This window comes from Palaemon carinicauda, unplaced genomic scaffold (genome assembly GCF_036898095.1).
Source record: "Palaemon carinicauda isolate YSFRI2023 unplaced genomic scaffold, ASM3689809v2 scaffold127, whole genome shotgun sequence".
Lineage (NCBI taxonomy): Eukaryota > Metazoa > Arthropoda > Malacostraca > Decapoda > Palaemonidae > Palaemon > Palaemon carinicauda.
In genome coordinates, this window is record NW_027168782.1 from 125928 (window position 1) to 198016 (window position 72089).

At 41.3% G+C, this 72089-nt stretch overlaps 1 protein-coding gene and 1 long non-coding RNA gene across 2 annotated transcripts; both read right to left on the reverse strand.

The window, feature by feature from the left end:
• Nucleotides 1–4966: 4966 nt before the first annotated feature.
• LOC137635455 (uncharacterized) lies at nt 4967–21270 on the reverse strand. The gene is made up of 3 exons (XR_011042681.1): nt 19492–21270; nt 8175–8287; nt 4967–5131 (listed from the first exon to the last, which is right to left on the reverse strand). It is a non-coding gene; the product is annotated as an uncharacterized lncRNA (long non-coding RNA).
• A 325-nt stretch (nt 21271–21595) lies between these two features.
• On the reverse strand, nt 21596–45622 carry LOC137635458 (streptococcal hemagglutinin-like). The gene is made up of 4 exons (XM_068367922.1): nt 45496–45622; nt 43955–44826; nt 25174–25277; nt 21596–21722 (listed from the first exon to the last, which is right to left on the reverse strand). Exons 1-4 carry the CDS (start codon nt 45620–45622, stop codon nt 21695–21697), a joined length of 1131 nt encoding a protein of 376 aa, XP_068224023.1. The 3' UTR covers nt 21596–21694.
• Between the last annotated feature and the right edge of the window lie 26467 nt (nt 45623–72089).

Sequence of the window (72089 nt, forward strand, 5' to 3'; positions counted from 1 at the left end):
TTTGCAAGAACAATAAAATCACAAATTTTTATCATTCACTCGTACGAAGGACTGATCTATTATCCTTAAAGTTTTAGCAATATTAACCATAGAGTCTACTATCTATCAACAATGAAGACTTTTCCATATTACTTCAACCTTTAGAAAAGTAACATGAAATCAGGTTAGCTTCAAGACATCCAATTAAGCCTTTGTATTCGGAGAAGGATAACAACTTACAAAGCCATCAAAACCACGACTAAGACTTATTACAAGGTATTTTGTAAAGGAATGACTTTCTAAAGTCTATAAAATGCTAATAGACAATTCTTTGCAAGACTTGGATGATTTGTTTCTATCAACTACAAACCTGTGTTTGTCTAATTTCTGACAAAGTTATGAATTTCGTAGGTTTCTCACACAGACCTCTAAAAGTGCCCATCAGGATATTTATCCCATTTTATGTCAATTACAATTGAATGATGCACAGTCTCAGACGAAAAGCTATTTAAGCCTCAAGCTGGTACCACCTTTTGAAACAGCAGCATGTGTTCAACATGTATTCAGAAGTATTGCTTTATCTTAGACCAAAGGAATAACTTTTCTTTTTATCTAACGTTACTTATTTCTACATTTTTAAGACATCTGGAAGGACATGAAAATATATAAACACTTGAACACAATAATTTTGTAAAATACAGTCATGTAAACTGCAGTAAAAATCAGCATGTGATACAGTCAATCAAATTCATAAAAAAAATTTAAAGCTCTGATCAAGAAAAAATCGTTTTTAACATTAAATAACACTAAGACGAAAAATATTCAACGAAATGACAACTTTTCTCAAAAATAAATAGAAAAATCCGAATATTCTATGAGGTTTTTGTAAACAACAATAATTTCCTTAACAAGACAACCTGTATAAAATCCTAAGAAAAAGTGAAAGTAGAATGTCGACAGAAGTTTGAACCCAGCAGAGTTCCTCCTGATTTACTCACAGAGGAATTTTACTTGGAAATTTAAATGACAATTACTCTTCAACGTTGCTACAAATATCAATCGAAATAAACTCTATAAATTTTTACGGAATGTTTCAAAAAACAATTACATGTAGACAAATATTGGCCAACATACAAAATATCAAGACATTATTGAGAGAGAAAGTAAGCAGATGGCTCGTCTCAGAAATAACCTTACCATCCCCCTTGAACTTCTGTTCATAGCAGTTTTCTCTTATATTTGAAAGGGACTAAACAGTCCTCAACAGTCACAGAAAAAATGGGTATACACCTGGAAGAGCACAAGGGAAGAGAGGAACTTTTCCCATCTCAGGAATCAGCTGTCAGCTTAGAAAACGGGTCTTTGAATCTGCTTCGAAGCTGATAACTGGCTGGTTACTCCCTGCCGAGAACACTCCCTTGGGTCATTGCAATGCTGACTCCAAGGAGCTCTCTTTATTTTGGAAATCTTTCGGAGTTTTTCTAACTACTACAATCTTTCGGAGTTTTTCTAACTACACATTTTATATATGTGAACTTCTGTGCTTCAACTATGATCCGGAAGTAAAGGTCAATAATAAATAGTGCTTTCAATGACATAGTCATAGTTTTTAAGGAAATTAATTGCTCAAGTTCTCAGTTTGTCCCAACTCTCCAAGCAAGCTCCTTGAAAATAACAAAAGATAAAAGGACTCTTAAACGAAATCCCAACATAAAACTTAAAACTAATCAAAATATAAAAATAAAAATAAAATTTCCTTATTCTTTTGAAAAAACAGTGTAATAACACCCTTGTTCTTCAAAGTTAAGATCAGAATGTTGAGAGTATGAAATCTCTAAAAGCCTCAAATCTAAGGATCAAATGTGCGATGTTACTTAGGAGCATGTATAGTGTAAAGAGAATCTTTCTATGAAATATTATGCCTATGAATAGCATGTAGACTTGCACAGGAGGAAAAGAAAATCTATCTAATACTGAATATCTAGAATAGTCTCTCATTTGTTCTATAGCTAGCAAGACAGAAAAAGATCATTAGTATCTACTTCAAATATCTCATTCCTTGATTGCAGGGTCCCACTTTATGACATACCTATGGAAACACTAAATATAATTCCTCTATGGAAACACTATATATAATCCCCTTATGGAAACACTAGACATAATCCCATTATAGAAACACTAGATTTAATCCCATTATGGAAACAATAGATATAATCCCATTATGGAAACACTAGATATAATCCCACTATGGAAACACTAAATATAATCCCACTATGGAAACACTAAATATAATCCCACTATAGAAACACTAGACATAACTAATCCCAGTATGAAAACATTAGATATACATTATTCCCACTATAGAAACACTAGACATACATTATGCCCACTATGAAAACGCTAGACATATTCCCACTATGGAAATGCTAGATATAATCCCCCTAGATCTGGAGATTTGATGAGAACTGAGCAAAACAAACTCAAAAGCTTATAAAATTATCTGATGAGAACTTGAGTTGAAATTCAGAAGTCCTTGTACAAAAAAATCAATATATGGTATTACAAAATATTCCCATTAATTGAATTAAAAAGTTTTTAACTCAATAAGAAGAAGCTTGATTAGGTTTGATGGGAATTATGTGAAGCACATTAATATTCACAGAAAAAATATGTATATATATATACCTTAACCTAAAAAAAAAAACCTCCATATATCAAGACACTGTGGCGTTGGAAACTAGAATTTACGCTCCCTATAAATGAGAAATAACAAAAGGTAATTTCCCAAGCCGTTAAAACCTAACTCCAAAACACTGCAAGAGATGATTTTATCCCTAAAATGAAATGCATCATATTTGGTATTACTTCGGATAGATACTTGAAATATCACTACTGGTAGCCTATCAAAAATGTCCCTGCCTGACGATCTATTGGACTGGGGTTCTAGACCAGCTTAAGCTTGATAGTCTCTTGTAGTGTTTGCAAGCTCACCATCCTTGTGAGCTAAGGAAGGGTATTTGAGGGAGCATATAGATCTACCTGCCGAGTCATCAGCAGCCATAGCCTGGCCTCCCTATTCCTAGCTTGGGTAGAGACTGGTATTGGGCGCTGATCACACACACACACAGTCCCCTGCCTCTGCCATTCAAATGGCTACTTAGATTACCTACTTCATGAGATATTGAAGATCATTAAAAACCAATTACTTAATTAGTTTGGCAAGTGTAAAAGTAATGAGTTTTATTTTTAAAACAAAAGCCTGTAAAATATATAATACTTTTGCAAAAAAAAAAAAAAAAAAATAATAATAAGCTTCTAAGATTCTTAAAAAGCAAAATGTATCAATGTAATATTAACTAGAACATACTTATCTATTTTTGTAGATATCCAAGACATAGTCTTCTACTTTTAAAATTCCTCAAACTTTCTCTGATTTTGAATTAGTTGCTAAACTGAGTAGTTAAAACTATCGTCAAAAATGAATTACACTAAAATAAGCATTTTAAATCTAGTTGCTTATTAATTCCTGTGTGATATCCTCTACAATTTAAGGCATCTATCTAATAGCAACTTCAATTAAACAGTGGTAAAATACTGCTATTATGCAGCAGCACACTCAATTTGTGCCTAGGTAATCCACACACAGTACTGAAACTCAATTGTAAGGGTAAAATCTTTGAGTTTTCACTATGATTATCAACATACCAAACACCCTTTAAATATGCACTATTAAGAGGATTTCCTAATTTATACCCTGCTTACCAAATGTGCCTTTGTCAGTTGACCATTTCAGTCAAGGTAGCTCAAGGGTTCGTACCTTTTATACCCAAATTTACCAAACTTACTTAAAGAAACATTTTTAGTCTGGAACATACATCCACGCGCCCACAGTGTCTTGAAATATGACGAGAAGCCATGATAATAATGCTTTTTATACTATTCTCAACAGTACACAAAGTTTAAGCAAGATGCAAAATTTTCATGGCAAACTTAAAACTAACCTACATAAACTATCTTATGCTTGAAAATTATGGCAAATTTATCCACTTGTCCCTAAAATCTCTTGAATGTTTCCCAACAGGGATTGTAACTAAGATTTACAGTCTGATGTGTCGCTTGTATCAAACTGAATTTTGACAAGGCCCATTACAAATGAAGCAGCTCAAAATTATTCAAAGCGTTGCCATAACTGATTATTTGCCGTGAATGCCCTAACTAAAAATACCTATCATTTCAAATCCAGTTCAACTATATGAAAACGTAAAACTATTTGCAATTATCATTCATTTTGCCAATACTTAGCTAGGCAACTTAACTTTGGCCTGACTGGTTCTGTCACACTATTATCCCTAACCTTCGCAAAGAAATTTTTGCAAAAAATTAAAACTATTCTCCGTAACTATTACAAAACGTATTATTATGTACGTGAACTGCACAAAAGTTACCGTCAATTATGTAAGTTACCTTACTGGTCTAAATAATTTGCTAGTGATAATTGCATATACATTGAATCTACATCAGATAGCTTTTGATTTTTGACAGCTTAAAACTAACACTGAATGAAATATATTACCTAATTCCACATATCACTTTCAAATGGTTATGTATCTTCAAATGGCCAATATACCTGATATCTAGCAGACTAGTTTGGATAAAATTATCTTGATACAGTTCTTAAGACTGGCTGATACTAGATGTTATGTTTATCAAGTCTATTGAAGCTTAATGAACTATTTTATCCCATAATTTATGGCTCTAATAAACTAATACTAGAAAGCTGCTTAAATCTTAATTCTATAGTAATCCTGCTAGCAATAACACAGGAGGATTCCGTATTATAGCCTAAAATGCACATTTGGACAGACATTTTAGAAAAAAAAAAATTTGCTAGAGACAATGTTCGATTTTTATCTTGATGCAATCTTCATTTATGCGGAATCTTCCGAATTTTCTTGGGATCTTGAGATATAAATTGTAATTTTCTTGGGATCTTGAGGTATAAATTGTAATTTTCTTGGGATCTTGAGATATAAATTGTAATTTTCTTGGGATCTTGAGATATAAATTGTAATTTTCTTGGGATCTTGAGATATAAATTGTAATTTTCTTATCACCACTTTTTCCACTGCAGTTTTTTTCCTCAAACGATTCTCTGTGGAGTAAAGAAACAAGTTAATTGTGTCATGTATTACCAGGTATTATGACAAAGATAAGTAGCCATAACCACTAACCAGACCTCAAGCATATGATTAGGATCCTCGTATAAAGAGGTAAAAGGTTTTGATTTTTTATGTCTGCAGTGATTAATAAAGAATGATTTTCTTAAGTTATTTATATATAGTTTTTAATGTTATAAAAAATGTTGAACTGGAGAATGATGCAAAATTTGCAATTCGAAGGTTAGTTTTTTTAGTATTACATTATCATAAAAACATGATATACTAGTCTCTGTGATCAAGTTATTATTATCATTATTATTATTATTATTATTATTATTATTGCATGAACCTGGTTATGAATTTTATCGGAATATTTAAAAAATTCTCACATTTAGTAATATATTATCCCAGACCTAAATTAGAGTTCTCTTGCTTGAGTGTACACTCAGGCATGCTACACACTATTCCATCTTGTTTCTTTTGTTTTTATGAAGTTTTTATAGTTTACAAATGATGGATCTAATTTAATATTGTTAATGATCTTGAAATATTTTAATTTGATTGTTATTTCTTCTCATGTAGTTTATTTCCTTAGTTTCCTTTCCTCACTGAGCTATTTTTTCCAGTTGGAGCCATTGGGCTTATAGCATCATGCTTTTCCAACTAGGGTTGTAGCGTGGCTAGTAATAATGATGATAATACTCCCCAAATTAGATGTCATTTTCAGATAACAAGCTGCTTACTACCCTCACTTACTTTATCTCTGTACTTGTTGAATATCAGACTTTATATAATACATTAATGAACCCAGACTTATTAGTAAAATATCATAAGGATGGTCTTACAAAGACTAAGGATTTCCCATTTCCTGGTTATTGTATTTATCTCTACTTCAATGTTATCATACATACATATACCACGGCCCTTCCCCCAATTTTGGGGGGTAGCCGACATCAAACAAATGAAACAAAAAAGGGGACCTCTCCTCTCTACGTCCCTCCGAGCCAGACAAGGGACTCAACCAAGTTCGGCTGGTACTGTTAGGGGTGCCACAGCCCACTCTCCCCCATTATCCACGACAGATGAAGCTTCATAAAGCTGAATCCCCTACTGCTGCTACCTCCGCAGTCTTCCAAGGCACTGGAGGAAGCAGCAGAGCCTACCGGAACTGCGTCACAATCGCTCGCCATTCATTCCTATTTCTAGCACGCTCTCTTGCCTCTCTCACATCTATCCTCCTATCACCCAGAGCTTCCTTCACTCCATCCATCCACCCAAAACCTTGGCCTTCCTCTTGTACTTCTCCCATCAACTCTTGCATTCATCACCTCCTTTAGCAGACAGCAATTTTCCATCCTCTCAACATGGCCAAACCACCTCAACACATTCATATCCACTCTAGCTGCTAACTCATTTCTTACACAGCAATTTTCCATCCTCTCAACATGGGCAAACCACCTCAACACATTCATATCCACTCTAGCTGCTAACTCATTTCTTACACCCATTCTCACCCTCACTACTTCGTTCCTAACCCTATCTACTCGAGATACACCAGCCATACTCCTTAGACATTTCATCTCAAACACATTCAATTTCTGTCTCTCCGTCGCTTTCATTCCCCGAGCCATGCATCACAGTTGGTACAATCACCTTCTCATACAGAACTCTCTTTACATTCATAACCAACCCTCTACTTTTTACTACTCCCTCAACTGACCCCAACACTTTGCATCCTTCATTCACTCTCTGACATACATCTGCTTCCACTCCACCATTTGCTGCAACAGACCCCAAGTACTTAAACTGATCCACCTCCTCAAGTAACTCTCCATCCAACATGACATTCAACCTCCCACCCCCCTTCCTTCTCGTACATCTCATAACCTTACTCTTACTCACATTAACTCTCAGCTTCCTTCTCTCACACACCCTTCCAAACTCTGTCACTAATCGGCCAAGCTTCTCTTCAGCATCTGCAACCAGTACAGTATCATCCGCTAACAACAACTGATTTACCTCCCATTCATGGTCACTCTATTCTACCAGTTTCAATCCTCGTCCAAGTACTCGAGCATTCACTTCTTTCACCACTCCATCAACATACAAGTTAAACAACCACGGCGACATCACACATCCCTGTCTCAGCCCCACTCTTACCGGAAACCAATCGCTCACTTCATTTCCTATCCTAACACATGCTTTACCAGATCCATAAACGCAACATACACCTCCTTACCTTTTGCTAAATATTTCTCGCATATCTGCCTAACTGTAAAAATCTGATTCATAAAACCCCTACCTCTTCTAAAACCACCCTGTACTTCTAAGATTACATTCTCTGTTTTATCATTAATCCTATTAATCAGTACTCTACCATACACTTTTCCCACCACACTCAACAAACTAATACCCCTTGAATTACAACACTCATGCACATGCACATCAATGTTATGAATATTAATAAATTCTACTTCCCTAAGTCATTCTATTCGTGCAATTACAAGTTACTCTACACACATGAATACACAAATTTCTAGAATATTTGACAAACTACTGGCAATAATAACTGACAACCTTACATTTCACATTGGATTTCAAGACCTCATTAATATGCAATATTTCATTTCGATGCCTGTACTTATGACTCCTTTTAATTGAAATGTAATTACCTAACTAAAACACTTTCCTTAACGAATTATCTTTAACAGTTATTAACCCTTTTACCCCCAAAGGACGTACTGGTACGTTTCACAAAAGCCATCCCTTTACCCCCAAGGACGTACCGGTACGTCCTTGCAAAAAAAATGCTATAAAAATTTGTTTTTCATATTTTTTTTATATTTTTTTGAGAAAATTCAGGCATTTTCCAAGAGAATGAGACCAACCTGACCTCTCTATGACCAAAATTAAGACTGTTAGAGCAATTTAAAAAAAATATACTGCAAAATGTGCTGGGAAAAAAATAACCCCTTGGGGGTTAAGGGTTGGAAATTTCCAAATACCCTGGGGGTAAAAGGGTTAATGAAAACCTACCTTATCAGTGCTGAGCATGGATCATCTCCTTAAGAATTAACAAAGCATCTTCCTTAGGAACTTTCATCACATTAGAACTTCAAGATTTGTCTTGGAAAAAAGGCAATAATTTTCTGGAATGAAAAAGAAATTCGAGTCATTATAATCTAAAATCCATCGGCTTAAAAAGATTCTAAAATCAGAACAATGGGGTTGACCAGGCTTCAAACATCAAAAATCTAGCTCCTATTACTGTACTACAAGGTTCACAAGAAAGGACAGACGCTCTTAGTATTATTTTGTGATCAATGGCATTTCAATGTAGGTATAGTTGGATATAGGAAATCTTGGCACACCACACTCTGAGAAAGTGCACCGTGTCATTCCCTCACTGTAGTCAAGTAACCAACGAATAGTGTAGGGATTGGTGGCATGAGTGGTCGGCAGGGCTACACACACACACACACACTCTCCTCTCAGTAATGTTGAGAAAACGGCCACCTCCTCAGAGCGAGGTTTACCAGGAATGCTAACTGTAACTAACTCAAATTGCAACCCTCCTCTTTTGCAGAAACTTAATATAATCATAATAAAATTGGGATTACAAGGTAGATACAGGTCCTCAATTTATAAACATTGGGATATAAGAAGACAAATCTAACTGAAATTCAGATATCGAGTCAAAAACTCATAATGAAGTACTGAAATAAAACAATATATAATTTATTGCAGTAAGAAAGGCGGTATTTGCCATATGAAACAGGACTTTGTTGACTTTTCCGCAAAAAATTATAGGCATGTGAAATAGGCGAAGTCTACCCCAGGCCAAAATTTTACAAAATTCAACTTACATATAATTCAACTTGGAACCTACTAAGTTTTTAGGTTGAGGACTTTCTGTACTATTATAATTACTTTCAAATTTGTCATTTCTTTCTTATCAAAAAGTAAGAAATAATTGACAACTTTGAAAGTAATTTGTATTTTTTCTAACTGTACAAACCTGAGTCCTTTATATTAGAGAGATAACCAAGAAGCTGTAGTACATGGCTGTTAAAATTCATAACAAGATGTAAAGAACTGATCAGTATTTACCAGTTAGCAGCTGGGAAGCACCGCCCGCCCCCCTACCCCAAACCCCGGCTAAGTCTAATGTTGATGAACCTTACATAGTCATCATCTCGTTCGCTACCTGAGGATGCAAAGACCACTTGGATCAAACTATTTGCATCCTTTTGATCAACTTGTCCGCTAGAATGTTCATTTTGCTTGGAATGAAGTGGGCCGACAAGGTGATAGCTATATCCCCTGCCCATTCCAAAATTTCCACTGCTAACTGGCAGAGCTGCAGTGAAACAGTACCTCCTCATTTGTTTCTGTAAGCCACCACTGTGGTGTTATCACTCATCAACACCATTAAGTCACCAGTCATGAAAGGTCAAAAGTGTTGCAAGACCAACAGGGCTGCCTTGAGCTGTAACATGATGTGGCACCAACAATCTTTGTCTCACTACTGTCCTAACAACAAATGTTGCAAGAGGAATGCTCTCCACCTTTCCTTAAATGCATCCATGAACCGTCTAGTTCTGGAGAGGGTGAGAGGAGAGCTGAATTCTTTAGGAGACTGGTCTTGCCTAACCACCACTCCACGTTTCTCTTCTGCTCTTCCCCTATCGGAACCTGTTTCCCGGGAGAGTAACTGCCTTGAGACTAGTAGTTCTTCAGTTGCCACTGAATGGAACACATCCGGAGATGTCCTTTCGTAATGAGGCATTTCAAGGATGCAAGGAGGCTCTGCCACCGATGTGCCAGCAGCTGAGGTTGTTGAAGGGGAGAGAGGGGCACCTTCCTCAGGAAAGTCAGACGATCCTGTGATGAGATAACTCTCCTGAGGATCATGTTTATTTCCCTTCCTAGATATATCAAGTCTTTGTCTGGGCAAGAGAACTGACTTCTCTTGATTTACAGAGTCAATCTTCATTTCCCTTCCTATATATATCAGTCTGTGTCTGGGAAAGAGAACTGACTTCTCTTAATTTACAGTCAATCTTTATTACCCTCCCTATATATATAAGTCTTTGTCTGGGCAAGAGAACCAATCGTTTAGATAACGTAATAGACCGATTCTGTTGGCATGAGCCAAGGCCAATACCAGAGTGAACAGTCGGGTGAAAACTTGTGGTGCCACTGAAAGAACAAAACATGGCACCCTGAACTGATACACCTTGTTCGCTATGACGAACCAGAGGTATTTCCTTGAGGTGGGCTGTTCTAGGATCTGGAAGTACATATCCTTCAGGTCTATTGTCACCATAAAGTTTAATGATCTGATTATCTGTCTGACCATGACTGCTGTCCCCATTTTGAATCGAGTTTACACAACAAACTCATTTAACTCTCAAGAGGTCTTCAGCCTCCAGATGCCTTTTTGACACGAAAGAGTCAACTGAAGAAGCCTGGAGACCCATTGATGACCTCCTGGAAAGAGCCCTTATTTACTATGGTCTGAACTTCCACCGAAGGGAGAGGTCCTTCGTTGACCCCTGACGAAAGGAAAATAACATCGTCAATGGAGGAATCAGAGTAGGGGGAGAGCTGATGAACGGTACATGTTATCTGAAGAGCGATACATCCACCGCCCGTCATTCAGCTTCATGATGTAACCACCTCCAACTTCTGAACTGTAGGCATCACCTCACCTGTGCTACTGTGGGAGGATTGGCCACGCCCAGGTGCCTGCGTCCTCACCTTTTTCCTCTTCGTTGACCGCGCCCTCGGCACTGTCTATTTGAAATGGGCACCTGCTGCTGTGTTCCCTGTCTGGAGGTGGACTGTACAGAGCGAGAATCGTCTTTCGACATCCCCTTATACGCTTGTTTTGCTATAGGTGACAATTTTTGTTGGCCGGAGGTGGGCAAGACCTGTGGCTACCTAAACGACACAGCATGGCGGAGAAGGGAGTCTCCTCCACTTTTTGGCCACTGTCTAAACAAATTCTGTTGAGAACATGGAGTGACCTTTGATGGAAGTGTTTCTTAGTTGTAACACTCCATGCATGCAATCTGTCTCTGGAATTTGGAGGCCACAGCATCAAATCAGTTTAGGAGCCAGTTAGTTACTGGTTGGCACCTTGATGAGCGAGGAACTCCAATGCCATATCTCCGATGAGGACAATGTTCTTTAAAGTATCATGCTTGTTAGGGTGTGTGAGCTCTTCTCTGTTGGCGAGGAAACCAACAGTGCCCGACCAGTGGTCCATCCACCCAGGAAACTGCCTCAAAGGTCGCCATAGCAACGCACTTCACATTCTAAGCATCAGAGACTGCAAAGACAATAGATTGGGAGGACAATTAATTTGCTGGTACACCATGCGCTAGAGCAGACACCACCAGGTCAAGTGGCAAGGGGGTGGGGATGTCTCCTTGGACTTTATAGTATTTCCTTTGACATGTATACGCCGGAGATATGATCTTCACGGACATCCCAGCCCTCAGCGAGTTTCTTCGTGCTGACACCTGGGCAACTAATTCGTCTAGAACTTACTCGCTAATCTAATGGAAAAGTAGGAGGATATAAACCAAGAACTCCAACTGGGAAAACACCTCAGTGAGGAAAGGAAATAAGTAAACAAATAGAAGTGTATGGACAAGTGTACCCTCAAACATGAGAACTCTAAACCAAAACAGTGAAAGACCATGGTACAGAGACTATGGCACTACCAAAGATTAGAGAATAATGGTTTGATTTTGGAGTGTCCTCCTCCTAAATGAGCTACTTACCATAGCTAAAGTGTCTCTTTTATCCTTAACAAGTGGGCAGTAGCCACTGAACAATTATGGTGCAGTAGTTAACCCATTGAGTGAAGAATTTTTCGTTTATCTTAACATTGTCAGGTGTATGACAAAAGAGGAATTTATAAAGAATAGGCCAGACTATTCGGTGTATATGTATAAGGCAAAATGGGGCCGGAACCAAAGAGGGATTCAATGTAATACTATCTGGCTAGTCCCTGTTCGAGCGCCATTAAACCTTCAGGCAACCTTTCAGAATTCTGATTACTCTCTTTATCTTCCATCCTCCCATGCATCCTCGACATCGCGTCTGCTATCACATTTTTATTTCCCAGTACATATTCTAAGCTAAAATCAAATTCACTCAAGGCCTCTATTGTCCTACCAACCCTTGCATTCACACACTCTGCATATGTTCCTCAACAGTCTCGCTCACAATCAGAATATCATCTATAAAAACAGTCACCTTCTGTCGATCGAACCCAGCCAAAACAACATTCATCGCCCTTTGGAAGGCAGCAGGCGCATTAGCAAGGCCAAAACTTAATCTTCTAAACTGATGGTGACAATTACTACTCAAAAATTCTGTAATGGGCCTGCTCCCCTCTGCCAGAGGCATCTGGTAATAGCCTCGCACCAAATCTAATTTAGTAAACTTTCATTCTATGCATCTTATAAACACAATCAGACACCACATTCATTGGAAAACGTTCTTTAACAGTCACTTCATTTACCTTCCTATAATCAATACACATGCGTAAATTTCCATCAGGCTTTCGTACAGGGACAATAGGGCTATTCCAGGCACTCTCACTCCTTTCTATTATACCCAAACACTCTAATTCCTGACACTGCTCCTCTATCTCCTTGGCAATAGGCAGAGAAAAATGCCTGGGACGCTGATATATGGGGGTATCATCACTGAGAACTATTTTGAATTCTGGCAGGTCTGACCCCCCCACAATCATCGTCACCGAGACTCATAACTCTCCGCTTATCCCATAACACCTTAAACAATCGTTCCCTTTCGACCTCACTTATACTCTCATCTAACTTGATTCTTTCTTTCAACGTATCGTAATCCCAATCGTCATCGTTCTTTACCTTACCAGCCATTACCTGTCTCGCCTTAACATATCTTTCATCCTCTACATCGATCAGTGTATACATACATCACATGCAATCGCCCTCACGTATACCACGTACTCTCTTCCTCCTATCACTCGACAACAAACTTACATACCCTGAGGTTCCTGCATATTTATAAAACAATCATATATGTACGCGCTCGTTTTCACCAAATTACCTGCTTCTATACCTTCCACTACAAATTCATATTTGTCACTATTGGAAATTCCCAGACTACTCGGCCAGGCAACTCTTATGCTAATAACCTCACCTTTCTTACCTGATAACTTTACACTTTCCTTTGCTATCAACGGCACTCCCCTCCACACCTTCGTACTCACTCTGACGTCTTCTTTTAAATAAAATTCCTCACAAATATTACCCTTACCCTTTATTTCTATCATATTCACACTTGGATGTAAAATCATACCACATTTTTTCAGAAATTTATACCCAAGCAGTACGTCATATTTCTCATTCGCTCCCTCAACCACGTAAAAATCATTATCCTCCATCATCAGCCCCAATCATAACATTTTCCCGCAACTTGCCTTGCACAGGCATACGCAAATTACCAATGCATTTTACTTCACCCTTACATCCCTTAAATTCACAAACCTCTTTTACCTTATCATATGCATTCCTAAACATTAAATTGACACCACACCCAGTATCAATCAAACCAACCAACTCTACACCATTAAAAATCATTTTCCCACTCATGCAATCATGTGATCATTCCCCCATCACATCTTCATGCAATAAACCCTCACGAACATACATTACATTCACTCCCCATACACACGAGGACTCACCCAGCTGAACCCTCTGATTAATTAGTTTCCCGAACATCATGGCTGACTTAATCCCTTCTTCCTACAAACCATTGCTACATGCCCATTCACCCCACATTCAGTACACTTAGCACGCTGCTCCTGGCAAATCCTCGCATAATGAACATCCTTACCACAATTACCGCAAATCACATTTGTACAATTACTCCTACATCCCCAGTCGTACCATACCGATAACACTTAACCACTTTCTCTTTCTTACAGTCGCTAATACGATGCCTTGTCTCTCCACACCCGAAACATGCTCCTAATGCCCATCTACACTCGTTCTTTTTATGTCCTACCTTCCCACACCTATAACACTTCTCTTCACGGATACCACTACCTAACCTAACTTGCTGCGGACTAGCACTTCTATCTCTCCAAACTTGATTTTCCTGTCTAAACCCTTCATTTCTCGGCATGGGTATTCCTACATTACTCGCCCTAACATTTCTATCTACTACACTCTCAGCTACCCTCATTGGCCCTCTCATAACAGCATCTCTAAAACTACCAAATTCTGGCACACTTTCCTCCAATCCAGTTCTTACACTCACAGATTTACTTTCTTTCATACACCTATCCAACTCGTAATCCTCTATACTATCTCTAAAATATCATCCCAAGTCAATCTCTCTTTAGTCCACCTCATTTTCTCCTTCCGTTTCAAATTAATAAACTCACACACACTCTCTAGTACTGTACCCAAAAACTTCTTCATTAGTTCCTTATTTTCATTTATTCTTTCGTCCCCATACTTCTCTCTGGCTAAAGTTTCAAACCGACATACATACATCGAGATTGATTCACCCATTCATTCATGCTTCATCAAAATAATTTTTACGCTTATACCTAACACTACCCTTCATACGTTTTACCTGTTCAATTATTCTCTTCTTTACACTTTCATACTCAACATATCCTACACTCATTATCACCCCATACATCGTCAACAAATATCCTGACAAAAATTCTCCCAACTCCCTAGCCCAAAATCTCTTACTATCCCCATACTTAGCCTGACAAAACCTTTCATATTCCCTAAATAAGTCATATACATCCCTACTGCTATGTTCATTAAACCTTTCACACCTAGGTACCTCTCTCATAAACAGTCTTACAAACTTCCTCTACTTCATTCTCACTAATATCTTCACTGGCTACTCCCTTCTTGTTGCCTTCTTCCTCATTTGAATACAATGAATCTAATTCTACACTCAAAGTCCTATCTTTAGCAATTCCCTTCTTACCCTTTTTCTTACTTACCACCTTCACCCGTTCATGATCATCCTCTCACTGTATATATCGGTGCGTGAGGGTATCGAGAACTCGCCAATAATCGGAAAACAATTTCCTTTTAATATACCCAACACCGTCAGTCCACACACAGTACCAAAAGCACAATTAAGACTAAAATAAATTACTTAACACTGAAACACCAATCATACTCTGTAACCCAGCAAAAAAGGTAAAACAATGCCAAAATAAGAGAAAACTCTTAATTCACACTGGCAACAGTCCTTGTAGCCTAATGCCACTGGCCAACAGTATCGTACAGTCAATTCGACTGTGCAATCTTATGCGGTGGTCGTCATCATCATCATCATCATCACCAAGGGAAAAATCTATTTACAGCCGGGTCATCAACGCTCAAAATTCTATATACAGGATCCGCAGTCTAATCCTACATTCATTGTACGGTCCAGTTCGTCATCAGCAAGGTATTCATATCTATACGGCTGGCAAGCCACGCCTTCAAGGCCAAAATTAAACTCCAAGGAGTCTAAAGGAGTACAGTGAACCCTCGCTACTTCGCGGTTCGACCATCGCGGATTTACCACTTCGCGGATTTTTTTCATAACCCATATATATATACATATTGGTAATAACAAAATCAACATACTGTACTGAATAATCAATATAATCGATGCAAAAACTAACCTATACACAGATGTGTACAGTAAATGTTTGTTTCTTCATTATGATCAGAGATAAACGTAAACAAAACATTGGTTGCCATTTTTTATCGTGCTTTTTGGCGTGTTTAGGAAACGCATGATATAAAATCGCCTTTAATATTTGTGCCTGTTTTAGTTTAGGGTACTGTAGTACATGCATTAAGTGTTCTGTACATTAAAGGGTAGTTTGTTAACAGTACTACGTACAAGGGAAGGTTTTAAAAGTCTGAATATACATGTTAAATAAATAGGTAAATATGGTGTCACTACTTCGCGGATTTTCACCTATCGCGGCCGGTTCTGGAACCTATCTACCGCGATAAACGAGGGTTCACTGTAGTCTTAATACAATCTAATACAGGCCAGGTCAGCAACTATCAATCCACAAAAAAAAAATCTCTCCAAAGAAGGAATTACGGCCTGCAATAAAAAAAAAAACGCTTACGAACACTCCTAGCTAACTAAACTATCGCACTATAATCAAAGATAAATAATCAACTTTCTCTCATTCATGATCGCGCCTAACAAATATAAATGAAAACATTACTTACGCTAATACAAAAAAATCACTTCCAAGCTGGCTGGTCGATGAACAAAAAACATACAACCAACTCCTGCAACAGTTAAATAGAAAATACTTTCGCCCAAGACATTCATTACAGCCCTAACCTAGCTAAAAATGTAAACAAACAACCTCAATTATACCAACAGTCTTTCCCACTACAAACAATCGCTACAAACTACCACTTGTTCGGCGGGGCACACCGCAGACAAAACACACACAAACACACATACATACCTGCACCCGCTCGGTATATATATCTCTCTCTTTCTCTCTATTTGGCAAAACTAAAGCAAATCAGATAAAATTAATCCTCCACAAAAGGACTCCAGCTTTGGGGATTCCTTTGAAAGTTTTAATCCCCTTGTTGCATTGGGGAGTAATTTATGTACATGAGAGTGATTTACCTTCATTGTACACTCCACTCATCACTTTGAAGATGGGATACAGTGAGGATTAATGTATTTCAAGTCGTTATTTAGGATCGTAATGAATATTTAATACATTTATGTTTGTTTTTAAATAAAGGGCAATTACCGTATATTTCCGCGTATAAGGCGACCTTCATATAAGACGAGGTACAAAATTTGAGCAAATTTTTATGAATTTATCTTATATCGGTAGTATAAGACGACTGCTCAATCATAAAACCATGATCTGTGTATAGCCTAGGCTAGCCTTTGCAACACCAGATATTTTATGAAATAATTTATGAAATATATTACTTACTGTATCCTTATAAATTAAAAATAAATGAAATAACAAAACAAATTCTTTATTGTTTTCCTAGAACACGCGTCACCTAGCCTGCATATTTTTGTTTACACTCATCAGCTGCTCACGTACGAAATGCCCGTTCCTCCTCTTTCTTCTTCTTCTTTTGTGTTCTTTGATGTTCTTTGCGAGTTTGTTATAAAAGCATATAATAATGTCAAGGTGGAAAGTGTCATAAAATAATTTTAAAAATATGGGATCTCAAATGCCATGGATGGCAGTGAAGACGATTTATTGTACGAATGCGACGACGAAGCCAAAGTCGACTCACCAGAACCGGACGGGAATCCTTACGATGGCGTATATGATAAATCTCGTAATATGTTCAAACAGCTTTTCGAAACAGACAGTGATAACTGTAAGGAGTTTTAGTGGTGTTAGATTTATACATGTCGCAGGTTTGATGTTTAATATTGATTGGAAATAAAGTTTTACAAATTTTTAGGTTTTAAATGCAATACTGTAATGCACCGTAATTTTCTTTGAGAAATAAAGATTGTACCGTTTGTAATCCAAAATTGTTATTTACAGCTAAAAATTATAATTTTTAAACAAATAAATAATATGATATCCTATATGTTGTTGTAATTAACACTAGCATTAAAATTACTGAAAGGTTAGCGAGAGAAAAAGTTGCTAACAACGCAACCAATACTCGATGTTTACATTTTCTCAGCTGTGCTCGTATGGTTAAAAGGAATTATTCCTTGAATTTATTATCTATGCCCTTTTTGTAGATATGCCAATAATATATACGGTAAAAATTGTTTCATTACTTTCATTATACATCTATATATTAATGTAAATCATTTCATGTTTGTCGGTGGTTATCGCACCTCAACATAAGCTAGCCTACTGATAAACCAGACATAGAATTCAAGGTGTAATTTTTATAACGGTAGTATAAGACGACCCCCCACTTTTAATGGTTTAATTTTGGAATATAGGGTCGTCTTATAAGCGGAAATATACGGTATTTGTACACTTTGTTGCTGGTGTCCTGACTGTTAAGTTTTCACTACAAATTGAATCAATATGTTAACTTTAATTTCTATCTCTCCTGTAGTGTTTAAAGGTCGTTCATGAATAGCCGAGGCAAGGGACTGGAAAATATCATAGAGAATGACTATATATACATATGATCAGGAACTAAAGCCATGACCACCGTTAGAGCCCTCTCCATCCAAGCTAGGACCACGGATGCCCAGCCATGGTTGATGATGATTTAACTGGTAGACCTATAGGCTCCCTGCAAGCCAACATATCTATCTCACAAGTATAGTGCCGGTAAGGTTGTACACAACCAGAAATTACTGAGTTTGAGCGGATCTTGAACGCCAGTCCAACAGACTGACAAGCAGGGAAGTTTCCAATAAGCTACCGGACAGGCAGGGAAGTTTCCAATAAGCTACCGGACAGGCAGGGAAGTTTCCAATAAGCTACCACAACAATAACGATTGTGTACTTCCGTTCATTAGACTTGTTATTAAATTACAATTCTCTGGATATTTTCTTACATCTCTACAACTTTGTGTATATGTAAGGGAATATTGCTAAATGATTTAATTTGTAGAGAAAACAAATACGACTTCTTGTATGCTGTGGTCTCTGAAGAACATTCTCTAAAACCCTAATTAAAAAAAAATAAAAAATACTGACTGACAAATCAAGAAACTTCAAAAAAGAAGCAAATGGATATCGTGAACTTAAAAAGCTTAGATCAGGTTTCTAGAATACATGAGAAACGGATTTATGAAGTCTATAAGAGGAACAAGAGATATAACAGGGCTTTGTGAGGCATAGGAAAATACAAGAGTGATTTTGATGTTAAAACCATAATGCATCTTCTGCAAGTTAGTCCAATGTTCATGGAAATTTGCAATTTCAAAAGTGAGTGGGTTTAACACTAAAAAGTCCAGAGTTCATTGCATTTTGTACACTTCATGATAATACCAAAACCAAAATGCTAGGAAGAAATCTCTCATTTGTATAATGGCCAGAACACTTTATCAATGCGTATTTACTAAACCCCAAAAATGTACTTTGAACACTACACCTAAATTAATTGTCAATCGTACAATAAGTGACTTTTATGAATAGAAATATTTCCTTTTAGAATTTCAGGACTTGTGCTCTACATTGAATTTGGGTTGCAATTCATTATTTCAATGCTAACATTAAGGATTTACATATTCAATGAATGAACCCCACACATTGTTTGTCCAATCTGAAAATAATCTCCTAAGGAGCTGATATTAGATTAAGAATTTGTAATATTAGGACACTCACCATTGATAGATTTTGATGGCATCCACGATGAATTTTGCGGGTCGTAATATCTGTCCACATGTAGGTGCATTTGCCAAGCTCTCCCTTGTGGCATCATCTCAAATCTCTAATTTCATATCTTCTTAGTTCTTAAGTCTTCTTATCAAAAATTCTCAGGTTGAGTCCCTCGTCAGGATGGGAGGAACTTAGAGAGGAAAGGTCCCCTTTTTATCATTTGTTTGATGTTGGCTACCCCACAAAATTGGGGAAGGTGTCTTCGTATATGTATGATGTAAATTGTGATCAAACTTCCTACTATCAAAAAGTGTTTTTGTAGGTCTAAGTATTTTCTGTTCTTAGCTGTGATGTAACATAACATTTGTTTTTTTTAGATCTTCACTTGCTTGATGTTTTAAATTATCCCTGAGAGAACACAGACTCCAGCATATTTTTTTCCTTCTGGTAGGCCTACAGGCTGTTTCAAGAGTACTACCTGTATCTACGCTTTTCTTAAGACGCTTACGTGTTTTGATGTTAGAGGAAGATTATCAGTCCAGGTTTCTATATCTAGGCCCAAATGATTAAGAGCCCACACAGTACTGTAATGTTTGAGTTTTGTTACACTATTTTTTTTTATGTACAGTAGCTTCCACAAACATTCTTCGGTGTCCCTTTTCCTATGTCGTGGAATCCTTGACACGAGAAGTTAGATGGTTTCAAATTATTGGAACCTAGATATAAGTCTACTGTAGGCTCCATACTTTTAAATATACGGTCTCGAGACTATACAATAAACTCCCAATAGACATTCGAAAGACTGAGGATATTAAGGTTTCAACGGAAGACTTTCTTGTTCTCTAAGTGCTTTGATAGTGTGGATTTGACAATAAACGAGCGATATGCAGTATGAAATGTTGAATGCTTTCGAACAGACATGATAAAATGACTATGAAGAGGTCTTGTAGAGTAGGGTTCCCCTGTTGTATGGGAACAGATGAGAAGCCCTTAAGTAAAGTACGATCTTTACTTTTCCTGGAGTATACCATTTTCTAGGTTCAATCAAATTACATTATCAGTAGACACCATACTGCAGTTTTCACTAGTCTGTGACCTTTCAATTATTGTCTAAATTACTTTTAATGGTTAGCAATAACTGTACCTATTATCTTAACCTGCTTTATCAACAAGTTATAAAAATTTTGCACTGGAGAGATGAAAATTCCTTGTCTAATATCAAATGCACTACTGTATTATTAAGTCACATGGGTCCAGTTTTAACAACTGCTTACAATCACTATTTTAGGTAAACTTCACCGTTCCCATGTTAATCATTTTTTGGAGAACACTAAATTAATTAGCACTTTTCCGAGAAACACCGTAAACTACGACGAACAAAAAATTTTCTCCAATCTTAAGACCTGAATTTTAACAGGAATTTATTGAAAATTCGTCATCTAAGTTCGTTCCATTCTAACATGAGGACACTGCTCTCGGGAGCTATATCTAGAGACCTCTATCAACTCTGTCTCTGATTTACATAATTTTTCTCGATTTAAAATTTAGTCGAACTTCAAGACATCATGATACATATCCACGACTAGGATATTTTACTCTATCTTTACAACCATTATTTTGAAATGCATCGAATTGAATGTACACTCTGCATCTCTTGTCTTCTGTTTACTTAGTAGAGGCCTTCGACGATCATTTCATACATACATCGTTTTTTGTTTTCAGCCATTTCCCTCCTGAAGACATCCTTTCATCTGACAGTGGGACCAAGGACACTCCAAAATCAAACCATTGTTCTCTAGTCTTGGGTAGTGCCATAGCCTCTGTACCATGGTCTTACACTGCCTTGGGTTAGAGTTCTCTTGCTTGAGGGTACACTCAGGCACACTTTTCTATCTAGTTACTCTTCCTCTTGTTTTATTAAAGTTTTTATTGTTTAAATAGGAAATATTTATTTGAATATTGTTACTATTCCTAAAATATTTTATTTTTCCTTATTTCCTTTCCTCACTGGGCTATTTTCCCTGTTGGGGCCCCTGGGCTTATAGCATCCTGCTTTTCCAACTAGGGTTGTAGCTTAGCATTTAATAATAATAATAATAATAATAATGTACCCCCAGCAGGTAACTTTTCATATTACCAATAGATTCCATATTTCAGTGTCGCATGGGGTGGATGGTATCCAAACAGCATGATTGTTCTTTTCCGAATTTCAAACGTTTCCTTCCGTGGTAACGAACCTGCAAATAAAAGTTATATATAGAAAGCCAATCTTAAATACTGGGTTATCAAACTTGAAACTCTTCTAAGCAGTAAAAAGAAAATGTGGAATAACAAGTAAAACTATCAAGTAAAAGCAATGTAGAAAATGCTTGACTAATAGCTGTTGAGTAAATGCTAGCAGAGTAGCATGGAAAGTCATTTGTTAGGGCTCGGTTCAGTTTCAAATTGAGTGTACTGTACACCAAATCGACTAGCAATAGTTTTTTTTTAATGAAAATCTAGTTTTTAAATATAGTGTTAAAACTAATATCAAATTTAACGTTAAAACTTATATCAAATATAGTGTTAAACCTTGTATCAGTTATCTAGTTTTAATCAACTGTTCTTGATAAAATTATAACAGTGTTCCATCATGAATACCACATTAAATTTCTTTAACAAAAGTTGTTAAATAACTTGAAATAGAACCAGAAATCCAGGGAATATAGCAAACATGGATATACCTTTTATTAGCTTAACCCTTTTACCCCCAAAAGAACATACTGGTACGTTTCACAAAACTCATCCCTTTACCCCCATGGACGTACCGGTACGGCCTTGCAAAACACTGCTATTTACATTCTTTTTTTGCATATTTTTGATAACTTTTTGAGAAACTTCAGGCATTTTCCAAGAGAATGAGACCAACCTGACCTCTCTATGACAAAAATTAAGGCTGTTGGAGCAATTTAAAAAAAATATACTGCAAAATGTGCTTGAAAAAAAATAACCCCCGGGGGGTTAAAGGGTTGGGAAGTTCCAAATAGCCTGGGGGTAAAAGGGTTAATGCCGTTTGATTTGATACTTCTAAGAAAACTATGGAATTAAAACTTTTATATAAAAAATACTACAAAATTTGCTTGGTACATTAAACAATGGTCTGAAATTCATCATACATTTAGCACTAAGAAGGAATTTCCATATTCAATTAATCAAATCACATTATCTTACATGAATATAATCCAAGGGGTTGCAATACAATTCAAATTTTCTTAAGAATACAACACTCACCATTGAATATTGGATTGAATTTTTGGAAGAATGGTCATATTGGCCCAACAGAAGTTCCTTTTGTCAAACTCATACGGCCTGATATTGAATGGCCAGGCAGTTTGTGGTCAAAATTCCTTCTACCAGAAGTTTTTATGTTCTAATGATTTGAGATTCTTAATTGTGGTGTAGCAAAGCACTAGTTTCTTGAATTTTCACTTGCTTCATGTTTTCGATTTTCTGAGAACAAATACTCCACCATGAGTTTCTTCCTATCTATAGTGCAGGCTAAAATTCATAAGTATTCGGTATGAGTTTACTAATTTGTTAAATATGCTCTTCAAAACTTTTTCACGTTTGTGTTAGTTAGATTATCAGGTCAAACATCAACAGCAATTCTCACAGTTCTTGAAACCTGCATGAGCCCACTCCGTAGTTTCTCTTTCGACTCGCACACTGTTTTCCTGGTCCTGTCATACATGGAAACCATGTGTCCTGGAGGACCTATAAGATTTGTTTGTCAGATATATTCTAAAGTATTTAGAATACCACACAATACATTCAGTTAATTGTCAAATCCACACTATCAAAGCACTTAGAAAACAAGTTTTCACTTGGTGTAGCTTCTTCAAAGATTCACGGATGGTCTGTCACCTGTCACACGTGGTACTTTATAGAGCTCACTCTATGTCACAGACATCATCTGTACTATTCTATGATTATGCTAGAACTTCTGGTTTGAAATAAATTGCATTTTCAGCAGTGCCGTGACTATCTGACGAATCTCTACCTTTTTCATTTTAAATTGCCAGTAATGATTAGCCGTGACCTATTACGATCTGAATCTAATTTTTCAACAACAATTATTGAGATGTTTATAAGAATCTTCCACAGGAAATGAAAATCTTTCACCGTTCTCATGTTAACAATTTCTTGGCGCAGATTTCTGAACATCAACACCTGTCCAAAGAAGTATTTAGGCTATACAACGAACTTAAGAAATTCTCTGATCTTAGTCCCAGAATTACACCCTAACGCATCAAAAACTCGTCACCCGAGTTCTCTTGGTTATAAGAGAAATGCTGCTATTGGACCAAAAAGCCACATACTTTAGATGTAGGGGTGGAGAGGGATAGTCGTAGTAGGGGGCAGCTGAAGGGTGTAGGACAGCACCTCGTTGTTCCAGGGGATGTTGATGAAGGAGAGGTCTAATTGGTGAGGGACCTATGGTCGTGGTTCAATCACGCCCCAGTTTTCTATACCGACACTCAAAGAGTGAGCGAGCTAGGTTTATTCCTGGCATTCCATGCATCTCTTTTTCACTGGTATATTCAGCAATAACTATGCCTTAGAAATGGTGCTAGAGGAGCATTTCACTGGGCGACACAGGTTCCTCGCCCAGAAAATAGATTTTTCCTTCGTCAAAATCCCTTATTTATGACCAGGGTTTTTACGATCTTTATACCAACAGTTTTGCAATCTCTTGAACCAATTACGACTGGTTTAGTGAATGCCAGCTCACACCTTTTATACATCATTGATTGATAGTCTTTCTTTTCTGAATTTGGGAGTTTCATACTGCAGTTTTGAAATCTGCAAATAAAAAGATATATATATATATAAATCTTAACTAAATATAGGAAGATCTAATCTGACAGAATATTCAAGTAAAACTAACCGAGTAAAAGTTATGTAAAATATGCTAAACATTTATTAAATGCTAGTAAAGCAGCATAGTATGTTATTTGCGAAGTCTCAATGCAAAGTTTTAAATTCTCTTACAACTAACTAGACTAGCAGTTCGGTAATCTATGCAAAAGCCTTCTAGAATATAGTACTGTATTAAACATAAAATTTACTCTAGGATGATCTTGTTACAATTACTGTACAAAAATATTTCATATCAAATGTCAACTAACTGTAATGTGAACTAAAAATCATGGAAATAATGACACCTTAGTCTTTAGGTTTAATCTTGCCTAAATTTGATTCGAGTTGACAGTTCTAACTCACAAAACATTTAGAGAAAACTGACTAAAAAAAATAATGTAAAATAAAATGGCCAAACAAATAAACTGATATCATCAAAGTTTGAAAATCTTTTGCCTCTCATTAGCCTTCATTACTGATCCGGGAAATCTAAAGAGAAAACTGCATTTAAAATAATGAAAAATAAAATGGGCAAACAAATAAAGTGACTTCATTAAGGCTTTGAATGTACTCTGCCACAAATTAGCCAACACTACCTTCAGCATTTGATGAGCTTTACGACGGTCACTTTCTTTAAAATCCATATTTTTGTTTCATATTTCCCAAATAACATGAGTAAGCTAATTTTAACTATATTTCTTTCTCTATTTACATATGAACATGCATATACACCATATGTATCTGTAAATTTCATGATTGTACAAAAATGAGTGGAAAACACCACCTTACCATTCATTCAATATGACAAATTCCAAGGACCAGGAAGAAATTGAAACTTCTGGGTAAGGTGAGATGGATATGGAGTATTTGACCTCTTTGTCACTGCCACAGACCTGAGAAAGAATAGGTTATTTTAATACTTAGTAGATGAACCTAATCCTACTCCTTATAAAATAGATCAGACATAAAATAACAAATTTTGAGATAATATGTTATTTTCATTAGTAAAATAAATTTTTGAATATACTTACCCGATAATCATGTAGCTGTCAACTCCGTTGCCCGACAGAATTCTACGGAAGGGATACGCCAGCGATCGCTATACAAGAGGGGGGTGTACTCACAAGCGCCACCTGTGGCCAGGTACTGCAGTACTTCTTGTTGACACCACTTCAATTTTTCCTCGGTCCACTGGTTCTATGGGGAGGAAGGGTGGGTCAATTAAATCATGATTATCGGGTAAGTATATTCAAAAATTTATTTTACTAATGAAAATAACATTTTTCAATATTAAACTTACCCGATAATCATGTAGCTGATTCACACCCAGGGAGGTGGGTGAAAACCAGTGTACATGTATATCAAGAAGCTAAGTATCCCGTATTTCATATTATCAGTTATTCAAAATAACAATGAAATTACAAGTACCTGGTAAGGAAGTCGACTTGAGCCATTACTCTGCCTTAAATAAGTTCGTCTTCCTTACTGAGCGCAGCGTTCCTCTTAGGAGGCTGAACAACTCTAAGGTGCTGAAGTATCAAGGGCTGCAACCCATACTAAAGGACCTCATCACAACCTTTAACCTCGGCGCTTCTCAAGAAAGAATTGACCACCCGCCAAATCAACAAGGATGTGGAAGGCTTCTTAGCCGACCGTACAACCCATAAAAAGTATTCAAGAGAAAGGTTAAAAGGTTATGGGATTATGGGAATGTAGTGGCTGAGCCCTCGCCTACTACTGCATTCGTTGCTACGAATGGTCCCAGGGTGTAGCAGTACTCGTAAAGAGACTGGACATCTTTGAGATAGAATGATGCGAACACTGACTTGCTTCTCCAATAGGTTGCATCCATAACACTCTGCAGAGAATGGCTCTGTTTGAAGGCCACTGAAGTAGCCACAGCTCTCACTTCATGTGTCCTTACCTTCAGCAAAGCAAGGTCTTCTTCCTTCAGATGAGAATGTGCTTCTCTAATCAGAAGCCTGAATAGTAAGAAACTGAGTTCTTAGAACTTGGAAAAGAAGGTTTCTTGATAGCACACCATAAGGCTTCTGATTGTCCTCGTAAAGGTTAAGACCTTTTTAGATAGTACCTAAGAGCTCTAACTGGGCAAAGTACTCTCTCCAGTTCATTCCCCACCAAGTTGGACAGGCTTGGGATCTCGAACGACTTAGGCCAAGGACGTGAAGGAAGCTCGTTTAGCAAAAACCGAGCTGCAAGGAACATGTAGCCGTTTCAGATGTGAAAACAATGATCCTGCTGAAGGTGTGGATCTCACTTACTCTTTTAGCTGTTGTTAAGCACACGAGGAAAAGAGTTTTTAATGTGAGGTCCTAAAAAGAGGCTGATTGGAGAGGTTCAAATCTTGATGACATAAGGAACCTTAGGACCACGTCTAGATTCCAGCCTGGAGTGGACAACCGACGTTCCTTTGAGGTCTCAAAAGACCTAGGGAGGTCCTGTAGATCTTTGTTGGTGGAAAGATCCAAGCCTCTGTGGCGGAAAACCGCTGCCAACATACTTCTGTAACCCTTGATCGTAGGAGCTGAAAGGGATCTTACTTTCCTTAGATATAACAGGAAGTCAGCAATCTGGGTTACAGTGGTACTGGTTGAGGAAACTGCATTGGTCTTGTACCAGCTACGGAAGACTTCCCCTTGAGACTGATAGATTCTGAGAGTGGATGTTCTCCTTGCTTTGGCAATCGCTCTGGCTGCCTCCTTCGAAAAGCCCCTAGCTCTTGAGAGTCTTTCGAAAGTCTGAAGGCAGTCAGACGAAGAGCGTGGAGGTTTGGGTGTACCTTCTTTACATGAGGTAGACGTAGAAGGTTCACTCCTAGAGGAAGAGTCCTGGGAATGTCGACCAGCCATTGCAGTACCTCTAAGAACCATTCTCTCGCGGGCCAGAGCGGAGCCAACCAACGTCAGCCGTGTCCCTTTGCGAGAGGAGAACTTCTGAAGTACCCTGTTGACAATCTTGAACGGCGGGAATGCATACAGGTCGAGATGGAATCAATCCAGCAGAAAAGCATCCACGTGAACTGCTGCTGGGTCTGGAATCGGAGAACAATACAACAGGAGTCTCTAGGTTATCGAGGTAGCGAACAGATCTATGGTTGGCTGACCCCACAGGGCCCAAAGTCTGCTGCAAACATTCTTGTGAAGGGTCCACTCTGTGGGGATGACCTGACCCTTCCAGCTGAGGTGATCTGCCATGACATTCATACCGCCCTGAATGAACCTCGTTACCAGCGTGAGCTTTCGATCTTTAGACCAGATGAGGAGGTCCCTTGCGATCTAGAACAACTTCACGAAAGAGTCCCTCCCTGCTTGAAGATGTAAGCCAGGGCTGTGGTGTTGTCAGAGTCCACCTCCACCACTTTGTTAAGCTGGAGGGACTTGAAGTTTATCAAGGCCAGAAGAACCGCCAACAACTCCTTGCAATTGATGTGAAGTGTCCTTTGTTCCTGATTCCAAGTTCCCGAGCATTCCTGTCCGTCCAAAGTCGCACCCCAGCCCGTGTCTGATGCGTCCGAGAGGAGAAGGCGGTCGGGTTTCTGAACAGCCAAAGATAGACTTCCTTGAGAAGAAAGCTGTTCTTACACCACGCGAGAGAAGACCTCCTCTCTTCGGAAACAGGAACTGAGACCGTCTCTAGCGTCATGTCCTTTATCCAGTGAGCAGCTAGATGATACTGAAGGGGGGGAGGTGGAGTCTCCCTAACACGATGAACAGGGCCAGCGATGAAAGTGTCCCTGTTAGACTCATCCACTACCTGACTGAGCATCGGTTCCTTCTCAGCATGCTCTGGATGCATTCTAGGGCTTGGAAGATCCTTGGGGCCGACGGAAAAGCCCGAAAAGCTCGACTCTGAAGATCCATACCCAGGGAGACAATGGTCTGGGATGGGACGAGCTGAGACTCCTCAAAATTGACCAGGAGGCCCAGTTCCTTGGTCAGATCCATAGTCCATCTGAGAATCTCCAGACAGCGACGACTTGTGGGAGCTCTTAAAAGCCAGTCGTCTGACGGAGCCGGACACAAGATCATGGTACTGCTGCACAGTCTGTGAACTGTCAACCATGGGGAAGCGAGGAAGTACAGTGACAACCCGAAGCTGTCTAGACTGTCTGGGTCGTACAGACAACTCCTTATCGGGTTGCTGAGGTTGCCGCACTGCGTCACAACAAGTCACTTCTGCTAGTTGTTGAACGTCTTCCCAGTGACACACTGACTCCGTAAACAAAAAAAATCCTCTAACAAGGACTAAGCTAGGACTGCATGTCTTGCAACACAGCTCAAGGTCTATGGGAGCAGGTGTGGTAACAGACGGGGTTAGCGACTGAAGTGGAACCATTACCTTCCCTGGGAGCATGTTATGCTTAAATAAAAGTCCATAGGAGGCTACGCAGCTAAAGGCTCCTCTCCAAATGACAGAGTCCTCAAGGGAATATCAGAAGGAGGGAGAAAAGCACTTTCTCATCTACAGGGACCATATCCGAGAAAAGCTAAGTTCTCTCAGTGAGGGTTTCACTGGTGCAAAAGCAGCAGACTAGAAGGCAACGTTATGAAACTGCTTGACAGTCTAGTGAGTTGGCAACAACCAAAGATGTGTGACTGAGAAGCATGCGGTAAGGTATGCAGAGCATGTTGTATGCAGAGCATGCTGTATGCAGAGCATGCTGTATGTAGAGCATGCTGTAAGGTAAGCAGAGCGTGTTGCATGGCGTGTAACATTTCTCAGAAATTCCATGACCAGTGCTAGAGTGAGTAATATCGCCTTACCGTCCATTGAAAGTGCACGTGCCGAGGGAATTGATTTAGACTGTTTTGTTGATGAATTTGATAGCCGGCATGATAATCGTAGAATTAAGCTACACTAAATGTACTATAATCTACTTCACCTCAGGAAAGGGAAACTCGCCCTGTTGGCAACACTGCATTACTACATGCATGCTTGCATGGGGTTTAATATCAACATAATATTACCTTACATTCATAACTCATGATTCATTTTTGTTTAGAAGATATTTTTGCCATATTTTGCGATTTGTTAAAAATATATTGCAAGGAATACATATATATTTTTATATAAGTAATACAAATAACCTCCATTATCATAATGTTTGTGTAGGCATACATGTATATGATTACAAATGCAAGTTATGAAAGTAATGAGGTGTTATTATTGTCATTTGCTATTCCCAAGTTGAATGGGAAGAAGCTCAAGTTGAGGAAAAAGTGGCAGATGCATGCGTTGAGGTGGCTGACTCATAGCATGAGGTTGCTGCCTCAAGAGTTGCGCTTGCTGTAAGGGTTGCGGATGCGCAGTAGCAGGTTCCTGAGGAACGAGTTAAGGTTCCTGAGGTGTGAGCTGCGAGAGTTGAGGTAACTGCAGCGAGTGCTGAGGTGGCTGCCTCATTGATGGAAGAGGTTGTCGTACCTCAAGAGATTGTTGCCTCGCTGGTGGAACCGCAAGCGGAAGCGGAGGAAGTAAGGCATAAGACTCCTGCTCTCATTGCTGAGGTTGCCTTAAGGAAGGTTAAGGTTGCTGCACAACGCTGGTAACTGGCAACTCAGAACGCGGTAAGGTAGCCTGAGGAACCTCAACTTCGTACGCCTGGCAGACTGGACTGCGGTGAGGCGGAGCTCTCGCAGGAGGAGGCAGAGGTTGCTGCACACCGCTGGTAACTGGCAACTCAGAACGCGGTAAGGTAGCCTGAGGAACCTCAACTTCGTACGCCTGGCAGACTGGACTGCGGAGAGGCGGAGCGTTCGCAGGAGGAGGTGTAACCTTCTCAGCCTGAAACTCACGCATTAAGACCGCAAGCTGCGACTGCATGGACTGTAGCAAAGTCGTCTTGGGATCAACAGACGATAAGGTCTGTTGAGGCAAAGCCTTAATAGAAGATGAGGTCTGTTGAGGCATCGCCTTACCTCTCTTAGGAGGTGTGCAGTCACCTGATGACTGAGGAGAGTCAGAGCTAACCCAATGACTGCATCCGGGTTGTTGAACTCTAACTTCGTACGTCTGGCATAGGTCTGGACTTTACGTTTAAGAGGTCTTGAGACCTGAGACCAGCGTTTCCTCCCCGAAATTTCTTCTGCAGACGAGCAAAATAAGGGCTCAATCGTCTGCGGGTGGGAGTGACGGTCTCTGTAAGACACGCCCGCAACCACCGAGGATACTTCTGTGCGCCGATCAAGGCCTGCCGAACCCTTTTGCCCTTCGACATTGCTTCTCCCCTGGGCTTGGGAGCTTGCAAGAGGTCCCGGACTGGGAGGACGACTGGCACGCACAGAAGTACCCTCACGCACAACACTGACACACTTTGCGCTAATCACTTATCACTTTTGATTTTCTGTTTGCACTTATTTCACTGAACTCGAAACTTTAAGTGGTTTGTACCTGAAACACGCAATTCTATCCTTTCTCAAAAGTTAGTAATTGCGAAAACAGAATTACAATGTAACAGAAAAATCTAATGAAAGATAAATAATTCAGTGGCTGGAAAGAGACTAAACACTAGATCAAATAAACTACGTTTAAAATCTCTCACCGCATAAAGCTTGAGAACAAGAAAAAACTCTAGAAACGTTTACCTTCTTCCCCTAAAGAGACTAGGGAGAAGAGCAAAAACGATAACAACGTTACTCGCTTGAACGAAACGTTTATCCTCCTCTTTCTCCCTCCGTCTCTATCTCTCTCTCTCTCTCTCTCTCTTGACTTAGAACCTGAGAGAAGAGCCCAATCATATATATCGTTAAAACATATTATTGTTAAAGGAAAAAACTGAAATATTTCCCAAAATGAAAAGTTCCTTTATTAGAATTAAAACCATTAAGTTAAGAAAGAATGAACAAAACGCTAGACACGGTTACTCTTACTGCAACGTGACACCGTGAAAATTCTCTCTATCGTAACGATAGAGCGCAAGTTGAACGTTCTGAACGTCAACAACTGCAGAGACAAAACAAAACGTTAGTTCAACTTTGAAAACAGTACGAGACTATCAAAGAAATTCTTTCAAATACATTAAAATAGCATAATATGTTAACAGGTAAAACCGAAATGACGGGCTCAATGTTAATTAACTTCGGTACCAAGAAAAGACCGCCTACTATTAGGAAAGGTCGAATATAAACAAATATAAAAATTAATTTTAATAATTTTATAATAAAAGGAAGTTAATCGAAGAGGCCTATAAAAGGCGGAGAGATATAAAATAAATCTATAACTTTGTTAAGCAAAATAAAGAAAGAGAGTCTATACTCTCTTAGACACCAACACTTCCGTCTAAGGGAAGGGTCGGCCATTTAAAGGTGAAAGAGAGTTCATACTCTCTTCGTCACCATAATTAATCAAATTAATTCCAAAAGCTAGCTAAGCTAATAATAGAACTTCCTGAATAGCGAAAGCTGAAATCTTAGAGCAATACTTCACCAAAAACCGTGAACAAGACTCCAAAATTATAAGCGTATCCATGAACGTCTTGCCGGAAGCACGACAGAGGAAAAATTGAAGTGGTGTCAACAAGAAGTACTGCAGTACCTGGCCACAGGTGGCGCTTGTGAGTACACCCCCCTCTTGTATAGCGATCGCTGGCGTATCCCTTCCGTAGAATTCTGTCGGGCAACGGAGTTGACAGCTACATGATTATCGGGTAAGTTTAATATTGAAAATTGTATTTTTCCTAGCACACAAACCTGGAGCTATTTATAGTAATACCCCTGCTGCTTCCTCCGGTGCCTTGGATGACCGCGGAGGTAGCAGCAGTAGGGGAATCAGCGTTATGAAGCTTCATCTGTGGTGGATAACGGGGGAGGGTGGGGTGGGCTGTGGCACCCTAGCAGTACCAGCCGAACTCGGTTGAGTCCCCTGTCAGGCTGGGAGGAACGTAGAGATGAGAGGTCCCCTTTTTTATTTCATTTGTTTGATGTCGGCTACCCCCCAAAATTGGGGGAAATGCCTTGGTATATGTATGTATGTACCCCTATAAATAGTGAATGGTTTGTATTTGCGCCGGAAAATAATAATATTTGGAGGCAAATAATATCGACAACCCGTACCATGAATTTTCAGTGAAAGGATATAAAGTCAGTGTTGTTAGGAAAACATAGGAACACCATTATGCTTGATACGTCATCTCCTTGAATTGGCCTGTCTTACATCTACAGTCTTAAGCCCTAAGTCAGTATATCTACAGTCTGAAGACCTAAGAGTCTATCGTCGTCGGCGCCCACTCGTGTCCGAGTATTGGGTTCTGTCGTTAGCCATCAGCCTCCTATCTGTGGGGTGGGTGCTTATGCCTGATGTGGCTGTTAAGTCCTAGTCTGTGGTGGAAGAGTCGCGGACAGTGTTCACAAGGGAGGGTAGGTGGTGGGCGGGGCTGTTCTAATCGCTCTCTCCTTCTTCTCCTCCTAGCCTCCTCATTTTGTCTCCTCCTCTCCTCGAAGTCCACGGTGCCATGGTGTACTGAACTCCTCCAGGTTTTCCTGTCCCTGGCTGTTTCTTCCCATGAGGAAGGATCGATGTCAGTTAGAGCCAGGGTGCGCTTTAGTTGATCTTTATAGCGCATTTTCGGGGCTCCTCGTGGTCTGGTGCCCTGGGTCAGTTCTCCGTAGAATATTTTCTTTGGGAGCCTAGATGGATCCATCCTATGCACGTGTCCTATCCAGCGGAGGCGGTGGTGGATGATGGTGGCCTCCACGCTGGACAGCGAGGCACGTTCTAAGACTTCAATGTTGGTGGTGTGGTTCTCCCAGGGGATTTTCAAGATCTGCCTCAGTTTCATTTGTTGGAAGCGTTCTAGGTTTTTAAGATCGTTACTATATAGCGTCCATGTTTCACATGCATACAGGAGCGTGGAGAGGACTACTGCCCTGAACACCATTATTTTGGTGGTCATTGTCAGTGCGTGGTTGTTAAATACGCGGCGGTTGAGTCGGCCAAAGGCGGAGTGGGCTGCCCTGATCCTGTTCTCCACGTCCTTTTTGCTTGTGGGAGCTGATGTTAGGATGCTCCCTAGGTAGGAGAACTGTTCCACCTGTTCTAACGGTTGGTCATTCACTGTGGTATTGAAGTTGGGGAGCATCAGTCCTGGTGGATGTTGGACGAGGGTCTTGGTTTTGTCTGAGTTGACTTGCATCCCAAAACGTTCGTAGGCAGAGTTGTATGCATCAGCTAACGACTGCAGGTCCTCTGCTGTCTGACCTGGGGTGGCATTGTCGTCAGCATACTGCAGTTCTCGCACTGCACACAAGGTGGTCTTGGTTCTGGCGCGGAGTCTAGCGAGGTTGAAAGCGCCTCCATCCATGCGGAAACGTAGGTCGACTGAGGGTGTGTCTGGGGGAATCTCGTTGAGCATTGCTGCGGTGTATAGCGAGAAACACGTCGGGGCCAGAACACAGCCCTGCTTCAGGCCACCGTTGATGGGGAATGGGTCTGAAAGAGAGTTCCGTCATGGAGGGCACGCACCAGCTTGACAAAATCGGGTGGGCAGCCATATCTTTTGAGGACAGCCCACATGGCAGGTCGAGGTACTTTGTCGAAGGCCTTTTTCAAATCCCAGAAGATGAACATTATGGGCTGTTGTTGTTCGAGGCTCTTCTCTTGTAGTTGTCGCGCACAGAAGATCATGTCTATGGTCCCGCGGGAAGGTCGAAAGCCGCACTGGGACTCTGGCAGGACGTCTTCTGCGAGAATAAGGAGGCGGTCAAGGAGAATCCGAGCGAAAATCTTACTCGCGATGCTTAGTAGTGATATTCCCCGGTAGTTGTTACAGTTCTCCCTGTCTCCCTTCTTGAAGATGGTAGTGATGTTTGCATCGCGGAAGTCACTGGGGGGGGTCTTGGTCTCCCATATTTTCAGTATAAGGAGCATCAAACGGTTCCTCAAGCCGGGGCCACCGTGAGTGAGGAGCTCCAACGGGATGTTGTCTGGCCCTGGGGCTTTGCCGGGCTTCATGCGCTGCAGGGCCTTGTTGAAGTCATGGATGGAGGGTGGTAGTGCCATCCAGTGACGGACGGGATGCTGCGGGGTCATTCGCAGGAGATCGTCTGGGGTGTCTGCTTGGTCATTGAGGAGGTTCTCAAAGTGAGACCTCCACCTGGCCAGGATGCCCTCGCTGTCGGTGATGGTCGTGGCCCCATCCGCGTCCTTCAGGCTGCCCACTGATGACCGTGTGGGACCGAATATTTCTTTTGTTGCTGCATAGAAGCTGCGCAGGTCACGTTGGTCAGCGAAACTCTGTATTTCTGCAGCTTTTCTTTGCCACCAGGTGTTCTGGGCTTCACGGATACCTCTTTGGCAACCAGCTTCAGCCACCTTGTGAGCACATTTGTTAGCTGCTGTTGGTTGGTTTTCCAAAGTCAGGCGTGCATGTCGTTTGGTTTCAATGAGAAGAGAGATGGTAGCATCATTCTCATCAAACCAATCCTGCCGTTTCTTGGTGGTGAAGCCTAGTGTTTCCTCCGCAGCACGGGCCATGGCGTTTCTGAGGGTGGTCCAGTGGTGCTCGACAGTGGCCTGACCCACAGGGTCTGCGAGGTATTGTTCGCAGGCCTCCTTGTAGTTCTGTGCCACCTGTGGGTTGCGGAGCTTACTACAATCAAAGCGTTGGTGTGGTACACTGTCAGGTGCCCTTCTGGGTGGTCGTAGGGTCGTCACGGAGAGTCGGGAGATGAGGAGTCTGTGGTCCGTCCAGCAGTCGTCCGCTCCGGGCATGGATCGGGTGATGCGGACGTCTCCTCGGTCTCTGGCTCTGGTCAGGACGTAGTCCAGGGTGTGCCAGTGTTTAGACCGTGGGTGTCTCCATGTGGTCTTTTGTCGCTTTGGTAACTGGAAGATGGTGTTGGTTACCACAAGTTGGTGTTCTGCACACAGACCCAGTAGGAGTTGGCCATTGGCGTTGCAATTTCCAATGCCATGGCGGCCGATGATTCCCTCCCACAGGCGATGGTCTTTGCCTACTCGGGCATTAAAGTCGCCAAGCACAACGAGCTTGTCATTGGCGGGCACTGCCTGGATGGTGCGGTCGAGCTGGGTGTAGAAGGCAGCTTTGTTATCATCGGTTGAGGTCATAGTCGGGGCGTAGACAGAGATCAGGGTGAGATGTCTGTCCCGCGTGATGGGGATGCGGACAGTCATCAGGCGCTCACTGATGGCCTTGGGAGCGAGGTTGTGCTGCTGCACTAACTGGGAACGGATGGCGAAGCCGACACCGTGGATGCGAGGCTCCTCTAGGGCCTTGCCTTTCCAGAAGATGGTGTAGCCTGTTCCAGCTTCCCTGATGTTGCCCTCTTCAGGTAGTCTGGTCTCGCTAAGAGCCGCCACATCAACATTGAAGCGGGCTAGCTCCTTGCAGACGAGGGCTGTACGTCGTTCCGGGCGGTTGGTGTTCGTCACGTCTTGAAGGGTGCGGATGTTCCACGCACCTAAGGTTAATATTTTTTTCTTGTTATTTCGACCGCATTAGTGGGATGTCCGCCAGCCGTGGTGAGCTGACCAGACGGGTTTGCCGTGTCCGATGTTTACCCCACCTTTTCTAGGGGCCTCCCCATGTGGGGTGGGCTGCGGTGTCCTCAATAGGCCAGCCCAGTCACGGGTCCAGCTGCCGAACTCTGGTGTCACGGCACCGTCACCAGAGAGCGACTGAATCTTAGACTCGCCGCCTGAGTGCAGTCGTGGGCTAAGGGCTTCCAGCTATCCAGGCCTGCCCCCTTCACCCACAGTGCTGTCGCCTCAGGACTTGCTGGTGGTGGTGATGATGATGGTGAGAAAGAGATGAAGAAGGGTGGAGGAAACGACAGAATGCCAGTAGCTAGGTATATTGTTTTGGGTGGTCGTGGCTTTGCAATGGCCACGCACACACACTTGGCCCACATCATTTTCACCGCGGCTCAAGACATATGAGACAGGCGGCTTCTCCGATGTTGGTTGCATCGGGCTGCCGGGTTCTTGTTATGTCAAGGCCCGCCTTGTTGCCTGCCCGACAGGCATTGCCCTCTTCCGCCGGTGCTGGGAAGCTCCGCCGTTGGGGTCTTGTTTGGTTTGATTTTGGAGTTTTCCTTCTCCTAGCCTTTGCCTATCTTAAAATAAAGGAGAAGGCCTATAGGGGTCCAGTCTTGGTCTGGTCTCTCAGAACTGGCCTTAGCGGTATGGATGAGCCTGCCCATCATTGGGACACTCAAGCCCCTCTACTGCAGCAAAGTGCTGGACCTTCAGAGTCTATATATCTACAGCATTACGGCCTTAGAGTCAATCGATCTACAGTCTTAAGACTAAGAGTCAATGCTACAAAAAAAACATCAAACACAATTATGCCTAATACTGCATCTCCTAGAATTGATCTGTGTTGTATCTACAGTCTTAAAATGCAAGTCAGTGTATCTGCAGTCTTAAGACCTAAGAGTCAATGCTATTAGTAAAACATATAACACCATTATTAAAATTGCATCTACCTGAATTGACCTGTCTTGTGTCTACAGTCTAAAGACCTGAGATTCAATCTATCTAGTCTAAAGACCTGAGAAACATGTTATTAGTAGAACATAAAACAAAATTATGTTTAATACAGCATCTCCTTGAATTGATCTGTCTTGTATCTGCAGCCTAAGACCTAAGAGTCAATGCTATTAGTAAAACATATAACACCATTATGCTTAATACTGCATCTCCTCAAATTATTCCAGGAATTATACGAATTTAATTACACTCTCATTAGGAAATTTAAGGATAATCTTTTTATATGTATTTTTGGGCATAGACTCCAAAATTTGAGTGCTTACAAGCCAAACCTTGGACATTTTTTAACTATTCGCAATTTTTGGATTTTTGGGTTCTCCCATTTTTTTTGCTAAGCTAAAACCCTAGTTGGAAAAGCAGGATGCTATAGGCCCAGGGGTCACAACAGGGAAAATAGCCCAGTAAGGAAAGGAAAAGAGGAAAAATAAAATATTTCCTACATAAACTATAAAAACTTTAACAAAACAAGGGAAAGAGGAATTAAATAGAATAGTGTGCCTGAGTGTGTATTGTCAGTGGCCATAGAAAGACAGAATTATCTATCAAATATTTTTTATAGTGCAGATACTTGCTACAGCTTATAAGTATTGTTACCACAGCTGATATTTTTATCAATTACACATACTTTGTGAAATCATTAAGGTTAATAAAAATACAAAATTTTTCCACCCTAAAGCATCAAAGGTAAATTAAGTTAGTTCTCTTGGTGGTTCAGGAATGATAGACTTGAAATGAGAACCGAATAAATATTTCCTTTAGTTATTTACCATAACAAGTCAACATTTATTTATTAAATCATCCATTTATTTGATGCACTTGAATGATGGACTTGCGCATTCAATTTTGCGAATGTACGGCATATCGATTTTAGGGATATGATCGATGTATTCTTCAACTTGCTCTTGGAAAGAGAGAGAGAGAGAGAGAGAGAGATGGTAATATACATCATTTTACCAAAGAAAAGTGGTCCCATGTTAAAAATGCTTTTGAAAACAATGAAGTTCATCAAAGTACGTCGTTCTCAGTGATATTAACCTAGTGACGATCATCATGGAAACGGCTATCACTCAGCCTGTTACAGCAACTTTCTAGCAATCACATCAGGAGCTAAGATTGATAATTATAGTACAGCAGTTGCCCTACAAGCTGTTCTTAGAAGATCACCGGTATTGATTTTAGTTGCAATTGTTATTTCACTCTTTCCTTCTAATGTCTATTATTTAAGATTAAGACATAGTGAGCAGTTAAACAATTGTGTCCCCTCTGTTCATACGTTGCAGTTTCTGTTAGGACCAAATCAACCACTGACTATCTTGGAGAGATGTATCTTCTGCAACAAGATGGGAAGAATCAAAGTAGGACGGAAACTTAGTGCTCAATTCGAACACTGGATAACAGTTGTTACTAAATCATTTCAAAGAATGGTGAAGCGATATGTAGAGATATTCAATGACTCGGACTTCAAGAGGGATTAAGTATCAGTAGACTTAATTGCCAGGGATCCAAACTATGCCCATGAAACTCAAGCAGGGTCATTATCACGTGAAAAGAGGCAATGCATTCACTAGGCTTGTGCAGTTCATGAGGATAGAAGTTTTAAAGAAAGGCAAGAGTCAAGACACTTACAAACCTAATAAAAAAGTATCTTATATTGCGCCAAAGAAGGAATCAAATATCCATGTTCAAAGGCACAATTTCTGTGTGAAAAACTGAAAAGGCACTTAGTGTATAATAATGCAGACAAAGCCAAAAAAGGATAGTTATTTCTGCTAACAAAGACTTCTCAAAAATGAACATCATAGCTGCTGTCCTGATTCTAAGAAACAACATAAAAAATCTCAGATTACAGTAACCAGCTGATGCCACTATAACAACTGAGGTGTTGAATGAGGGTGAAATGCATCCACTGGAAGAACTGGTGAAGTGGGCAAAAAAATAACACGAATGAACGCTGTGAAAGGTACGATGCATTGTCACCTGCTGAAGACGATGTATACATGGGAGGTTCGACCATGAATCCATTTCAACAGGTTGAGTAAAGCAATCGCTATCTGATCAACTTATCTTCTGGAAAACCAGCCTCACAATTAGAAAGATTTTGAATGACAAAAGGAGTTCCTTGATGAAGTGATAGAAGATCCAGCACGATTTGAGAAGCCCATCAAGAGAGGGAAATTTAGAAACTTCGCTAGCAATGCAGCAAAGTCTTGTCAACAAATGATAAGAAAGTAGTAGAGCTGAAATGTTCACAAGACATGTTTCGCAGTCTTCTTTACTTATCCTGCCAAAAAAACCTTAACTTAAGAAAAGTTCTCTCATCCAGTCAGTAGTTCCCCTTAGTCACTGCAATGTAGATAGAACAATGATTAAACATCTTGAGTCATTGGCAACAACAGATATTGAACCGATGAATATGGCAAGTGATTTGAATATTCTTGATCAGAATGATTCAAAGCTTTCCTTCTACTTAAAGTGGAATTGCCAAAGCTCTCATAGTTATGACTTGTAAAGCTACAAGCAACGAAGTGCACTTTGTGTGTGATGACTATACTCAAAGCAAAATAAAAAATCCAGCGCATCAAATTTGGGGAGACACTGACACAGTTATCAGCATCACTGATACAGGCCAAAAATGTCTAAATCTTTTACAAAGGGCCTATCCTCATCACAGTTCAAAGATACTTTCCTTCCTTTCTTGTTCAATGAGCGGCAGTCAGATGATTATGCCGACATAATTAGGACCAAGAAAGTAATTGTAGCTTATAAAAGAAAATGCTATGAATTTTCTGTAGACAGTAATAACAGTTTGACACGACAGGACTGTCTTTTATATGACTGAGATCACAGTGAAGCTGACACAAGGATGGCGTTTCACATCTTTCAGCTTTATGGGAGTAGTGACGCCTTTTTGAATGAAAATGCGCTGTGATGATACAGATGTAATGATCACTCTCATTCATTATTACAGCAATGTGGATTTAAAGAAAAAAATTTCTAGAAATGAGACATGCTCACAGCAACATTTGGCGCTTGTTAACATCAGAAGCAGGGTCAAGGAGCTTAGTGAAATAAATGGCACATTCTGCATTGCTTTGCCAGGATACCATTGCCATCAAAGGATGTGATTAAAATTCCTGTTTCTTCAGCAAAGGGAAAACTAGACGACTGTCAATTGCTTTGATATAACTTCAATCCCTTCCGACACTAGCAGAGTTACAAAGTTCCAAAGCTTCACTGGAACAATTTGTATGTGTAATTTATGGAAAAGGCAATTACTGTAAATGTCAAAAAAAGTCTCCCCCCCCCACAAATCCATCCATCCATATACCAAGGCACTTCCCCCAATTTTGGGGGTTAGCCGACACCAATAATGAAACAAAACAAAAAGGGGACCTCTACTCTCTATGTTCCTTCAGATGATGTGCAGCCTCTGGGAAAAGTAAAATGTTTGAGACTAAACCAACGCCTCCTTCCAAAGCAGCTCCTATCTGACACATTGAGCAAGTCAAGTTATTTGCAAAGCTGTGGAAAATTGAAAATGAATATAAGCCTGTCAAGTCATCACACTTAAACCATGGATGGAAAGAGCTCAGTGGTAAGAAAGTGCCAAATTGGTTTGAAGGATTTCAACTGACAGATTCTCTGGACTGATTGATTACGAGTTATCTGGCATCCTGACCCGGATTCTCTGGAAGTAGACCATTACGACAATGACAGTGGCAATGAGGAATCAGACAAGATTCAGATAACAGTGATAATGACTATGATTACTTCAACTTCATACAATCTCTTATCGTTAATTTACTCGTCAACTTTCCAAGAGGAAAATGTAACTATTGCATTTACTCAAAAACCATCAAGGATATCATTTTTTTCTTTGCATGTTCAGAATTATTGTACCCTTTTACTCTTAAAAAGTATTTAGTTTCATGATTAATGAATAAAGGAAAATAATTATTATTAAGAAATACGAAAAAGCTTGAAGGACGAAAATGCCAAAATTTGTAAATATCTCAAAATTGTCCAATTTTTTTACTTGTAAGCACTCAATTTATGGACTACACCCAAAACTACAGCTAAAAAAAACCTGTCCTTAAATTTCCTAATGCGAGTGTAATTAAATTCATATAACCTATCATATATCTAGTCTTCAGACCCAAGAGTCACTTGCCAAAATATCTATCTTTGGTATAACTCTAACTCGTTTTAGGCGTAGGCTAACCAGGACGTCTGATATATAGAAATACTTAGCAAGTATTACATAATTCCTTATTAGAAGTTTCATATTATCAAAATATATGCTTCACAGACTTTGCAATGCTCAGTAACTGATCAATCGTAACTACAAGGTGATCAAAACATTTCGGAGTGGTGAGTGCAGTACTCTTGCATGGACACTAAAGGCAAGGGAAGAATTTACACGTAAACCTGGCTTCTTAGTGGCTGTGATAAATTGTATTTGCGACAAGTATTCCTTCTATTCACCAATACTTTACAGCCTTTTGGTGCTCACAGACAACAGCCAGAAAATAATAAAAGAGAGAGAGAGAGATAGGTCTACCACACATCGATTCCAAAGCATATTACTCTCAATATACCAAGACCAAAACATATAAATCTGTTTCAGTTGTAGCTAATCTTAGCCACCACCACATATTACCAGAAATTACTTAATAGTGTTTTAAACCAAAGACTTCTAAATTCTAACTGTGCCATGTGTCAATAATATTCACCTCCAAATACTAGTCGAGATCTTATAAGCCAAATGTATGATGAGACTTATTGTAAATAAAATATCAATTATCTCATTAGAATATTTTATGTTATTAACCCTTTTACCCCCAGGCTATTTGGAAATTTCCAACCCTTAACCCCCAGGGGTTAATTTTTTTCAAGCACATTTTGCAGTATATATTTTTTAAATTGCTCTAACAGCCTTAATTTTCGACATAGAGAGGTCAGGTTGGTCTCATTCTCTTGGAAAATGCCTGAAGTTTCTCAAAAAAATTATCAAAAATATGCAAAAAAAAAAATTTAAATAGCATTTTTTTGCAAGAACGTACCGGTACGTCCATGGGGGTAAGGGGATGAGTTTTGTGAAACGTACCAGTACGTCCTTTGGGGGTAAAAGGGTTAAAGGAAAATATTTTTTGATAAAATCAGCAGAGCATGATATGGCTATGATTTTCACAACATACATACATACATACATACACATTTTTTTGATCTATTTATACTTAATGTATCTATCTATCTATCTATCTATCTATATATATATATATATATATACTGTATATATATATATATATATATATATATATATATATATATATATGTATGTATGTATGTATATATATATATATATATATATATATATATATATATATATATATATATATATATATATATATATATATATATAAAATGCACATGCAGCTATGGGGTAAGTAGACACTGCTTAGAACTTTTATGAATGCCCCCCTACAACGCAAGGTGCAGTAATAGCAAGAACACTTACGGGACATATTGTGTTATCTGACTTACCACAGAATTTCTGATGGATTCATCATTACAAGGTGTTTTTTTTTCATTTTCTAAAGCCTTTCTGCCCTGGATAACTGCCGAGGTGTTGATTGCAGTAAGATTAACCCTTTTACCCCCGGGGTATTTGGAAATTTCCAACCCTTAACCCCCAGGGGGTTATTTTTTTCCCAGCACATTTTGCAGTATATTTTTTTTAAATTGCTCTAACAGCCTTAATTTTGGTCATAGAGAGGTCAGGTTGGTCTCATTCTCTTGGAAAATGCCTGAATTTTCTCAAAAAATTATCAAAAAATATGAAAAATAAATTTTTATAGCATTTTTTTGCAAGGACGTACAGGTACGTCCATGAGGGTAAAGGGATGAGTTTTGTGAAACGTACCAGTACGTCCTTTGGGGGTAAAATGGTTAAAGGCAAAGATTATCACCAGATACCTGAAAGTTTTCAATACTCGATTATCTGTTACAGATCTGTTTTGTTAACAAATAAGATTCGGCACGAATGGGTATGTAGAATATATTAGTGAGGCGAACTTAAAAAATCATAATAATGGAAGGGGAAATTGATTGATAAGATCTGTATGAAAATTCTTTCAGGGGAATTTTTATCATTTTTATTATATAATTATACAGCACTGTATATATAAATCCTAATACTATCTTGAGTTTATCATTATCATTATTATTATTATTATTATTATTATTATTATTATTATTATTATTATTATTATTATTATTATTATTATTAGCTAAGCTACAACCCTAGTTGGAAAAGCAAGATGCTATTAGCCCTAGGGCTCCAACAGGGAAAAATAGCCGAGGAAAGGAAAAAAGGAAATAAACAAACTACTGCTGTAGGAAAAGTAATAAACAATTAAAATAAAATGTTTTAAGAACAGTAACACCATTAAAACATCTTTTATATGAAAAATATAAAATGAGACTTATGTCAGCCTGTTCAATATAAAAAAATTTGCTGCAAGTTTGAACTTTTGAATTTCTATTGATTCAACTATTCAATTAAGATCATTCCACAACATTGCCAAAGCTGGAATAAAACTTCTACAATACTGTGTAGTATTGAGCCTCGTGGTGGAGAAGGCCTGTATATTAGAATTAACCCTTTTACCCCCAAAGGACGTACTGGTACGTTTCACAAAAGCCATCCCTTTACCCCCATGGACGTACCTGTACGTCCTTGCAAAATAATGCTATAAAAAATTTTGTTTTCATATTTTTGATAATTTTTTGAGAAAATTCAGGCATTTTCCAAGAGAATGAGACCAACCTGACCTCTCTATGACAAAAATTAAGGCTGTTAGAGCAATTTAAAAAAAGTATACTGCAAAATGTGATGGGATAAAAATAACCCCCTGGGGGTTAAGGGTTGGAAATTTCCAAATAGCCCGGGGGTAAAAGGGATAAGTAAACCCTTCAGTTAGTGATACCTTTGAAGTGTCCTCCTAATTACCTAAAAACTGATGCTCAAAATTCACAAACTTACCAAGCCATCAATTTGGTATAGAATGTGGAGTCTTCTTGTAAATCCTGACTCCGATGTATCGAAGCATTCGTAACTGATCCAGCGTCCACAAGACTCGCGGAGTCTTCTTGTAAATCCTGGCTCCGATGTATCGAAGCATTCGTAACTGATCCAGCGTCCACAAGACTCGCGGAGTCTTCTTGTAAATCCTGGCTCCGATGTATCGAAGCATTCGTAACTGATCCAGCGGCCACAAGACTCGCGGAGTCTTCTTGTAAATCCTGGCTCCGATGTATCGAAGCATTCGTAACTGATCCAGCGGCCACAAGACTCGCGGAGTCTTCTTGTAAATCCTGGCTCCGATGTATCGAAGCATTCGTAACTGATCCAGCGGCCACAAGACTCGCGGAGTCTTATCGAAGCATTCGTAACTGATCCAGCGTCCACAAGACTCGCGGAGTCTTCTTGTAAATCCTGGCTCCGATGTATCGAAGCATTCGTAACTGATCCAGCGTCCACAAGACTCGCGGAGTCTTCTTGTAAATCCTGGCTCCGATGTATCGAAGCATTCGTAACTGATCCAGCGTCCACAAGACTCGCGGAGTCTTCTTGTAAATCCTGGCTCCGATGTATCGAAGCATTCGTAACTGATCCAGCGTCCACAAGACTCGCGGAGTCTTCTTGTAAATCCTGGCTCCGATGTATCGAAGCATTCGTAACTGATCCAGCGGCCACAAGACTCGCGGAGTCTTCTTGTAAATCCTGGCTCCGATGTATCGAAGCATTCGTAAATGATCCAGCGGCCACAAGACTCGCGGAGTCTTCTTGTAAATCCTGGCTCCGATGTATCGAAGCATTCGTAACTGATCCAGCGGCCACAAGACTCGCGGAGTCTTATCGAAGCATTCGTAACTGATCCAGCGTCCACAAGACTCGCGGAGTCTTCTTGTAAATCCTGGCTCCGATGTATCGAAGCATTCGTAACTGATCCAGCGTCCACAAGACTCGCGGAGTCTTCTTGTAAATCCTGGCTCCGATGTATCGAAGCATTCGTAACTGATCCAGCGGCCACAAGACTCGCGGAGTCTTATCGAAGCATTCGTAACTGATCCAGCGTCCACAAGACTCGCGGAGTCTTCTTGTAAATCCTGGCTCCGATGTATCGAAGCATTCGTAACTGATCCAGCGTCCACAAGACTCGCGGAGTCTTCTTGTAAATCCTGGCTCCGATGTATCGAAGCATTCGTAACTGATCCAGCGGCCACAAGACTCGCGGAGTCTTATCGAAGCATTCGTAACTGATCCAGCGTCCACAAGACTCGCGGAGTCTTCTTGTAAATCCTGGCTCCGATGTATCGAAGCATTCGTAACTGATCCAGCGGCCACAAGACTCGCGGAGTCTTCTTGTAAATCCTGGCTCCGATGTATCGAAGCATTCGTAACTGATCCAGCGGCCACAAGACTCGCGGAGTCTTCTTGTAAATCCTGACTCCGATGTATCGAAGCATTCGTAACTGATCCAGCGGCCACAAGACTCGCGGAGTCTTCTTGTAAATCCTGACCTTTTTGTAAATCCTTACTCCGATGTATTGAAGCATCGTTAACTGATCCAGCGGCCACAAGGCTTGTGGAGTCTTTTTGTAAATGCAGGCTCCTATGTATTGAAGCATCTTCAACTGATTCAGTCATTTCGATACAAAATTGATTCGATACAACCCAAGTTACTAAGTAACGTTTTGATTATCATAACTGGATTCGTTGATCTTAGAGAGATTTTTCAATATAATGATGAGGCTACATTTGAATACATGAAAAATTTACTTTCTGGAAAAAGAAAATAGCATGTGTACTTTGAGGTATCTTGTACTCAACAACTTGATTTACTCAGTAATCTTACTATTCCATTTCTATGATCAATATACTTAATCATCTCTGGTTTCAGATATGAAGCAAAGTTTTTTTTCTTTAAGGAGAATTGATATTTCAAAAGGTAGTTAGCGTTATTTTGTAACCGCATTTTAATTGAAAAAAAAAAACTAACTTTAGAGGGATTTGATATCTCGAAAGGTAGTTAACTTTACAAAAAGTATTTTAATTGAAAAAACTATAATTTTTTCTTTAATTTTTGACAACTAAAACATATAACTACCATTGGGTTCTTCTGTAACTACTGCTTTGCTTGTAGCTTATCTTTGAAACGGTGTTGGTTTAGTTAACTGTTGCTGTGTAATTTATTTTACAAAAAAGTTGCTTTTTAAATATGACAAATTTGGAGATAATTTGTATTTTTCCAAACAAATAACAGAAGCTTTGATGGTATGCGAACAAACTAAGTTTATTGGCCCGAATACCATATCTGAATTTAGCGGTCTGAAAGAGATTGTAATAGGCAGCATTATCAATTTTAAGGTTCTATCGACCTAACTTTACTTCACTTTTTCTAGAATTAACTTGAGTTGTATTGAATCAACTTCAATGATGTACTGAAATGACTGATAACGTCCGTATTAGGTCTTGAAGTGATGCCTCGTCTGTAGAGAAATAAATTTACATTAATTTCTTATAAGATTAATTATCACACAAATGTTCCTGTAATGAATTTAGCCTCTTATACAAGAAAGTTTAAAGTATTATTATTATCATCATCATCATTACTGTATAGGATCTTTTGAAAACATAGCACATCTTTAGCAAATCTATCAGTAAATGAAAAGTAGAATACTGTACTTAAAAATTAAGAGAATTATGTCACGAGATAACTAACTTTTAACAACACATATCATCCCTTTTCAAAGATAAAAAAAGTCAACAAATAACGTTAATCAATTAAAATTACAAATACTTCTAAAACAAAGCATAAATCGTACAAATTTATGAAACTAACAAATAAAACACTGAACTTCACCTTCAGAAACCGTAAAGTCAAAATCAGGAGACAATACTTTAAGTGATTTCAAGAAAAAAAAACAGCCCAACTCTTTACTAGTAACACTACAACTTCACATTGAAATCAATTTCATTCAGTAAAAGTACCAACTAGAAGGGCACTCCGTAGAGCGCAGACCTCCACCTCAGCAGCTTATATCTTGACCTTGAATTTGACCTTTGACTTAAAATGTCATAATTGGTGTGAATTTTCATGCACTTAAATATGAACCAAGTTTGAAGTCTCTGTGACAACGATGTTCAATCTTATGGCTGATTACGTGAATTGGACATTTTGCTTGACAGTCACCTTGACCTTCCAAAATTTTATAATTTCCAGCTTTTTACATAGCAGTTAATCCCTGCAGGTTTCATTACTCTACCAATAAAATTGTGGCTGGGAAACTGTTCACAAACAAACACAAACAGGGGGTAAAATATAACCAACTTTGTTAGCGGAGGTAAAAACTAACTCCATTAATTTCTTTCACAACAGTCTCCTTTATAAAAATGAGAAATGCAGCTCGAGAAAGAGAGCAACTTAACTTATGCAAACTTCCTTCTCCAAATGTTTTCAATTCCACACCACTGGCTAGTCAACGGCAACGTGCTTGCTTAGCATTCGCAAGGCAGCAGACTGATCCCAGCCACGGACCATGAGTTTAAGCTGTTTACTTGTGAGGCCACTGATGTGTTTGGGCACCACAGTGGGAGGATGGGCTTGCCCGGCTGACGGTTTGGTAAGCATCTATCCTGATGAAACTGATACTAAAACCAGACACCTATAACCTCTTAACACTGACATAGTAGGTCAGCTCTTGCCCTTATTCCACAGGGATGCCGTGGCTGATAAAATCAAACAAGTCACAAAACTAGATAGAAGTCTCTTTTCTTAAGCTTGAACACTAGATATGAATAGAATATACCTTCTTCTCCCAGTTGTATTTTCAATCAAAATCCTGCTGATTTTAAGGTTAAATTCTTTTTATTTTCATCCTGGCACCAGCCTTCCACTCTAGTCATCAGAATAAATAACATGATTATGATTATTATGATCATTATTATTATTACTATTATTATTATTACTATTATTACTATTATTATTATTATTATTATTATTATCATTATTATTATTATCATTATTATTATTATCATTATTATTATCATTATTATTATTATATCATTATTATCATTACAAGCTAAGCTACAACCCTAGTTCAAAAAGCAAGTTGCTATAAGGGCAAGGGTTCCAACAGGCAAAATTAGCCCAGTGAGGAAATGAAACAAGGAAATAAACAACTACAAGAAAATAATAATCAACCAAAATAAAATAGTTCAAAACAGTAACAACTTTAAATTAGGTTGGCCAGGGCACCAGCCGCCCGTTGAGATACTACCGCTAGAGAGTTAAAGGGTCCTTGGACTGGCCAAACAGTACTACATTGAATCCTTCTCTCTGGTTACGGTTCTTTCCCTTTGCCTACACATACACCGAATAGTCCGGCCTATTCTTTACATATTATCGTCTGTCCTCATACAAGGGGTTAACTACTGCACTGTAATGGTTCAGTGGCTACTCTCCTCTTGGTAAGGGTAGAAGAGACTCTCTAGCTATGGTAGGCAGCTCTTCTAGGAGAGAGACACTCCAAAATCAAACCATTGTTCTCTAGTCTTTGGTAGTGACATAGCCTCTGTACCATGGTCTTCCACTGTCTTAGGTTAAGAGTTCCCTTGCTTGAGGGTACACTCGGGCACACTATTCTATCTAATTTCTCTTCCTCTTGTTTTGTTAAAGTACAGTAGTTATAGTTTATTTAAGAAATATTTATTTTAATGTTGTTACTGCTCTTGAAATATTTTATTTTTCCTTGTTTCCTTTCCTCACTGGGCTATTTTCCTTGTTGAGACCCATGGGCTTATAGCATCCTGCTTTTCCAACTAGGGTTGTAGCTTAGCAATTAATAATAATAATAATATAAACTATAAAAACTTAAAACGTGTAACGAGAAGAAACCTCAACGAAATCCTACGATAGCAAAGGAAACCTCCACCACAACAGCTATTTCTCAAGGATAGGGTTAATTCGGTTGACCTTTTGTTTGACCTCGACCTTTGACCTAGGACTTTCAAAATTAAATCACAAACACATTTCGACAACAATTAATTCTTGAAAGTTTCACAACTCGGAATAAAACTGTGGCCGGGAAGTTTTTCACAAATAGACAGACAGACAAACATCGGGCAAAAGTATAACCTCTCCTACTTCATCGGCGGAGGCAATTACGATAAACAAGACAATGTTTGACTATGATAAGCTTAGGGATAAAGCACATGCTATTAGGTTGGTCATGGCACCAGCCACCCAATGAGGTATTACATATAAGTGACTCCTAACATTTCTCTCCCCATTATATGTAACTGCTATCAATTGGTTTTAAAGGACTAATCTTCCACAAACGGTAAAAGAAGGGCGGCGCCCTTTTTTCCTTCCAACCGGCAGTGTGCTCTAAGTTCAATAAATGCATGGATCCAATGTTGACACTAAGAGAGGAATGTGAAGGAATAACTTCAAGTTCTCCTTCTATCGACAGTATGCAATGAAGCTTCATTCCTAAAATACGATGTTATCGTCATCACTACTAAACACAGCGAGGGGATAAACAGCGACAGAAACAAAAAGTGTGCATCGGAAGGTTACACAGAAACTGTCAGTTGACTAAATTTCTCGGGAAATCTGCAAAACCTTTCATCTTCCTTAAATTCCCTTGCACACAATTGCTAACCATAAACTAAATGGAAAAAAATTAAAACAACCAGTTGACGGCACCAGGAGTAAAGCACAGAAGGTCCTTAACTTACAAACTTAATTGGTTCCAAGAAGCTGCAAGTCAAATTGTTTGCAGGTTAAATTTTGTTCCATTTTGGCCTAGGGTTGGCCTAACCTGAATACCAAGCCTATAATTTCCAGCTACAAACGTCAACAAATAGTCGGGTTTCATATGAAATAGATCAGGTTATTAGAAATGTTGTTTTGCTACTGTATCAAATTATATAATATTGTTTTATTAAAGTATTTCTTTATATTAACTTTTGTTATTTTCATTTAGATTTGTGTTTGCATCTCTGGATATTTGTAAGTCGAATGTTTCTAAGTTGAGGACAACACCTTGTTATAAATTTTAGCTACTGAAGTTCCAGCCAAGCTGAAAGTTAACTACTATCCCTTTCACCCCCCAAAGGACGTACCGGTACGTTCTTGCAAAACACAGTTAATTACATGTTTTTACATATTTTTGATAATTTTATGAGAAACTTCAGGCATTTTCCAAAAGAATGAGACCAACCTGACCTCTCTAGGAAAAAAATTAAGCCTGTTAGAGCAATTTAAAAAAAATATATAGCAAAATGTGCTCGAAATTTAACCTTATGGTGGGGGTAAAAGGGCTATTAAAGGACGAGGGTTTGCATTCATGCAGGAGCAAATGAATGCGTGTATTTATGGACATGTGGATATTAGAATTTTAGTTTGCAAGCGAGCTCCCAGAAAGAATGAAACTCACAAACCAAGGTACCATTGTAATTGGAAAACTATGGAAAAATGTCCCTGAACTGCATGAAATTTATGAATTTGTGCCCTATGGCCAAGTGATGAAGGCAGAAGGTCATTTCGCGCCAATGTATTACTGAAGGGAAACAGCCACAGCTACAGTTCTCTTGCTTGAGGGTACACTAGGGTACACTTCTATCTTATTTCTCTTCCTCTTGTTTTGTTAAAATATGTTATTTTTATAATAAAATAAATTTTTGAATATACTTACCCGGTGATTATATAAGCTGCAGCTCTGCTGCTCGACAGAAAACTCTACGTTCAAAATCCGCAAGCGATCGCTAAGCAGGTAGGGGGTGTACATCAACAGCGCCATCTGTCGTGCAGGTACTCAGTACTCAATGTAAACACAGAACTCAATTTTCTCCTCGGTCCACTGGGTCTCTATTGGGAAGGAAGGGAGGGTCCTTTAATATATAATCACCGGGTAAGTATATTCAAAAATTTATTTTATTATAAAAATAACATTTTTCAATATTAAACTTAGCCGGTGATTATATAAGCTGATTCACACCCAGGGGGGTGGGTAGAGACCAGCAATAATTGTTTACATTATTATGAGCTAAGGATTTTTTATTTCATTTTAGCAGTTATTCAAAATAACAAACATAAAATTAATAAGTACCTGGTAAGGAAGTCGACTTGAACAATTACTCTGCCTTTTTAAGTACGTCTTCCTTACGGAGCCTCGCGATCCTCTTAGGATGCTGAGCGACCTCTAGGAGCTGAAGTATCAAGGGTTGCAACCCATACAACAGGACCTCATCAAAACCTCTAATCTAGGCGCTTCTCAAGAAATGACTTTGACCACCCGCCAAATCAAGTAGGATGCAAAAGGCTTCTTAGCCTTCCGGACAACCCAAAAACAATAATAAAACATTTCAAGAGAAAGATTAAAAAGGTTATGGAATTAGGGAATTGTAGTGGTTGAGCCCTCACCCACTACTGCACTCGTTGCTACGAATGGACCCAGAGTGTAGCAGTTCTCGTAAAGAGACTGGACATTCTTAAGATAAAAAGACGCGAACACTGACTTGCTTTTCCAATAGGTTGCGTCGATTATACTTTGCAGAGATCTATTTTGTTTAAAGGCCACGGAAGTTGCGACAGCTCTAACTTCGTGTGTCCTTACCTTCAGCAAAGCTTGGTCTTCCTCATTCAGATGGGAATGAGCTTCTCGTATTAACAGTCTGATAAAAAAGGATAAAGCATTCTTTGACATAGGCAAAGATGGTTTCTTAACTGAACACCATAAAGCTTCAGACGGGCCTCGTAAAGGTTTAGTTCGTTTTAAATAGAACTTAAAAGCTCTTACAGGGCATAAGACTCTTTCTAGTTCATTTCCAACCATACGATAAGTTAGGAATATCGAACGATATTGGCCAAGGCCGAGAAGGCAGCTCGTTTTTGGCTAGAAAACTAAGTTGTAGAACATGTAGCCGTTTCGGATGAGAATCCGATGTTCTTGCTGAAGGCATGAATCTCACTGACTCTTTTAGCTGTGGCTAAGCATACCAGGAAAAGTCTTTAAGGTGAGATCTTTCAGGGAGGCTGATTGTAGCGGTTCGAACCTGTCTGACATAAGGAATCTTAGTACCACGTCTAAATTCCAACCAGGTGTAACCAAACGACGCTCCTTCGTGGTCTCAAAAGACTTAAGGAGGTCCTGTAGATCTTTATTGTTGGAAAGATCTAAGCCTCTGTGACGGAAGACTGATGCCAACATGCTTCTGTAACCCTTGATAGTGGGAGCTGAAAGAGATCGTTCTTTCCTCAGATATAAGAGGAAGTCAGCTATTTGAGTTACAGAGGTACTGGTCGAGGATACGGATACTGACTTGCACCAGTTTCGGAAGATTTCCCACTTCGATTGGTAGACTCTAAGGGTGGATGTTCTCCTTGCTCTAGCAATCGCTCTGGCTGCCTCCTTCGAAAAGCCTCTAGCACTCGAGAGTCTTTCGATAGTCTGAAGACAGTCAGACGAAGAGCGTGGAGGCCTTGGTGTACCTTCTTTACGTGTGGCTGACGTAGAAGGTCCACCCTTAGGGGAAGTGTTCTGGGAACGTCTACTAGTCATCGAAGAACCTCGGTGAACCATTCTCTCGCGGGCCAGAGGGAAGCAACTAGCGTCAACCTTGTCCCTTCGTGAGAGGCGAACTTCTGCAGTACCTTGTTGACAATCTTGAACGGAGGGAATGCATATAGATCTAGATGTGACCAATCTAGGAGAAAGGCATCTATATGAACTGCTGCTGGGTCCAGGATTGGTGAGCAAAATATTGGGAGCCTCTTGGTCATCGAGGTTGCGAAGAGATCTATGGTTGGCTGGCCCCAGGTGGCCCAAAGTCTCTTGCATACATCCTTGTGGAGGGTCCATTCTGTTGGAATTATTTGTCCCTTCCGACTGAGACAATCTGCCATGACATTCAAGTTGCCTTGGATGAACCTCGTTACTAGTGATATGTCTAGACCTTTTGACCAGGTGAGGAGGTCCCTTACGATCTCGTACAACGTCAGAGAATAGGTCCCTCCTTGCTTGGAGATGTACGCCAAAGCCGTGGTGTTGTCCGAGTTCACCTCCACCACTTTGCCTTGAAGGAGAGACCTGAAGCTTTTCCAGGCCAGACGTACTGCCAGTAGCTCCTTGCAGTTGAAATGCATTGTCCTTTGACTCGAGTTCCATATTCCCGAGCATTCCCGACCGTCTAATGTCGCACCCCAGCCTACGTCCGATGCGTCCGAGAAGAGAACGTGGTTGGGAGTCTGAACAGTCAGGGGAAGACCCTCTCTTAGGTTGATATAGTCCTTTCACTAAGTCAGACAAGACTTTATCTTTCCGGAAACCGGGATCGAGACCGCTTCTAGCGTCTTGTCCTTTTTCCAGTGAAAAGCTAGATGGTATAGAAGAGGACGGAGGTGTAGTCTTCCTAGTGACACAAATAGATCCACGGATGACAGCGTCCCTACCAGACTCATCCACAGCCTGACTGAGCAGCGTTCCTTCTTCAGCATCTTCTGGATGGATAGCAGGGCTGGGGGCTGATCGTCTTGTTCAGCAACGTCCTCATCAGATGGTTCCTCATCCGAAACTGATGAGGAAACGGCAACGGAGTGGGCAACGTCTGACTCGCTGAATCCGGTCGCACTGGGGATGCGTGACGGAGCCGGACGCAATATCATGGAACTGCTGCAGAGTCTGTGAACTGTCAACAACCATGGGTGCGCGAGGAAGCACAGCGTCAACCCGAAACTGTCTAGACCGTCTGGGTTGTGCAGTCAACACCCTACCGGGTTGCTGAGGTAGACGCACTGCGTCAAAACAAGTCACCTCTGCTGGTTGTTGAACGTCCTGAACGTCAACAACCACCTCCGAGCGTCGCTTAACGTCAATGTGCGGCTGGCAACCCACACTGGGTCGCATCGGTGGAGGAACCACCTCAACTGGCAGACGCGAGTAGGTTACCTCCGCGTCAACAGGGCGCACAACCGACCGGTTGGAAGGTTGTTGGCCAGAAGGTTCTTCTCCGCATTTAAGTCCTCTATCAAGGACGCAAGCTTGGACTGCATGTCTTGCAGCAAAGTCCATTTAGGGTCTACGGGAGCAGGTGTGGCAACAGACGGGGTTAGCGACTGAGGCGGAACCGTTTACCATCCCTGAAAGCCTTGTTATGCGTGACATAATAGTACAGCAAAACTTCAAAGGCTCGACAACAGCTGAGAAGTTGACCTGTAAACAACTTGGAGCGTCTCCTGGCTAGGCGCCAGGGAGAGTCTACCAGAATTGAGAAGTCTATCTGGGCAGAGGCATGAACTCCCAAGCCGAGAACTTCTCTCGTGTCATATCAGACTCTCGCTCTATAAACCAGTTTAAAAGAAGGGAAAGCAAAGGCTGTATCCCCCAAACTCCTCCTGGTGAAAAACCAGTCGCCTAGCCAACGTAACGCTCTCTAGGAGAGCGAGAGAGCACTAGCTTAAAAACAACGGCTTCGAAGTAGCTAGGCCTAGTGTAAGCTCTGACGTTTAGGCGAACGAGGAGCAGCAGTTACAAGATCCGGACGAAGATCCTTAAAAAAAATCATCATGATTTAATTAAAATCCATAGGAGGCTAAGCAGCTTAAGGCTCCTCTCCATCTGACAGAGTCCTCAAGGGAATATCAGTAGGAGGGAGAACAGCAACTTCCTCATCTACAGGAACCTTGTCCAATAAAAGCTTAGTCTCTCACTGGTGCATTAGTAGCGGACCAGAACGCAACGTCATGTAACTGCTTGACAGTCTGTGAACTGTCAACAACTTAACTGTCAACCACAACAGGTGCGTGAGGACGTACAGCGTCCACTCGAGACTGCTTTGACTGCCTAGACTGAGCAGTCAAAACAACTCTAGAATGCGGAGGTTGACGCACAGCGTCAAAACAAGTCAACTCCGATTGTTAGTGAACGTCTAGAACGTCAACAGGAGCATCAGCCAGTGGCCTAACGTCCAAATGCGGCTGAAAAACCACACGAGACCGCATCGAGTGTGGTTCTAAACAACCTGACTGACGTGACTAAGTTACGCCAACGTCAACAGTAAGCACAAAGGAACGTTAGGTTGGCTGAAAGCCAGGATATCGATGAGATAAACGGCTAGACTCAACGGACTAATCGGTAGAATAGTCTTCCATAAGGGAGGCAAGCATATACTGCATGTTTTGCCATACAACCCCTTAAGGATCAACGGAAATGGTTGTGGTAATAGACGAGGGTAACGTCTGTGACCGCAACACTTTGCCTACAAAAAAAGACTTTCGGAGTCTGTGTTACGCTTTTGTTAGGCGGCGAGCAGTTATCCGATGACTGCATAGGGTCAGAGCTGTCCTAATGGCTGTAACCAGGACGCTGGACCTGTCCTGAAAGGACTGACTTTCGCTTAAGGGCTTCGAAACCTTGTGACAGGTTTCTTATGCGAAAAGCCTACGGATGGCGAGGAGAAACAACGTCTCTCTCGTCTTATGGTAGGGAAGATCTTGGTAAGAAACACCCGATACCATAGAGGGAAAACGTCTGTTCGTTGGTCAAGGCCTCTCGAACCCATAAGTCGTTCGACATTACTTCTCCCCTGGGCTTGGGAGCTTGCAAGAGGTCCCGGACTAGGTGAACGACAGGCACGAACAGACGAACCCTCGGACGCAACACTGTAACACTTTGCGCCTCGGACGCAACACTGTAACACTTTGCGCATATCACTTTATCACTTCGATTTTCTGTTTTGCACTTATTTCTACCTGAAACACGCAATTCTACCCTTCATTAAAAGGTAGTAATTGCGAAATTAGTCGTATAATGCAAGCTCATAATACCAGCAAAAAACAGAAAACACATTTTAAGATAAAAAGAAAAATCAGTGGCTGGGAAAGAGACTAAACACTAGTTCATATAACTACGTTTTCAATCTCTCACCGCACATAGCCTGGGGACGAGAATAAAAACCTAAAAACGTTTTATCCTTCCTCCCCGTACAGAGACTAGGGACGAGAGTAACACGAGAACAACGTTACCCGCTTGAACGGAACGTTTTCTCTCCTCTCTCTCCCTCCGTCTCTATCTCTCTCTCTCTTTCTCTCTTGATTTCGCACCTAAGAGAAGAGCCCAATTATATATCGTCAAAAAAACGTTATTTGACTAAAGGAAAAAACTGAAAGGTTTTTCAAATAAAAAGTTCCTTTAAATTAGAATTTAAAACATTAAAGCTAAGAAAGAATGAACAAAATGTCAGAATCGATTTACTCTTACTACAAAGTGAAACCGCGATACAGTGAACCCTCGTTTATCGCGGTAGATAGGTTCCAGACCCGGCCGCGATAGGTGAAAATCCGCGAAGTAGTGACAGCATATTTACCTATTTATTTAACATGTATATTCGGACTTTTAAAACCTTCCCTTGTACGTAGTACTGTTAACAAACCACCCTTTAATGTACAGAACACTTAATGCATGTACTACAGCACCCTAAACTAAAACAGGCACAAATATTAAAGGCGATTTTATATCATGTGTTTCCTAAACACCTAAAAAGCACGATAAAAAATGGCAACCAATGTTTTGTTTACGTTCATCTCTGATCATAATGAAGAAACAAACTCATTTAGTGTACACATATATGTACGTATAGGTTAGTTTTTGCATCGATTATATTGATTATACAGTACTGTATGTTGATTTTTTTATTACCAATGTTTTAGTTTACGTATTTTTCTTAGGACTTCCAAATGAAATCTTTTTCTTTATGACGCCGCCTGAAACGACGGCGTGTACGCTCAGTAAACAACCACGCTCAGAACAAACAAGGCATTTAACGCGCATGATGATAGTGATAAATAATGATACAGTACATACAGTATTTACAGTAAAAGCATTTACAAAATATGTTACCTTACAAATATAAATTATACAGTACTTGTACGTAGCAAAGCAGGAAAACAATTTGAGAGAGAGAGAGAGAGAGAGAGAGAGAGAGAGAGAGAGAGAGAGAGAGAGAGAGAGAGAGAGAGAGAGAGAGAGAGATTGTTTTACGTACGTAAATGTAAATTTTAAACAAAAAAAAATATGATAGGTTACAACATGTAGACTTTTAAAACCTTCCCTTTAACTTAATGCATACAGTACGTACATTACTAAACTATAAAACAGGTTAAAGTAAAAAATAAAGATTGTTACTGTACTCACCACGAAAGAAGTTCAAGAAAAACTTGAATGACGATGGCGATGAATTTGCTGCACAGTAGAAATGATGATGATGAAGCTGATGATGTGTTCTACTGTGCAGTCAATGATAGTATTTTACGTCTCTTCAGACGGAGGTGTCTTTTCCTGGGACACCTCTTCAACTTCTTCAATTTCTTCCGAAGGCGTACTAGCAGGAGGAACTGGCTCTTTTTTGCGAGGCTGGAAGAACATTGTGATCGGAAGTTGTTGCCGCTGCTTCTTTTTTCGATCCAAGAGCATCCTGTAGGGAGTCATGATGTCATCGACCTTATTTGAGAATTGCATCGAGCGAACCATATCCTCGTCCCACTCTTGTAACATTTCTTTCGCCTCCTTCATATGGTTGCAGAACTTGGCAAGCCGTTCTAATGTTAAGCCCGTTTCTTCGACATTTTCTTGGGTCTCTTCCTGGGTACCCTCACTCTCTTCCTCACTTGCCGATTTCGTCAGGTCTTCGAGGTCTGCGTCAGTTAGGGGCTGGGAATGGCAGTCCAACAACTCGTCGACGTCTTCAGTCGTCATGTCGCCAAACCCGTCACCTCCAATTATGGCAGCCAACTGCACAGATTTCCGTATTGCAGAGTGTTGGATTTCCGACGGAGTAAATCCCTTGTCGTCGTAAACAATATCGGGCCACAGCTTCTTCCAGCTCGCATTTACGGTTGCAGGTTTCATCTCTTGAAGTGCCTTTTGAATATTCTGCAGGCACGTGGCTATGGTGTACTGCCGCCAATACGCCTTCAAGTTGAAATCTTCATCCTCGTCATCTTGGGCAGCATCCACACACGCAACGAGGTCCGCCAAGGTATTCTTCGTGTAGAGGGCCTTGAACGCCCTGATAACCCCCTGGTCCATTGGTTGAATTAATGACGTGGTGTTGGGTGGCAGGAACTCAACCTGAACGCCCTCACGCGACAGGTCAGTTGCGTGTCTACCAGCGTTATCCATAAGGAGAAGGATCTTGAATGGCAAGCCCTTCTCTAAGAGATATTCATGGACTTGCGGGATGAAACACTGGTGGAACCAGTTGGAGGTCAGCATCTTCGTAATCCATGCTTTTTGATTATGCATCCAGTACACGAGAAGGAGATTCTTATTTTTATTTTTCAAAGCGCGAGGATTTTTCGACTTATAAATAAGCCCCGGCTTTAACAAAAATCCAGCAGCATTGCCACACATCACGAGGGTAACGCGATCCTTGAATGCCTTAAAGCCAGAGGCTTTGGCTTCCTCTTTGAACAGGAAAGTTCGCGACGGCATTCTCTTCCAAAACAAGCCGGTTTCATCCATATTAAAGACTTGTTCCGGCTTGTATCCACCTTCAGCGATAATGTTCTTGAAAGTCTGGTTCACGTAAGTTTCAGCAGCGGCAGTGTCAGCGGAAGCAGACTCCCCATGCAGGGAAACGCTTTTCAGGGCGAAGCGTTTCTGAAACTTCGCGAACCATCCTTTGCTTGCGGAAAAACGTTTCTGAGGCTGGAAATCAGTGGATGTCCCTGGTTGAGGATCATCTGCATCATCATCATCTTCAGCATGGTTGCCGTCGTCGTCTTTAGGTTCCTTTGCAGCAAAATTCTCATATAAGCTCAAAGCCTTTGTTTGGATGGTGTTCGTATCCAACGCTATGTTCTTCTTCCGGCAGTCGGCAATCCACACAGCTAAAGCACCTTCCATGCGTACGATCGTTTTATTACGCGTTGTAACGACTCGCTTCGCTGATCTGCTAAAGGTGATTGCAGCAGTCTTTCTAATGTTCGCCTCGTCCTTCTTGATGTAGCGAACGGTGGATTCGTTGATGCCAAAATGGCGGCCGGCGGCCGCGTAACTTCTACCATCTTTTAACATGTCGAGAAGCGTAACCTTCTCAGCTATCGTCATCATCCTTCGGTGGCGTTTAGGCTCACTACCAGCCTTACTAGAAGCAGAACGCTTGGGAGGCATTGTAACAGAAAGTTCAACAAAAAGTTCAACTTAAAACAGTCGCACACAGCACAGATTAAACTTCACAAACTTAAGAACGTCTACTCAGCAATACGCGGAAAGAGAAAGTGAACGATCCAGCCCCGCGAGAACTTTGATGCTGCGGGTAGAAGATGCGGGCAAAACACCAATCACAGGCTAGATAACAAAACTTGAGTTTTGATTCGTCATCTATCAGCGCTTGAACCAATCACAACCCGTCTTACAGTACTATGGCGCGTTGGTTACTCATAGAAGATGCCCCCGCGCATACTGAACGTACGTAGATTAAGTACAATACCGTAATAATAATAAATAATGATAATACTGTACAGTAATAATAATAATAATAATGATTAATAATAATAACAATAATAATTTTATTAACAACAACAACAATAATAATAATAATAACAATAATAATAAAAATTTACGTACGCTATTTTACGCTCTCTCTCTCTCTCTCTCTCTCTCTCTCTCTCTCTCTCTCTCTCTCTCTCTCTCTCTCTCTCTCGTACGCTTACAGTATTCGAAATGTGATTTTTGCAACAAAGAATATTATTGGATGCAGTACTGTACTACGTACGTATACATACAAAAGATTCATGGAAAAGAAGCACATCCATTACAGTACACACCATTCTAATATGGTATGACTGCATCTGATTTGCGTTTCATGTTCGATTTAATTTTACTACGTACTGAATTATCGTATGATCACATTCTCATTTCGTGTTTTATTTCTTTCTGTGCTGAATTATATATCATATGTAATGCAATGAACAATCAGTAAGAGCAGATATTACTAATTACAGTATTAATGGAATTACAGGTAACAAAATATCGTATTTGGTTGTCTTCAGATTTCGCGGTATTTTCGAATTTGCCGGAAAATCCGCAATATGTATATATATATGGGTTATGGGAAAACCCCGCGAAGTGGTGAATCCGCGATTGTCGAACCGCGAAGTAGCGAGGGTTCACTGTACACTCTCTCTCTATCGTAACGATAGAGCGCATGTTGAACGTCCTGAACGTCAACAACTGCGTAGCATAAAAAACTAAACGTTAGTTCATCTTTGAAAACAGTACGAAGACTATCAAAGAAATTCTTTCATAAAATATTACATTTAAAAAGTTTTAAATTCTTTAAAAGCTAATTACGATATAAAGGGCTCAACGTTGATTAACTTCGGTTCCAAGTTAGGACCGCCTACTATCAGGAAAGGTCGCATATAAACAAAACATTAAAATTTCTTTTCTTTTTTTTATATGTTTATAATAAATGGAAAGTTAATCGAAGAGGCCTAATAAGGGCGGAGAGATATAAAATATATAGATCTATAACGTGAAAAGATAATTACTAAAAACCTAAACACACTTCCGTCTAAGGGAAGGGTCGGCCATTTAAAAGTGAAAGAAAGTCCATACTCTCTTTGTTACCATAATTAAATCTATCCAAAACGAGTTCAAGTTTTGAGATGAAGATAAAACACCTGCATAGCGAAAGCTCAAAACTAGAATAGTGTACTTCACCAAATAGTTGTGAAAACAAATCCAGTTAGCAACAGCGAATTAGTAGGTCTTGCCGGTAGCCCGACAGAGAGAAAATTGAGTTCTGTGTTTACATTGAGTACTGAGTACCTGCACGACAGATGGCGCTGTTGATGTACACCCCCTACCTGCTTAGCGATCGCTGGCGGATTTTGAACGTAGAGTTTTCTGTCGAGCAGCAGAGCTGCAGCTTATATAATCAACGGCTAAGTTTAATATTGAAAATTTATAGTTTATATCTATATTTTAATGTTTACTGTTCTTAAAATATTTTAATTTTCCTTGTTTCCTTTCCTCACAGGGCTATTATCCCTATTGGAGCCTCTGGGCTTATAGCTTCCTGCTTTTTCAACTAGGGTTGTAGTTTAGCAAGTAATAAAAATAATAATAATACACCATGAAGTAAAAATTTTATGAACAAATATAGAGGGGGAAAAACAGACTTAACTAATGTAGATTAATTAATCTGCCTAACCCAACTTTAGCAAAGCATTCCTAAAACATTTAATCGTGTTAAAATTTACAAAAACGAGGCAGAAAATATCTTACAAGTTATAGAATGAACATTACTGTACAGTCGTCTAACAAATATGACAAATTCGGAGATGATTTGTATTTTTCCCTATTACAAACATTGAGTTATTTATGTGGATTTTCTTTCAGCCGCAACTGGAGGTAGCCATTAGGCTATATTTGCGTCGACTAGAGCCCATGACGTCTGGGGAATCAGTACTTTCCTGGCGTTCAAACGCAACTTTTCGGTGTTGCAGGTTCTCCAAACGGGTGTGTGGAAAAGATAAACCACATTCACAGGCCATTACCTCAAAGACGTGACCCACAGAAGGCTCGATACGTTTACTATCTGTCCTGTGGTGGCTGCTCAATAAGGGGTTTAAGATACCTCAAGCTCCTTGATTGACAAGTAGCAAGTAGCAAGTAGCAGTTAGTTGATAGCAGCATTGGTTTCCCGGGTTAAGATTGGGATGAATAAGGAGACTGTCTGGCTTTCCTTCCTTCATCTTCGACTCTTGGGGTGCAGTGCCATGGGTCCCTCTGCAAGCTGGCTTCAACCTCTGCAGGTAATTATCCCTTCCCTTGTGTAGTCTAGTTTAAGTAATAGAATTTTTATACTGTCCACATCCCCATTGCTTTGTACGAGGGAGTGATGAGATGCGTCTTGTTGTTTTTTCCTGTTTAAAACTCAGACGTTCATACAAATAACAACCTCTTATTTTACTAAATTGTACAGGCTGCGAATACACTCACTTTTTATATTTCAGCGAGGTGTCAAAATTTTCCCTAGACCACAGTCATATACTGTACTAGGTAAAACCGGTTTAATGTCCATGCCAGACCTAGGACTTCCACCCATCTAAGAGTGAGTTATCCACCTATATAATGGAAGGTTTGTCAGTATGAGAACAGATGACAAATTCGGAAATTAATTGTATTTTTCCCTAACTAACAAAAACCTAGAGTTATTTATATAAATTGGCCCACCATCTACTATCTCCCATAAGTCCTACCTGCAATAAAAAGCGGGTAGGCAGGGAGTGGAACCCAGCCGCCTCTATATATACTCTCATATCTGTGAGACGTCACTTTTTATTACAGGCAGGACTTATGGGAGATAGGTGATGGTGGGCCAATTTATATAAATAACTCCATGTTTGTGTTAGTTAGGGAAAAATACAATTAATTTCCAAATTTGTATGCTCCAACTCTTTTCTCTCTTGTTCGGAATGATAGTTTGGACTGGCCACCTTTGGAAGATTCTCATCCTACGAGTCTAAGAGGTCTTCCACCTCCAGGCTCACGTCCAGAGCCTGGGGTAGGTCAGGGTCGTCACTGAAACCGTGGATGGGGCCGCCACTGGGGACCGCACCTGTGCCTCAGCCTCTCTAGCTTCCCTTGCCGCGGCCTTCTTTGGTTTCGTCTTGGAGTCCTTCAATTCCCCTCCCATGGGGCGATCCTCCATGGTCTTAGGAGGGGGAACCTGCGAGGCCTTCGAGGACTTAGACGAAGCCTTGGCAGTAGGAGCTGGAGGCTCTTTCTCTGGAAGAAGAACAGAAACCGGACGCTGATATGGAGGCACTACCTCAATATCTTGAGGGTTAAAGGGATGGATTGCGATCTCCCTGGGCGAGGCTAATGTATATCCTTACTCGTCCTAGGGTGGATGATGTCAGCGCGAGGTGGAGTTCTGTCTCTCATCTGCCTCCTCTGCTTCTTCATAATGACTTCCTTTACCTTCACTAGCATGAAAGGCAAGTTAGCCATATAAAAATCAGCAGGGGCTTGGCCTTCAGCACGCGATCAGGGTGGAGGTGATCTGCGAGCTTTCTCTGCCGTCGATCTCCTTCTAGGGTTCTGACTCCCAACTGACGAGGTCGACGAGGGTTTCAGAGGTATCCTTGGGGTAGCACTGACTGGAACAGTAGGAGGTTGTGGCAGTGGAGGGCCCAACTTCAGAGCCTTCAGGATATCGGCCATGAAGGTCGATGCCCAAGGAGGAAGCTCTGAATCCCTAGATCCACCCTGGAAGCCCATAGACGAGTGGATTGCCAGTCGACAGAGGTGATAACCTCTGAGGCAGAGGAAAACGTTCATTCGGACGCAGAGGAAGGTTCGGACTACAGTATTAGGAACATTTGCGAACCTATTAGGAAGCTCCTTGAACCTTTCTGGGAAGGGTATTGGTCTTCCACTGGAGGGGGAAGACGCAGTAGGGTGAGAGGAAGGTGTTGGATCCGCACTTGCTCGTGATTCCGACACATCTACTTTAGAATTGCTCGCGAAATTCGCCGACTTGCTTGTGAAATTGGGAGATTCATGTGCAAAACCGCGAACTTCACGCATCGACGTACACGTTTCGCGAGCAGAAGTGCTCGCAACAGGAGCACTAGGAGCATCGTCCTCGCGAGCGTTAAGAAGACCTGCTTCTGATACAAATTTAAAGATGCCACTAGAATTGTACGACACATTATGTCCAAGGATCTTGGTAAAGATGAACCTGCCATCCTCACCCCTAACCTCAAACAGACGTCTATTTCTTTTGGTGCTATAAGTGGGGCATTCAGTCAACAAATGCCCCACTGTCAAGGGTATCAAACAGTCGCCGCAATATGGTTGGTGTTGGTCAACCAGCAGAAACTCATGTGTTATCCGGGTGTGACCAATGCGGAGACAACAAAGGGTAGTCTCCCATTTTCGGGGCATCCCATTATACCTCCAAGGGGATATAACAAACTCAATTTCTCTCATCTTATTTTGGGTTAAATTATCCCAATGCTTTTGCCAATTGTTATAAATAGAATTCTTAATTGCTGGTAGGAAAAATTACAGAAAATGGGATACCTTCTCGGTAGCAACTCGGCTGCAGCACTCTTTGCCAGTGAATCTGCCTCTTCATTTCCACACACACCTACGTGTGCTGGAACCCAGCAAAATCAAACTGTTATACCTTTTCGGCCAATAATTATAAGCCACTCTAAAATCTTTAAAACTAAAGGGTTACAAGAATTAAAACCTTCTGTACCAACCATGTGTCACACAATTGTACATACTGTAATTCCTTTTGTATATATTATGCTTGTATCTTCGCTCTTCCCTCGCACTAAAACGAACATGAAAATTCATGTCTGCTTTTCTCCTCTGTAACATTGTCAATATTTGAACATGAAAATTCTTGTTGCTTTGAGATTTTGTATATAAAGGAGAGTGTTCTTTAATAAACAACTCAGTTGATTGCATCCTGTCTTTGAATCATAACCTCTCTCTCGGCACCGTCACATTTGTGACCCCGGAAGTCGACTCGCTCCCACTGCCTTCCACCCCCACATCCCTCGGCCCTCCATCGTTAGTATTATGATGGACTCTACTACAGCAGTTGGCGCTGCGGCCGCCCCATTGAAACTTTCACCGTTCGCCCGCGGAGAGGCATTTGCTTGGTTTCAGCGCGCAGAAGTCCAGTTTCGCATCAACGGCGTGACTCGCTCAACCACCAAAGCAGATTATGTTCTCGCGGCGATACCCGAGGACACCTTCCCGGAAATATCCGACTGGCTTTGTGAACAAGGAGACACGCCAATAGCGTATGACGCCTTCAAAACATACCTTCTGCAGCAGTACTCGCCGTCGCCAGCCGCCCGTGTAGCAAAGCTTTTTCAGCTCTCGCAACAACCATTGGGGGACCAAAGGGCTTCGCTTGCCCTCAGGGAAATGACCAGTATCGCTCGCCTTCAACCTGCCGCAGACGGTTCTCCTCGTGACGTGAACCTACTTCGTGCCCTTTGGATACGCCGTTTACCCGGACCTATACGCGCTGCCATACCCGATGTCGATAGTTTACCCATAAAGGACTTGATGACCAAAGCCGACGCCCTTATGGACACCCACTTCAAGACCTCCATAAACGCCTCCAACCCTGATGAAGAGGATGCCTATTCAACGTCAACTGAAGCTGATATGAAGGCCGTAGGACATACACGCCCACACCGTGACGTGCCGAAGCAGAGATAAAGCCGCCCACCACCCACCAATCGCTCGCGCCCCAACAAACGACTTCTACAGCCACTTACTACCTCCCATCCGCCGCAGTTTTGCTACTACCACTTCAGATTCGGGGCAACTGCGAAGAAATGTGCTAAGGATTGTCAGTGGCCAAGAAACGTGTAAGTAGGCCATCGCTCGTGGCGGTGGCCTCCCGTGTTTCTAATCTTTTCTTTTTACAGGATGCAGGAACGGGCGTGCGATTTTTGGTAGACACGGGTGCTTGTCGTTCTCTTTTGCCAAGGAAACTCTTCAAGACACGACGTAGTCTGTCTACATCTGCCGACATCCGCTTGGTAGCTGCCAACGGATCTGCGATACCCACCTACGGTTACGAGAACCTCACATTATCGTTCGAAAACGGTAAATTCAATTAGCAGACTCGTACTTGTCGACACCTCTTCAACCTGTCCCCTCTAACCTAGCTCTCCACATTAGCGCACCCAAGGATGCCTACGCCCACCTCCTCACGTCGTACCCGGAAGTTTTCCGTCCAGAACTTCGCCAAACGCCCACGGTTCCTGCCAAGCACGGTATTTATCACCATATCAAGACGACGGGACCCCCAGTCTTCGCAAAATTCAGACGTCTGGCACCGGAACGATTGGCAGTCGCCAAACAGACGTTCGTCGAAATGGAGGAAATGGGCCTTTGCCAAAAGGCCTCCAGCCCATGGTCGTCACCCTTACACATCGTTCTGAAGGAAGACGGCTCCCTCCGTCCATGCGGGGATTACAGGTGCCTGAACATGCAAACAGAACCGGATCACTACCCCCTCCCAAACATTGCCGACGTGACCTCCTACGTGCACAAAGCGAAGGTTTTCTCTACGCTCGATCTCCTGAAGGGGTATTATCAGGTGCCTATGAACCCAGAAGACATCTCCAAGACTGCCATCACCACTCCGTTTGGTACATACACCTTCAATTACTCCTGTTTTGGCCTTCGTAATGCTGGGGCCACGTTTCAACGTCTCATGGATGGCATCTTAGGAGACCTCCCTTTCTGTGTATGTTATGTGGACGACATACTTGTGTTCTCCTCCTCAAAAGAGGAACACCTCCGTCACCTGCGCATCGTGCTCGACCGCCTGCAACAAAACGGCCTTGTAGTCCGGTACGACAAGTGTACCTTTGGCACCAACGAAGTGTCATTCTTAGGGCACCGCATCACTCCTGAAGGTGTCCACCCCCTCCCTGAGAAGGTAACAGCCGTTCAGAACTTCCCCATGCCCTCGACCGTCAAAGCTCTGCAGGAATTCTTGGGCATGATCAACTATTATCACCATTTTCTGCCAGCCATTGCCGCCACTCTTGCTCCCCTCTACGCCTCCCTCAAGGGCAAGCCGAAGGACCTGAAGTGGGGTCCCCTTCAAGATGCAGCCTTCTGCAATGCAAAGAAGGCCCTATCAACTGCTGCGGCTCTCACTTTTCCTATCCCACATGCCCCTCTCCTTCTCTCCGCCAATGCCAGCGACGTCACTATTGGTGCAGTACTCGAGCAGGTAGTCAACGGCTCGCCCCGCCCATTGGCCTTCTTCAGCAGAAAACTGTCCAAGGCAGAATCGGGTTATTCTACCTTCGATCGAGAATTGCTGGCGGTGCACTTGGCTGTCCGTCACTTTCGCCATTTCTTAGAAGGTACGCCCTTCGTCATTCGCACAGACCACATGCCTCTGGTGCCCGCCTTTATTCGACAGTCTGATGCCTGGTCCGCCCGGCAACGCCGACACCTCTCCGCCGTGGCTGAATACAATTGCACCCTTCAATACGTCCCTGGAAAAATGAATCCCGTTGCCAATGCCCTGTCAAGAAACACGTTGGCTACCGTTCAACTGGGATTGGATTACAACACCCTGGCTAAAGCCCAACGACAGGATCCAGAGTATCAAGCATGTAGGACATCCTGCACGTCCCTCCATTGGGAAGACTTCCCCCTCGACGACTCCAACACCACCCTCCTCTGTGACGTCAGTACTGGCAGACCACGACCTTGGATTCCTGCTCCCATGCTCCGACAGGTGTTTGATTTCATTCACGGCCTTTCACATCCCTCGTGCCGTTCTACTGCACAGCTGCTGAAGGCAAAGTTCATTTGGCACGGCATTTCTAAGGATGCTAAGGATTGGGTCCGCGCCTTTACTTCTTGCCAAACTTCCAAAGTACATCGACACACGGATTCAGGAGTGGGCACCTTTCCTCAACCTCAGCGTCGTTTCGCACACATTCACGTCGACATTGTAGGCCCCCTACCCACATCACAAGGACATCGTTACCTGTTTACCATCATCGACCGCTCCACCCGTTGGCCTGAAGCCATTCCCATGGAAACTGCAACGTCCGCCTCATGTACATCTGCCTTACTCTCTGGATGGATTGCAAGATTTGGTATCCCTGAACATATTACTTCTGACAGGGGAACCACTTTCACCTCTCAATTGTGGACATCATTAGCGAATCTCCTGGGCATCACCCTACATCAGACAACAGCCTACAACCCCGCTGCCAATGGAATGGTTGAACGTTTTCATCACACCCTCAAAACAGCTTTGATGTCCTGCTGCAAGGATTGCAACTGGTTTACTCAGCTTCCCTGGGTCCTCCTGGGACTAAGGACCACTCCTAAATACGCCCTCGACGTCTCGGCAGCTGAAATGGTGTATGGCGACCCGTTGGTCGTCCCTGCCAAATTTTTTCCTTCTACAACTTCCTCCGACGATCTCCAGCGCATACGTCACGTCGTGGGAAAATTTACTCCATGCCGCCAGACTTACAAGCCCCCAGCAAAGCATCACATACCAACAGACTTGCACTCTGCAACGCACGTCTTCCTACGCAACGACACTACCAAGCCACCACTAACGCCCCCTTTCCTTGTGATCCGACGCAGTCCGAAAGCATTCCTACTAGTAATTCGTGGCAAAGACGACTGGGTCTCCATTGATCGTCTAAAACCTGCTTTATCTCCAGCCAGATGACCTGCCTACAGTTCGCCTCTCTAGATCAGGGCGCCCTATTTAACTTGTACAGTATGTCATTTTTAGGGGGGGAGCCATGTACCAACCGTGTGTCACACAATTGTACATAATTCCTTTTGCATATATTATGCTTGTATCTTCGCTCTTCCCTCGCACTAAAACGAACATGAAAATTCATGTCTGCTTTTTTCCTCTGTAACATTGTCAATATTTGAACATGAAAATCCTTGCTGCTTTGAGATTTTGTATATAAAGGAGAGTGTTCTTTAATAAACAACTCAGTTGATTGCATCCTGCCTTTGAGTCATAACCTCTCTCTCGGCACCGTCACACTTCTAAAGCTTAGGACACTTCTTGAATCACTATAAATGGTAAAATTGCCCTCCTACCTCAAAGCTATTTTCTAAATGGCGGTTAGTATGCCATATAATTCAGCAGTAAATATGGAAGCTATTAAAGTGCATCTCTACAATTAAAAGAACTACTATACAGTATACTCCAAATCCAACACCAGCATCAGATTTGGAGCCATCAGCATATATAAAAGTTGATTCCCTATGTCACAGAAGGTAAATTAAAAAAGAAAGCAAATAGTAACAAGACGAATGCAGGCACCAAACTGTTGATCTGTGCCTTCGAAGCTCTGATTTGCTTGATCCGCAACAACTACGTGTTGCTGATCTGTCATATTGCTGAGTCCTATTCTTTTCCCACGGGTCTTGGCTATGGAGATGAGACAGCAAACGGAAGTGCAAATCATAGCAGAATGGGGACTACCACCTTCTCTAACCTAAACCCCAGTGGACACCCATGGTATCCCATCTGGGTTCTGCCACACATGAGGAGAAAGTATGGCCAAAAAATCAGAAGAGATTCAGTAGAGCTAGAGAGTACCGCCCCGTCGTCTGAGGCCGATCCGGGCCTTGCAAACATCCTTTATGCATAATGTAGTTTATTCTAACTGTCTAACTTCCCGCTGCGTCCATCACAGTAGCCACACCCTAGAAATTTGTAATTTTTGTTGTACCGTTAAGGAGCACTTAGAAGATTTTCATTGACTGATTGATTGATTTGAAGTTCTCTGGCATCCTGACTAGAAGATTTTGAACTTGAATTCAAGTTGTAATTTGTGACTTTAACATTTTCAAGATAATTCAACGCTTTCGTAACTGATAATTGATGGGCTCAGTTAGAATGTGAATTGATTTTAGTTAAATATACGAACTGTAGAAAAAGTTAGAGAGTAACTTCTCTCATTATCCTAGTTTCCCATATTTTTATGCCTTAAGCCACAGTTACCACACAGCCACGTGACAACAAGTGGGGACGTGTATGGGATATCTTTTGCAACAGTTTGAATGAAAAGACTACAAAATGAGCACTCCGGAAGAACAAGAGAATGTTATGATCACGATCCCGAACAACGTCGGAGGAATAAGTCATTTTATAGGGCCCGAAGGAGAAATTATTTTTCCATGAACCGCTGGCAAGGGAGGACCAGAATCACAGGGAGTTTTTGGCAACATTTTTTTCACATGAAGAAGATGGATTCGAACCCCAGCCAAGAAGAGACGGACAGTCAAGCGAAGATGGATTCGAACCCCAGCCAAGAAGAGACAGACGGGTGAATCAATATAGTACGTTTCCCCCCATTGACAGAATATGTACCCGTTTTCGAGGACCTGGTGCCAGAGGAAGGACGCATGTTCCTTTCAATTGAAACTTTTCAAAGTACCATAGAGGCCGCGACATCAGAAAGATGCTGGTCGGAACGTCAGAAGATCGTCTTGGCAAAGCAAAGAATTCGAGGAGATGCACATCGAAAGGCGAGGAAGGATCTGGAATTCATCAACCAAACGTCGTGGGGAACGTTGAGATGGCACCTGCAACGAAGATTATGCCTGAGTAACCGCCAGTTTATACAATCACTTATGTAACTATGAGCTGACAAGAAAACAAGCTGAGTCGCACTTTAAATTTTTCACAAGAATTGCCGCAGAGTTGGAAGATTTTTTGGATGCCCATGAGGCCTAGGAGGACAATGAAGATGCTTGGTTAAGGAAAACAATGATATTCCAACTTCCTTCGTATACGTGGGGCACACTGTATCAGCCCATGCCCATAAAGGACCATGGAGAATGTGCGAACCTTGATGTCGGGTACACACACCGAACGGGAGGGAGGAAAACCCTGTTCCGAAGGACATAAGCAACAATAGTCAACGTCATTCTCATCGAGTCAATCGTCCGGAAGCGGTCCGAGTGTCAAGAAGAAAACCTTGGTCCAAGGGGCGAAATATAAGTTGCAAACACAGAAGAAACTGCAGTGTTTTAACTGCGGAAAGTGGGGTCATTATGCCCGCCAATGTAAATCGGCTCGAACCCCCGACACGGGAGCAACAGTAACACCATTAGCCATCGAAGGACTAACCCCCATGGTTGGGGCACCACCCTACTACCCTCAACCCACGGTTGGTTTTCTGCAAGCCTTCCCAAGGTGGAGACCCCCATCATTGCCTCCGCCGCCGCCTGCGGCATGGCAGACGCCGCCCGCCCAAGGAAAACTCCGAGCAGTGACAGCGGCGTCAAGGATGACCCAAAACCCCACACGGTGACAGTGGCGTCAAGGATGACCCAATAGGAAGAAGACTGAAGACAGCGCCCCAGCAGCCTGTTATCAAACTTAAGTTCCCATCAGGTTATAAAAACTGAGTTGTCAGTAAGCGTCTGGTCGCGGCGTAGATATCATCTCGCCGCTCTCTCTCACTTATCCCGTCCGATCCGCCTTGTGTACCACGTGTTCCTTTGTGTTCCCCATCCCTTGTGCACCACGTGTTCCCTTTGTGTTCCTTATCCTTTCCTTGTGTACTTGTGTTGCTTGCGTGTTCCGTTTTTCCTTAATTATGGAATCTCAGCGTCGTTGTCCAGGGCCCAAAGCTGGTAAGTCTTGTGGGGCCTGGCTGTCCAGGACAGATGTCGACCCGCACACGCTGTGCGCCTCGTGTAGGGGTAATAAGTGCTCCCCTTCCTCCACGTGTCCGGAGCTACAGGGTACCTTGTTTGCCACTAAAAAGAAGGCGCCGAAACGGTCTCCCAAGAAGGCGGGCCTCACCTCGCCATTGACGTCGCCCTCAGCGTCCTCGGAGAGAGGTTTTCCTTCACCTACCCAGAGTAGGGGACGAGGTCCGTTGCAGTTCCCCATGAGTCTGATATTGAGGATTCTGTACGTGTGGGGCCTACGCAGACGAGTGGGGGGTCTGCTAGTGTGGCGGAAGTGTGTGCCGTGCCGAAGAGACACTGGGCAAGGTAGCGGAAGCGGCTCCAGTGGCCACCGAGGCAGGCACTAGAGCGGCAGCTGTCCTGCTCGACCCGCAAGGGGGAAAAGCCACTCTGACAAACTTCCTCCTTGAAGAACTCTTCTCGCTCCTTCTCCTCATGGACTTCACCTTCTTCCTCCTCGCAGGGCTTGCGTAGGAGCTCGCCTTCCTTCTTCTGGATCTCTTCCTCTTCTTCCTAGTGTCCCGGTCACTGGAGTTCTCTGACGAGGAAGAGGAGCTGTCCGAATCCTCCGTTTCTTCCACTATTCTTCTCGAGGCCCTCGGTCTAGATACCGTGGTGACGGGCTGCATAAACTCCGACGGAAGCATTGCTGAGGGCACCGGGGCCGTGCGAAGTGCGCCCGGAGAGGCAAACCAGCCCTCAAACTCCTCTTCTTGACGCCAAGAAGAGGAGATTGAGGGCTGGTTTGCCTCTCCGGGCGCTCTTCGCACGGCCCCAGCGCCCTCAGCAATGCTTCCGTCGGACTTTATGCAGCCCGTCACCACGGTATCTAGACCAAG

Coding starts and splice junctions, on each gene's coding strand:
- LOC137635458 (XM_068367922.1), bottom strand. CDS start 45,622: ATGACTGAATCAGTTGAAGATGCTTCAATACATAGGAGCCTGCATTTA. Junction 44,827..45,495: donor GAGTAAGGATTTACAAAAAG/GTCAGGATTTAC, acceptor TGCTTCGATAAG/ACTCCGCGAGTCTTGTGGCC. Junction 25,278..43,954: donor TATACCAAATTGATGGCTTG/GTAAGTTTGTGA, acceptor ATTCTTTCTCAG/GTCTGTGGCAGTGACAAAGA.